The sequence below is a fragment of the Pinus tabuliformis genome, chromosome 9 (assembly GCF_031772625.1).
Source record: "Pinus tabuliformis cultivar Carrire ecotype Pingquan chromosome 9, CPIR1, whole genome shotgun sequence".
Lineage (NCBI taxonomy): Eukaryota > Viridiplantae > Streptophyta > Pinopsida > Pinales > Pinaceae > Pinus > Pinus tabuliformis.
This window is the reverse complement of record NC_142307.1, coordinates 145,968,310-146,029,257: the sequence shown is the minus strand read 5'-3', so window position 1 is coordinate 146,029,257 and position 60,948 is coordinate 145,968,310. Positions and strand designations below refer to the sequence as shown.

At 38.5% G+C, this 60,948-nt stretch overlaps 1 protein-coding gene and 1 long non-coding RNA gene across 2 annotated transcripts; one reads left to right on the top strand and one right to left on the bottom strand.

The window, feature by feature from the left end:
- The first annotated feature begins 1,503 nt into the window (after positions 1 to 1,503).
- On the top strand, positions 1,504 to 6,977 carry LOC149147531 (uncharacterized). The gene is made up of 2 exons (XM_089441865.1): positions 1,504 to 2,193; positions 2,841 to 6,977. The coding sequence occupies exons 1-2, from the start codon at positions 1,504 to 1,506 to the stop codon at positions 6,975 to 6,977; spliced, it is 4,827 nt and encodes a 1,608-aa protein (XP_089297991.1).
- A 3,913-nt stretch (positions 6,978 to 10,890) lies between these two features.
- On the bottom strand, positions 10,891 to 15,086 carry LOC149147530 (uncharacterized). Its single transcript, XR_016263817.1, has 5 exons — positions 14,542 to 15,086; positions 14,206 to 14,300; positions 13,413 to 13,876; positions 11,160 to 11,230; positions 10,891 to 11,025 (listed from the first exon to the last, which is right to left on the bottom strand). It is a non-coding gene; the product is annotated as an uncharacterized LOC149147530 (long non-coding RNA).
- Positions 15,087 to 60,948: the final 45,862 nt, after the last annotated feature.

The following is a 60,948-nucleotide window of genomic DNA, read 5'->3' as shown; positions in this document are numbered from 1 at the left end:
GACAAACTTTGAATCTCAAATTCACCAAACAATGAGTAGTATTAAATAGCTCTAATTATCTCCATATAGCCAAGCTCACATATCCACTGTCAAAACTGAAGTAAATTGAAAACGCTATCAAAACTTTTATCTCTTCCAAAACATAATTTAAAAACACATTGTAATATCTTGTCCATCTTTTGCTATCTAATGATAACCTAAAAATCACAAAAATTTGGTATTCTTCTTCTACAATGCCAAGATTTCAAATCATGATTCATACGTAGATAATCTACCATAAATTCCATAAATTTAAAAATGAATGCATATTTAAAACATGGTAAATGCTTAGAATTTTCATTATATACTGAATATCAGTACATTATGATATTAAATAAGGCAACATTTTTCATCCCTGTGGTGGAAAATAAGATCAAGGGAAGCAGCTAAGAGCCATGGACTGTTTTATGATTGAGAATGTTGCTGTAATCAATGCTTGACTGGCTACAATGGCTGCTAAAGTGGCAACAATGAACATTAACCAATACACGGGCTGTAGTATTGCTTTGTAAAATGTAGAGCCTATGTCCCCTGGGTTTTCTATCAAATAAGTCACTTGTCTCGTATATGTGATAAGCAGAGATGGGTAAACCAACACACAGAAAGCAAGCTGCAACAAAAAACCCAAATTTCTCATTATGGTACTAAAACTTGAGGGTGAAGCACGCAGGTATGATGAAATACTAATAATTATGTCCTTGACATATAGCTTGGACCTGGATTGATTTCCTGTTGAAATGGCCCAAGTCTGCAAACATGGCCTCCGCACTGGATCCAGCCAGAACAAAGCACTGATGTTAGTGTTTCTATTTGTATAGCTTTAACATAAATAATTGGGATGAAGTTATGAATTTTGTTTGAGAAAATCATTGGTATGGATTTATCAATTCAGTTAGAAAACAGTTCCAAGTATACTATATGATAAAATGAGACACATATCATCATGCGAATAATCAATCCCTGTTATACATAAGACTAAACCTACAAGCATCACCCATCCTTATTAGTGATATTCATGAAAGTAATAGTATATATAATATGGGTTGAATGCCTTGAATGCTCTAGGATAATATTTCACAATATTATACTATCCTATCATGATGTTGGTCACGAACCAGGCAAACATTATGGGTGAGAACATGAAGCTAACTTTAATTGTACCGAGTACTTTGCTATATAATATGGGTTGAATGCCGACTCCTCATGACCAAATTTTCGGCAGGATTTTTTGAGGCGCGATTTCTCTCTGGCGATGGTGAAACCCCCGAGCCCTTGACTGCGCTCAGCAGCTCCGCTGCTGGGTCGCAGCTCCCGCTGCGAGCCTCCTGCTCCGCTTGCTTCCTCCCTCCCTGGGCCTTCCGCCCCGTCTCCCGCTGCTGCTAGTGCTGAGGCCGAGGGCAGCCTGCTGCTCCCTCTGCTGGGCCTCTTGCCTCTTCCCTTCTCCTGCGAATCGCCTCCGGCCTGATGGGTTCTCCTGATACAGGTCAGGCCGACATGGAGAAATCTTTTGCATCACTTATCCCAGAGAACAATCCAGAACGGATCCGACCCACGGCTTCAAAATTTATCAAGAAGCTTGATGAAATACCGGAGATCCCTCTCCCCCCAACCCTCCCAAGGAGATCCGCTGTTGCCTTGGCAGAACGAGGACTAGTTGGGCAGTTCACGGGGTTATGGCCGTCCTCCCGAACTGTCCAACGATGGGTGGAAAGAAATTGGAACGCTATGGTTCAGGGGAAAATTGCGATAAGATTCTGTGGAAGAGGCTTCTTCACCTTCCTCTTCGAAACTGTGGAGGACCGCAACCTAATCTTTAGGAATGGACCATACTTCATGGACACCAGAGGCCTTTACCTCAACCGCTGGACCCCGGACTTCGACCCAGAAATGGATGTCCCCAATGCAGTCCCGGTTTGGGTTCGCCTTCCGCATCTGCCGCTTCACTGCTGGGCTGATGAATCAGTTAGAGCAATCGGAAACGGAATAGGGAAATATGTGGACAGAGCGGAGCCAAAAGAGAATATGCACGCCTGTGCGAGGATCTGCGTGGAAGTGGATTTGGGCAAAGGATTACCAGAAGCTGTCAAGTTCAGAGTTGATCAGTGGACACACATACAGCAAGTGGATTACGAGCAACTTCCCTTCAAATGCAAGGTATGTCACGAATATGGTCATTTTGCTAATAGGTGCTCTAAAGCTAGAACAGAAGTCAATGCCAGCTCTGAACCCCCAGAGGAAACATGGGAAGTAGTAAAAAAAAAAAAGAAATCAAACCCTCCCCCTGAACCAGAGGTGCCCCACACTGATATCCCTCCCATCTCCGCCGTCCCATCAAGCATGGATCATTCCATTCCCTCATCCTCCAACCCTTTCGAAACCCTAGCCTCAGAAGAACCCTCATCCCCCCCTCCATCCCCCAAGGGCAACAGAACCCCCCCCTCCTCCCCCCTCCAGGCTTCCCCCCCTCGCACAGTGGAAAGGATCCTAACAAGGAACAAAACAAAGGAAAATATTACAGCCACGGATCCACCAAGGAAAGTGGGAAGGAAATCGAATAAGGAAATAAGAGATGAGAATGCAGCAAAAGAGATGACCACAGGAACACAGCAACCAATAGACACATATCTTGACAAGAACAAGGGAAGCGGCGAAAAAACGAAGGAGAAAATCGGGCCTCACAACAAAATAGGTAAATGATGATTTTGGTCTCTTGGAACTGTAGGGGGATGGGCTCCTCCCTAAAATTAAACGCAGTCCGTGATCTCATGAACTCAGAACAACCAGACTTCCTCCTACTCCAGGAGACCAAAATTAGTGAACAAGAATTCCAAATCAGCACCTCAAAGTTTAGAAGGTATTCAGGAACAGCCGTGAGTGCAATAGGAGCATCAGGAGGCATAGGTGTATTATGGAAGAAAAGCAAATGGAATCTCATAAACAGCAATCCAAACAGGTGGTGGATTAGAATCGACATGCAAAGTCTAGATCTGAGGGAGGAATACACAATCTACAATGTATATGCACCACCCCACTTTAGGGACAAAGCCACTTGTTGGGAATCATTGAAAGCAGATATAGAGGCCTTACAAGGAAGGAAGATCTTTCTTGGAGGAGATTTGAATCTAATCAGGAACGCAGAAGAAAAACTTGGAGGGAAGTACTTCACAGATCCATTCAGAGACAAATTGGAGGACATCATACAAGCTCACAAATTTATAGACATCCCCCCTCAAAATGGCCGCTTCACATGGTCTAACAAAAGGATAGGCAGAAACAATATCAAAGAAAGACTTGACCGAATTCTTGTTCAGGAGAGTGCAGCAATCAGCTTTCAAAGGGTCCACAGTTCAATCCTACTGGGCTTCACTTCTGATCATAGACCTGTAGCGCTGCACTTGGAAAAAGAGGAGAATTTGGGCCCCCTCCCATTCAAATATAACAAGACCTGGGATGCCATCGAGGACTTCAAATCTCTGATCAAGGAGACATGGAGGATAGAGATAACAGGCTCACCGCATTATGTCTGGGAATCAAAGATCAAACACCTAAGGATCGCCATAAAAAATTGGGCAAAAAACCACGCAAACGAGGAGAGGAGGACAAAAACCGAGTTGCAAAGAAGCTTGGAGGAATGGAATCAGGAAAGGGAGACAGTTCAAGAAACAGAAGAAGATCAAAAGGTAGAAGCGGAGATGCACAAAGCTTTATACAACCAGCATCGAAAAGAGGAGGAAGAGCTCAGGCAAAAGTCTAGATGTCTCTGGATCAAGTCGGGGGACAAAAATACCTCTTTCTTTCACAACTGCCTCAAGTTAAGGAGAGCTGGAAATAATATAGGTAAGATAAGGTTTAATGAGAAAGATTTAACAGAGAGTGAGGAAATCAAGGAGGCCGCGACAAATCACTTTCAATCCCTGCTCTCAGCTGACCCTCAGTACAAAGAAAACCCGGACTTCATCAACATTATTGAAAGAAAGGTTACTGAAGTTCAAAACAGCAATCTGGATAAAGAAATCACTATAGAAGAGGTGGAGTGGTCCATCAACAGCATGCCCCTGGACAAAGCTCCAGGCCCGGACGGCTTCACGGTAAGCTTCTACAAAACCCATTGGGATATTATCAAAAAAGATTTCCTCAGAATGGTGAGAAACTTCCACCTCAAAAGCAAATTGGGAAGTAGTGTTAAATCTTCGTTCCTAGCCCTCATCCCAAAGGATCCAAGCCCCCAATCTTTTGATAGGTTCAGACCCATCTCCCTTTGCAATGTGTCTTATAAAATTATCTCAAAAATCCTAGCTAATAGGCTGAAACAAATTCTCCCTTCTATCATTTCTGACAATCAAGGTGGGTTCCTTCCCAAGAGGCACATAACCGATAATGTAATTATGATTCAAGAAGCAATTCACAGCAGTATAGCTAGAAACGAGAAAGGAATGATAATCAAGTTGGACATGGCTAGTGCCTTTGACAGGGTAAATCACGCCTTCCTGGAGACTGTGCTTGCAAAGTTTGGGGTTTCAAGGAATTTCATCAATAAGGTCATGGAATGTGTCTCTCAGAATTGGACAGCTCCGCTCATCAATGGGAGGCCTTGCAGAGCCTTCATAAGCACCCGTGGATTGAGGCAAGGTTGCCCCCTATCCCCCTTTCTCTATATTATAATGGCGGAAACACTAAGCTTGCATTTAGAAAACAAGAGAAGGCTGAAGGAAATCACTGGAGTGGACATAATCAGAGGAGCTAAAGGGATCAATCACTCCCTATTTGCAGACGACACTCTGCTAATAGGTGGAGCTTCAAGCCTTATGGCAAGGAGATTCAAGGCCATCCTTGATCTCTTCCTTCAAGCATCGGGGGGAAAACTAAACAACAACAAATGCAAAATATATACCTGGAATGTTCCAAGACATATAACTCAAAGGATTGCTATGATTCTGGAAATTCCAGGCCAATCTAGTTGGTCTCACTTCATGTATCTAGGACTCCCGCTGGCCAAAGAATCAATCAAACACGAAGTATGGGTTAATTTGATCGAGAAGCTTAGAGGCAAACTTCAAAGTTGGGGGATGCACTGGCTCAATCTAGCAGGAAGAACAATCCTTATCAAGTCCATCTTATCTGCCCTCCCTATTTATCAATTCGCCATAACGCTCGCCCCCTCAAGTATCCATAAACACATGGAGCTCATCCTTAGAAGCTTTCTCTGGAAGGGTGGAAAGCAAGAAACGAAGAAATTCAGTCTTGTAAAATGGGAAAAGGTCATCCTCCCCATAGAAAAAGGCGGGCTAGGAATTAAAGTGCCCAGATTGGCAAACTTGGCAATGGGATTCAAGTTAATATGGAGAATTCTAACTGAGAAAGACTCCTGGTGGGCAGAGGTCTTGAAAAAAAAATACCTAAGTGGAAGCAACAGCAATATCCTCTCCGACACAATCACAGAAAGACAATGCACCCCGGTCTGGAAGCTGATCAAAAAATCTTTAACTCTCCTCAAATCTCATATCTCCAAAGCCCCAGGCAATGGGAAGCAAACCAGCATATGGAAAGACAAAATAATGGGTCAGGAAGCCAAGGAAAAGCTTCCCCATCTGAGGCCGCTGCAGCAGTGGATGTCTGATAAAAATCTCACAACTCTCTTTGACATTTCAAATTGGGACCATGACAGCTGGAAAGGCTGGAAAATCAGGCATCTTCCTAATGGACTAAAGGGGCAATGGAACAACCTTAAACTCTCATTAGCAGGAGCAGCTCCCACAAGCAAGGGGAAAGAGGACAGTTTCATATGGGATCCAAATGGAGGCACCTACTCGGTTAGGGAAGGTTACAAAGCGCTCCAAAAACAAGCTGCATTGAATAATTGGCAATATCACAAGAACGCTTGGAAAATCGAAAGTATCCCGAAGATAAAACTCTTCAATTGGACTCTGCTTCATGGAAAACTCCTAACAGCTGAGAATTTGAGAAAAAAGGGGATCCAGGGGCCTTCCATCTGTGTTATGTGCAGGAAAGAGGAAGAAAGCCTCAATCACCTCTTCATAGAATGCCCAATAGCATCGACATGCTGGAAGCTCATAACCAGCCCTCTAGAGACAGGGGAGGTTCCCAACCAGGTCTCTCTCCTTCAGAAAGGCTGGGGGAAACTCTCTCCCTTTCCAACCAAAGACACAACCCTCGCCAAGAGACTCTGGTCCAGCATTCCCTCCAACCTCTGCTGGCAGATATGGCTCGCCAGAAACGCAAGCATCTTCAAAGACAAAAAACCTAGGATCTCAAATATCCTGGCCAAAACTGTTGCGCTTATAGCTGAGACTATTGAAGCCAACGGGATTCAACAAGCTGACCCGGAATACTCAACTGAGCAAGTGAAAGCATGGGTTCAAAGATTCAACTGCAAGCCAAATCCAAAATTCAAGACAATCAAGGGATCTGGACAGAGTGAATGGAAGATCAGAGGGTCAAAAGAGGAAGTTAACAACTGGATCCAAAGGCAAAAAAGGCACACACTACACTTCGACGGGGCCTCAAAGAACAATCCAGGCATAGCTGGAGCAGGGGGAGTTTTAAAGGACCCCCAAGGAAAAACGATGGTTACATATGAATGGAGCTTGGGGACTTTGTCAAACAACAAAGCAGAAGCATATAGCCTCCTTTTGGGGATCTCCATAGCGCGGAGGAGGGGAATTCATGACCTTCTAGAGATGGGAGACTCAGCAATCCTAATAGCAGCCTTAAACAAGGGGAACAACTTCAACCAATGTGCCCTGAACAGAACAAAAGACAGAATCTTTGAACAGGCCAGGGGCATGAACAACGTGACTTATAAACACGTCCTCAGAATACATAATAAGACAGCTGACGAGCTGGCCAACAAGGCCATCAAAAGACCCACGGGCCAGGTGAGGGAGAATGAGGAAATATATGATCATGATATCCCATAGATATATCTTAATCCCAATGCATCTGATTGTTAGTCACCTCAGGCATCTAACTCGAGACAACAGGCCAGCGAAAAAGAGATCTTCTGCTCTACAAATCGATCTCGACTGCCAAAAAGGAGGGTACAGGACAGGGAATCGGCCTCAGGACCTGAACATGCAAGAAAACAACAGCATTTCTCTTCGACACTCTCCCGGAATCAAAGGAAGGCGTGATCATGCCCATACTTGTTACAGAATACAAGGACGGTCACAGAGCACCTCAGATCACTCGAGGACAGATATGATCAGTCACTCCGCCTCCATTCATGAGTGGGAGATCGCCCGTTGCATCCTTTTTAAACTCATCAAGAACCCAAAGGCCCTCACTACTCATCAAAACCATAGCGCGCGCAGGAGAGCCCTTCTGGATCGGAGGCAGTGCCAAGGTGGTCTTTTCTGCAGTAACAAGGCTAGCACCGGAGACCAAATACACTCTGAGATTCTCTTAGTGAACGGCAATAGCTGGCTTTCCTTTGCGCACAGTGGCACCAGGCATCGAGCGCAAGCAAACTCCACGAGGGCGGACTTACCAGATCTCCATCTGAGCTGGGTAAACAATCTTCCCTTTATCTGTGTTCTTTTCAATACTAACAGTTGGTTCTGTGCTCCCAGCACTGCTCTCAATCATCAACAGGGCACTCACCTCAACTCTGCCTCACCAAAGCAATCCGGCTACACAAGCGGCAAGCCTCATAACTCCTCAGCATCTGACAAAGCCTTCACCGCTCCCAGCAAGATGGCTGACCAGAACAATCAGCAAGCTAACCAGCAGCAGCCAAGGAACCCGATGGATAACATATTCAACAACAGAGATTGCCATATGTGCAAGGCACATGTCATTATGATCAATGCTCTGAAGAAGCAGGTGAAAGAACTCACTGAGGACTTTCACGCGGACAGAAACTCGAAGAGAAAGAAGCTGGAGAAGAGGAAAAAAGAAATCGAAGACCTTAAGGATCGCTGCATCCACATGGAGGCAGTCATTGACCACCTCCGCACCTTAACTGAAAGCCAGCAAGGAGAAGCTTCAACAAGAGTGAGCAAGAGGGAACCTCTCCAGGATGACTCGGTTACCCAACATCCCCCCTAACTCATGCAGTGTAGTTATAAATGGATAGGAGGATCCTTTGTAAGGCATTATAGCCGTTTAAATTCAGTATTAAGTGTAGTTAAGAAGAGCTTCGAGAACTATGGGTCTGCGAGCCCAATTTTGAATCTCAGCTCTTGGAATCTTCCTCTTATTGTAATAGTTTTCGAATCGCAAGTTTTATAATACACAAGTAGACGACTTTGTTAAAAAAAAAAATATGGGTTGAATGCCTTGAATGCTCTAGGATAATATTTCACAATATTATACTATCCTATCATGATGTTGGTCACGAAGCAGGCAAACATTATGGGTGAGAACATGAAAGTAAGTATATATAATATGGGTTGAATGCCTTGAATGCTCTAGGATAATATTTCACAATATTATACTATTCTATCATGATGTTGGTCACGAACCAAGGCAAACATTATGGGTGAGAACATGAAGCTAACTTTAATTGTACCGAGTACTTTGCTATATAATATGGGTTGAATGCCTTGAATGCTCTAGGATAATATTTCACAATATTATACTATCCTATCATGATGTTGGTCACGAAGCAGGCAAACATTATGGGTGAGAACATGAAGCTAACTTTACTTGTACCGAGTACTTACACTCTAGATGAAACACCAATGTATTCAAAATGCTTCTGAGTACTCTAGGTGAAATTCATAGCACTCAGTGCCATTCATTTCGATACAAAGACAAAACATGATTTCCAACTATGAAATCTGAAAAATGAGGAACTGGTTATCAGAAATTATGTAGCTTGCCTAACATCCCATGGCATAAATATCCAACTGTGGATCCTCTTTCCAACAATTTAATTAGTCTTCTCACTTTTGGATTTGGGTACAGCCTTGTATGGTATCTTAATTGCAGATTCCCCAAATATTTAGGGGAGCAGTTAAATATTTGACAGCATTTTTTATTTCGATTACAGAATCCCCAAATATTTGGAGGCGCAGTTAAATTTTTGACTAAGTGTTTTATCTGGATTGCAGATTCCCCAAATATTTAATAATCAGGCGAACATAAAAACCGTGAAATTTTTAACCGTGCCCATATCGTTGTCCATCCAATTGCCAAATATTCAGAAAATCGGCAATCAGATAAGCTCCAGGATATGGACGTGGATGCTATTTTCCAGGCATTACATGGATACAAGAAGTCTTTACACCGGCTGGCGGGCTGAAATGAATGGCAGGTAGAGAAGATAACGTTTGATCATCTTGAAGGGGCAATGTATAAAATATTCTGTTGACTTAGCCTGAGGATATTCACACTGATAGAGATACGTACGATTTGACATAATCTTTAAATGTTCAAATGAGTCATGAAAATAACTGAATCATTTTAAATAAGAATTATCGCTGTCTTTAATGAACTGTCCATATATATCAAAACATTTCGAGGCCTATTAGAAGTGCACTCGAGAAATATATATGTATAGACACACGGTTTTCTTTTTAATTGAAGTGAGGTTGGGTGTATTTCCATAACAATGTCTTCCCTGACGAAGTCCATGCAATTTGTGGTTAATTTATTCACTACCCATGTAATTATATCTCTGATTATCACCTCACTTCAGCGGAATTGCAAGGCAGCACCTGCAAATGCCAGAGTGGAGTCCTTTCCAGGATATCATGGCAATATTAGTTATGAGATATATGCTGGGTAAGTGCCATATCTATCCAAGGTAAAGTATATTTATTCATGAATAAAGTTCATGTTCAAATGTAACAATAATTGAAAGTAACAAATTCAAAGTGCCAGATTTTTCACTGGAAAGAATATTTATTCATTAACAGAGTCATTTTCAAAAATTTTCAAAAATAGCATGCATGAATTTGCCCCTGTTTGTAAATAAACAATTAGCTGTGTACTTATGCAAAGATTAAGAACATAACCAAAGAGTTCATAGCTTGTAGAATGTTCATAGCTTGTAGAGTGCATGCTTATATGACAAAGAAAGACAGAAAAACATAAAAGATATACAGATATCTAATTGTTATGCACAGACTGTGAATATGTTTGAACAGAGTTTAATTTCTATGGATACTTAATAAATTTGGTGACAATTGAAGCTAAAAAATATTAAAGTCAAAATTGTTGCATGGAGAGTTCAAAATATGTAAAAGACTAGGAGCGAAAATTGTTATATGGAGTGCTTACAGATGTGATTCTACCACTCTTATATTCTATTGGATGAACAATTAACTGCATGAAAGTCTTTGTGTTTTCTTCATATTCATGCAGGTATGTGACAGTTAGTGAGGCCAATGGAAGAGAACTTTTCTACTATTCTGTGAAGTCAGAAAGTAATCCAGCAAATGATCCACTTCTTCTTTGGCTTGAGGGAGGTCCTGGTTGCACCGGTTTCACTGATTGTCTATGAGATTGGTCAGCTATGGGAATTCTTGCTCTTATTATCTATTTCAATGCTCAAAGTTGCTATTTACTGAATGAATTTTGATCTTGTACACATTAAGTTTTCAAATTGTGTAATCTGGCCATGGGAACAGCTTGTTCAAATGGCTAACTGTAAGCTCACTTTTACCCAAGTTGTTGGAATTGGCACCCAAAACCGAGTCAACTGCTGTTCTGGAGGTATGGTGCCTGCCAAATTATTGCCCTCCAGGGATCTGCACAAGAAGGTATATACTTATGCGAGTGCATTTAAAATAATCAAAAGGGAGACATGCTAATGCATTTGTTAATAATATCCAGCGTCGAGCTCGATCAAAGTGCACCAGATTGGATTTATCTTACATTATGGTAATGTTTGACAAATTTCCAATTTCATTGGGAATGGCACCACTAAGCCAATTCAAAGCCAGATCCAAATTCTGTAGATTCTTTAGTTGACCAAGTTCTCTCGGTATGGTACCCAGTATATTGTTTGCACGAAGGTTCCTGCATAAGAGACCAATTTGCTCGAGGTTGTTCATGTCAACAGTTCGACAAACATATTCATATTTCTAGACTAACTTATAACTGTACAAAAACTTGGCTCATGTGCAAGCTTCATTTGAGTAATAGGCACTTACAGGTCTGCAGCGAAGCTAGAAGGGCCAATTCTGGTGCTAGAACCCCTTTAAGAGATGAGTTTGGAAGATTTCTGCATATAAATTTTTTAAACTTATTCAAGTACTTTGAATCTCAAGTATACAATGCATCAAAAGAAAACAACTGATTCAAACAACTTGGAGAGACTCAACATCAAATGTTCTTTCAATTCTACTCATTTGAAATTAAAAATGGATCTGTGATTCAATTCATCATGGGATTCTAGGTCGCACAACACCAGGACTTGGGACATGCAAGAGACGTGGATACGAGTGTCCAACACAGGACACAGCAACATTCGAAATGTGACAAGGATATATATATATTCAAAAATTTAGAACATTTACAAAATATTAATATTGATGCAACTAATTCCTACATCAAACATGCAAGAAATTGGAGTATTCAAGAATCAACACACATAAAATAGTAGTTTAGGAGTTAGAACTACAGCTTTCTCATTGAGTCCCTTGATGTCATCGAAATCACAATGTATTACATAGACACTAATATTACAGGTAGACATGCCAATGGCAAAATACAAAGTAGAGCAGATAGCAGATACGGTGGATATGTTCTTTCTTGAGCTTGGTGTCTTGTTATAGCAAAGTGGTTTGCAGTGCCGGCAGCTTCTCCTATAGCAAAGTGGTTTAGAGTGCCGACAGCTTTTCCTCGAGCAGACAGAATAGTGACAGCGGTAGATGGACTTGGAGAAGGGGATGAACACCAAAATTGACGTTCTTCCCTTTTTCCTGTGACCTTTGTGGTATAAAAGAAGAACACTAAAATTGGAGAAACGACAATTTCACCTCCTTCATTCTTCTTTACCTACACAATCACCTACACAATATTAGAGCATTTTCCTGTGGCTGGAAGTGAAAAAAGGAGGTGAAACTGCTTTTCTAGTTCTGTTTTGGCTCCTTGCACGTCCAACACTCGAGACATGATAGGTCATGTGTCAGAATCAAGTTTTCCACGTGTCTTGTTTTTTTTAGGAAATGTGTCAAACTCATGTCCAACACATGCCTAAGTGTGTCATGTATTTGAGACATGGGATACAGACATGCAGACCCTGGGGGATGTCTCTGGCCTCTTAGGAGATACATATAACATGGCCTCACACTATACAATTCTTGGCTATTCTGAATCCATATTAACTATATTACAACCATGATAACCATTCAATTGTTGTTGATGTTGCTTTTGAAAAAAATTGTCCTTTTTAAAGTAATAAAAGCACAACATAACATTACATCTGCTCTAGAATGTGCACACTATTTTTTGTGTTCTAAATTGACTCTCTATTATCAATGCAACTAGATACAATGATCATCTGATTGCCCTCATTTTTCTAGGGAAAATAAAGGTTCCCTGGAAACACAAACTGACTTTCACCAATTTAAGAGTGACATAGTGGGTGAGTTCTAGGCACCTGCCAAAACATGGTCGAAATTTTTGTGCGCTTTGCAGGTTTGACAAAAGCAAAAAAAGCATCCTGCAACTTCGGAGTGCAATAAGATTTGCAAATTCTGTAAACAAACTTTAGAGAAATGTAGTTTGAGAAGTGTTATTTTCCTGATAAATAATTGGATTGCTCAAAATTTTACAAGGTTGAAGCCAGGCATAGAAGATCCAACTATAGAGCTTCATAGGGCAAATGGTTGCATATACAAAGCCATACATTCCCAAGTTCCAAGTTCTCTGTACAATTAACGCTTAGAAGCCATCCAATTAAAAGGGAACTAGGGAGGGTACATTGTCACCTATTGTATACTCCCTCTGCACTTTGGGCTAGTGCTTTTCTGCCCTCAGGAGAGATACTTATGTGATCTAAAGTGCAAAAAAAATGACTTTGACCAACAAAGACACTTGGTATCAGAAAATTAGTTTACTGTAATTCAATTGTTACACCTAAATTCTGCTGAGAAATTGATGGGACATCAAGCTAATGTTCAGATCAGCTCTTATAATCATTAATTTGCTGAAATTCTTTGTGCAAATCTGCTCTCAAACACCTCAAATCTGCAGACCCACATGTAAATCTCCAAAAGCAATGATGAGAAACTCTTAAAATTTTGTTTGTGACTGTAGTGCCTTGAATTCTGTGGGTTATGGAGACAAGTGTAGAAGAAAATTAACTGAGCAGGAGTGATTCCCAAGGCCAACCAATTCAGAAAATTCCAAGTAATAAAAAACACCGATAAAATGAGAATTAGCCTCCAAGTAACTGTCACCTTTATCCAATGCCATGCATACAACGTTTAGAGATATTGACTTCAAATTCAAAGTGGATGTCAACAGTCAGATTACTTCAAAAGCACCTTTTCCCACCAAGTTCAATGATGCAGAAGCATCATCACCACCCCACCATGGTTGCAGCATCCCATGAACATTGAGAAGAGGTCAAGCGAGATAGCACTGTGGAAGAGACAGTGGGTAATTTTCGTCCCAGCATTCATCCTCCACCATCCAAATTCCCTTGCTTTCATCTGACAACCCACGGTTTCCCAGACCCAAGGATTCTCGTAGCCAGCTGGAACTTCTGTTTCAAGAGGATTCGATCAGTATTTCTAACGTTTACATTTTGAGCAGTCCAAGCTGTTAACAACCCCATGAGAAAATGACCATTTCCGCGTTGCATCATCTCTAGTTAGTTCCTTGTAATCAGCCACACTTAATTTGAATGATGGCTTTTCTGCTGCCAAAAGATAAAAGGCTTTATAGATTTCAGGAAGCCCAAGACCTAAAAAACAGTAAGAACAGGAAGAAAAAAATGTCTGGAACCGAACCCTCCTCCCATCACCCCCAACCCTAAATGGATACTAAGAATAATAGATATTGAAAAAAAAGAAAGGAGTTTTCTTTCCATTTTGCCCATTACTAAGCAGTAACTTCCAGTAGGATCTTGGACTTTATAGAGTAAGCACCATGCTGTCTGCATAATGCAACTTGAAATTTCCAATAAAAAGATTAAAAACATTTCATCTTGTCTCTGAATAAAACGAAGAATGAATGAAGAAAAGTTACCAGATAGTTTCCAAAGGACCCACTGCAGTTTTAGCATTGGCCCTGGACAAAGCTCCACTGGTAAACTCTCTAAATGATCTGCCTTTGAATAAAGTCTGCATGCATATCAAGATTAATAGGTGAGAGAAATTGGGATTCCCATATCAATATAAAGAGACAGAGCAGTCGGAGGGTCAGCATTTTCTTCAAGTAAAATTTACTACGGTGGGTTTAGTATGAAATTCTCTCTACTCGGTTCAGTAAATAATACTTAAATCATTGGGATTGAAATTTGAAATTGAAGATCTCCAATGTTCTACTCTGGAGTCTGTACCAAGGGTAGAAAAGCATACTTACTTGGAATGCTTTGCGCAGATCAGGAGCCTGAAAAATTTCTTTGCTGGGTAGTTTATCTAACTTTACTTCCATACTTTTCATAATTGAGGGATCCATGGTGCTCAGAGCCAATAGCTCTATGACTTGAAGTTATGGGATTTTCACACCCCACCTCAATTCTTGCTCTTATTATCTATTTCAATGCTCAAAGTTGCTATTTACTGAATGAATTTTGATCTTGTACACATTAAGTTTTCAAATTGTGTAATCTGGCCATGGGAACAGCTTGTTCAAATGGCTAACTGTAAGCTCACTTTTACCCAAGTTGTTGGAATTGGCACCCAAAACCGAGTCAACTGCTGTTCTGGAGGTATGGTGCCTGCCAAATTATTGCCCTCCAGGGATCTGCACAAGAAGGTATATACTTATGCGAGTGCATTTAAAATAATCAAAAGGGAGACATGCTAATGCATTTGTTAATAATATCCAGCGTCGGGCTCGATCAAAGTGCACCAGATTGGATTTATCTTACATTATGGCAATGTTTGACAAATTTCCAATTTCATTGGGAATGGGACCACTAAGCCAATTCAAAGCCAGATCCAAATTCTGTAGATTCTTTAGTTGACCAAGTTCTCTCAGTATGGTACCCAGTATATTGTTTGCACGAAGGTTCCTGCATAAGATACCAATTTGCTCGAGGTTGTTCATGTCAACAGTTCGACAAACATATTCATATTTCTACACTAACTTATAACTGTACAAAAACTTGGCTCATGTGCAAGCTTCATTTGAGTAATAGGCACTTACAGTGTCTGCAGCGAAGCTAGAAGGGCCAATTCTGGTGCTAGAACCCCTTTAAGAGATGAGTTTGGAAGATTTCTGCATATAAATTTTTTAAACTTATTCAAGTACTTTGAATCTCAAGTATACAATGAATCAAAAGAAAACAACTGATTCAAACAACTTGGAGAGACTCAACATCAAATGTTCTTTCAATTCTACTCATTTGAAATTAAAAATGGATCTGTGATTCAATTCATCATGGGATTCTAGGTCGCACAACACCAGGACTTATGACATGCAAGAGACGTGGATACGAGCGTCCAACACAGGACACAGCAACATTCGAAATGTGACAAGGATATATATATATTCAAAAATTTAGAACATTTACAAAATATTAATATTGATGCAACTAATTCCTACATCAAACATACAAGAAATTGGAGTATTCAAGAATCAACACACATAAAATAGTAGTTTAGGAGTTAGAACTACAGCTTTCTCATTGAGTCCCTTGATGTCATCGAAATCACAATGTATTACATAGACACTAATATTACAGGTAGACATGCCAATGGCAAAATACAAAGTAGAGCAGATAGCAGATACGGTGGATATGTTCTTTCTTGAGCTTGGTGTCTTGTTATAGCAAAGTGGTTTGCAGTGCCGGCAGCTTCTCCTATAGCAAAGTGGTTTAGAGTGCCGACAGCTTTTCCTCGAGCAGACAGAATAGTGACAGCGGTAGATGGACTTGGAGAAGGGGATGAACACCAAAATTGACGTTCTTCCCTTTTTCCTGTGACCTTTGTGGTATAAAAGAAGAACACTAAAATTGGAGAAACGACAATTTCACCTCCTTCATTCTTCTTTACCTACACAATCACCTACACAATATTAGAGCATTTTCCTGTGGCTGGAAGTGAAAAAAGGAGGTGAAACTGCTTTTCTAGTTCTGTTTTGGCTCCTTGCACGTCCAACACTCGAGACATGATACAGCGCATAGCAACCTCCCGTGAAATAACAACAGAAATCTTATAAATCAGAAAGAGCAAATCAACATTGCCACGAAATACTCTGATATGCACCTTTGTGCTGCAGATTTTGCATCATATGTAAATTCTATACTGATAAATATATCGCTTTTTTCATCTGAAAAAAAAAGGTGTATGGCGTCATAGAACAGGGTTATCCTTAAACCAGTTTAAAAACAAGCAGTACTGAAAAGAATTATTATTTAGCTCAGACATTGAAAACCACAAAATGAACCTACAGAAGTTCTCTACCCTGCACGGTGTAACTTCAACAGGACATACTCTTTTTTGATAGCGGTTTCAAAGAACAGAAAATGGTTGGTGAAAGCAGCAGTACATGTTGATTTTTCCCAAAATGTATTTAAACGCAACAAGAAATACTACCTACAGTGGATTTTCCTGCATTAGTTAGGTGACCTCACATTCGATCTGAAAAAAAACATTGAGCAGAGGAAACCTGTAACGGAAGTTTATTACCTGATTTTGCTAATATCAAAACATCCAAAAAATTGTTCGTATGAATATGCCACAAATCCACCGCGCACACGGGCATATTAACCAAGTAAATCAGGCTGCAGGTCGGCATGTGAAAACCATAAGATAATAGGAGCCGGTTGTTTATTATCAAATTCTATTTGAAAGCATCTGCTTTAGACCAGGTTTATCATACTCCATATCTGTCAAGCTGCAAACAATATCAAAGAGAAGCTTAGGTCTGTCTTTACACTGAACAGTCACCACAGAATACCCCCTCTCCAAACAGTTGTCAACAGTCACAAGAGGCTTGGCGTTGTCGTTGTCCTTGAGAGAAAGAGATGCCCTGTCTCCAGTTCCATCGAGTTTATCATAGTCACGGTCAGCAAACATCAATTGATAAAGCCGCCTTTCTGTGTGAGTGAATCCCATTGACACCACCGTTTTAGCTTCTCTGTGTTAATTCAATTGTCGTATGTTCAGCGGCTGCATCTAGACCTACTGGTTTTCCAAACAAAGGCACTACGCAAGGGTTTGTTGCCAACCTCTGCAATACAACGCATGGATGATTGAGAGGGATATTGCATGGATGATTCAGAGGGATCCAGAGCGGCGTGGAGGGATGCAGGGGAGGCAAGTCCTGAGGGATCCAGAGGAGGCAAGTCCTGACGCCCGCCTGGAGAACACCATTGGAGAAACCCTACCTCTGGAATGGCGATTGGCAGTCCGCGCTCTTCATTACCCGGACCGCCTCAGTGACATTTTTGATCGACGGTTGTGGTGTTTGTAATCGTCTAACATCTCATCGTACGGCGTCAGAGGAGGACACGTAGGCAAAATGGGGATGGATCTCAGAGGGAAACATATTTAAAAGGGGCTTTCTCGGCTAGGACAAGAGGATATGCCATTATAAGTCTCCAAAAGTGGTCATCTTGGCTTCTTAGTTAATTTTGAAAGTAATTTATAATATCAAGGAGGAATTAATTTCTATATAGTATATATCTTATTTATAAAAAAGAAAAAGGAAGGAAAAACACATCAATTCCCCTAACTATTAATATCCTCAACTTGATTAGAGGGAACTTCATTTTTTTCTTTTACTATTAATATCCTCAACTTGATTAGAGGGAACTTCATTTTTTTCTTTTATATGATTTTCAACATATTCTCTAAGACTCAAAAGTTTAATCAAGTGAATGACTTTGAGAATGTGATGTTGTTTAAAAGGTTCTCTTTAAGAGAAAATTGTTTATCTCATCCATTTTTCATATTTTTCAAGCTTAGGTAATATAGTCTTTGATCAATGTGATGACCTTAGTAGGGTCCTCTACTAATTTGTAAACTTCCTTAGAGAGACTCTTGTTCTCAATCTCAATCTTTCCAACCTTTAGTGATAAACTCCTGATGAGTTTTTCTAGTTCATCCATCTTCAAGTCTGGTGATTCTCTTTCTCAACGAGAGGAAGATGCCTCTTCTTTCCCTCTTTTGTTCTCAATAGGTTCTGGCTTTCCTCTTGACTTTCTTGCTCATGTGAAATTTGCTTCCACCTCAAGTGCATAAATTTGGAGTTGATCTAGAGTGAGAGACTTCCTTTTCCTCGGAGTAAAGCCAAATTCAGACTCAAATGCTCTCAAAAAGGCTACTCAGGCAGCAGTTAGAGGAGGCTTTATCTCAACTGGCAGGTTATTGTATTACTTGTTGAACCTCTTTATAAATTCTGAGATATCCTCTTTTGGATTCTTATTTATGGCGTTAAACTTTGTGAGGAGGTACTCATGATTCCTTTTTTTCACCCCATTTCTATGTAAAAGAGTTTTCAAGTTCCTCCCAGGCGACAATGGAGGCATTGGGTAGGGTTTTGAACCACTTTCTGGCCTCTTCATCAAGGGATTGTACAAAAAGTCTCATGACTACATCCAGTTGTTCAACATTTAGGATCTCATCAAAGAGCTGAAGGTTTCAATGTGACTTTGTGTTGTGTTATCATCTTCCCCATTGAACCTAGGCAACTGCTTTAGGTAGTACTGGGGCATTACACTTAGAGGCTGAGGTAAATTAAGAGGTGCATATTTATTTAGTAAGAAACCTGGAAGAGCCATCTGAATTAATGGAGGGGGATTGAGGTTTTCCATAGGGACTTGGCCCAAAAACACAGTGGTAGGAGTGACTAGACTGGATGCAGGGTATGTCAAGACCTTAGGAACAAATCCTGAGTAGTGAGTAACAACGAGCAGAGAGCTAGATGAGGAAGCTTCAAAGGCTGGTGAGATGGTAGCACAGGTAGGGGGAGTTTTCTCTTTCCATACTTTCTTGAAAATCAACTTTTCTGGGCCATATACAAATTGGGCTTTCTTCTAAGATGTATCTGAGCGAGTATGAGACCTTTTAAAATACAGGGTGATAACTGACAATGAGGGGTTGTGGAGTAGCCAAGGTGATGTGAATGCAATCAAAACAGACATTGCTCACCTACACAAAGAGTGCTCAATTTGTCTTATCCCAAGGAAAAAATCCTTCAATACGTTCCCCGACAACGACGCCAAAAGATGTTGTCGCTCCTAGAGACAACCTTGGATTGCTTACAAGACCAGTGCTTGGACACATCTAAATTTTGTGTATATCATATGAATTTTCTAGAAATGGATACATCACACACACACACACACACACACACATATATATATATATATTGGGTTGGTTCATTCACCTAAAGGAGTAAGACATGAATTTCTTGGTACTTCTTCTCATATACAAATCTTAGAAATATGCATAAAACAGTGGAGGCCAAGTAGTCCAAGGACTTACAATTTAATAATATTTTGTAGAGAAATGATAGAGGATAAGGAGAAGGAGTAACTCATCATATGGAGCTTACAACATCAAGAATTCTATGCTTTAACATGTAGAGCTTGCAGCTTTAAGAATTCCTATACTTCTCTGAGTTAGAAGTAGATATAATGGGTAGAAGAGAGGTTGTGTATTATGGTTCATGAGGAGCAACCTTTAAAGAAATAATTTCAATAATCGATATAGGCACTAGCATTAACAATGTCGATACAAATGAATCTGTGAGGAACTTAAAGGCACGTGCATAACATTTTGATACCAGCGAAACTATGAGGAAGTCTTGAAATATTTCTAACAGTTGTGATTGCGTGAAATTAGAGAGGAAACATGAACATAATGGGATTTAACAGAGGGATAACATATTGTAATACTTGAAGGGGGAATCACCACCATTTCTTCATATCCTGAAAAATTTGTATAATGAAGTTATAGAGTCTGAAAATTACATGTAGAGTTTTCTTTATAATTTTTCAACCTTTGTTAAGTCTTGCTTCCTCCTATTCATTCTGGAGGGGGAAGCATGGACATTCATTACATCAAATGATATCTTCAGTTGAGTCTCAGCTATAAGGTTGACTAGCTGTCTCAATCGAGGTGGCTCTAAGGCCCAAAAGTATTACAAAATTAATTGCTTCATTGAAGAGAGGTATGTTTGAGGAAAAAAACAAGTGAACAATCAGACAGGGAAGTAAATGAAATATCTTCATGCCCATCCTGTGATCACCTTCGCCTCAAGCTGTAGTTTGCTCATCGTATGGCCTCTTGTGTTGCCCACTAACTCCTGTCGCTACTGCCTTCACTGCTTGAATTCCTTGTTCTGTGAAGTATAGGGTGGGTCGACTTTAAGTGCCTGTTTCAACGATCCTTTGCTATGTAGAGGAGTGAGGCTCCATGATGAACCATTAAATCTTACTGATCCCCCCATACTGTCTTCAACACTCTGCATCATACTCACTTTAATGCCACAACTATCGACCCATCCGCCTTAAGAGCCCTGTACCATGCTATCGTGGTTGTGAAGCAGCGAGACTTTTACTCTTGTAGACACTCTAGAATGATGAGTTTCAAAGTTCCTTAGCCCCCCTGAGTTTAGCCCCTTATATTGTTATTTTCTTTATATGACTGGGGGCCATGACTAGGGGCTTAGCCATCGGTCATTGAGACCTTTAAACCTATGTCTAGGGGGCCTGTTTCCTTTGTAACACAAAATATTGTATTCTAGCGCTTGATACGCTTTACCTTTGGTGTCTCCCTTTCTAACTTGCGATTGCCAATCAGCGGGATTGGGCCCACCAAAGGTATCGCAATCACAACCCCGGAGAGGGGGACCTTTTACCTTCTTTCTTAGCATTGGCTGACTATCCATATGTGGGAGCTTTATAGGCCAGATTACATTATATATCACGTCCGGGAGGAAAATCCCAACATATTGCAATCGCAAGCCGAGGGGACTTTGAAGTAGGAGCGCTTTAACCTGTGTGACTGTCAATCTGCGGGGGGTGATGTCATCACTACCACGTGTCACCCGGAAATGCCCCTCGTAGGACCCTGAAAATGACAAATCTACATGCCATGTGTCACCCATACTGCCATGTCAGTTATAAGGGCCAATGGTATTGCACCACGTGGTCTCCTAGAGGAGAGATAAAAAGGCTTTTCGACCCCTTATTTGCTTCGATTTTCTTCATTAAAGTTTTTAGGCCTTTCTCGACAATTTAGCATTGCATCGATGCTTCCCCCACATCGCAATCTTCTTAACCCTAGTCCTGTTCAGAATCGTCGATTCGCCGGTCTCACGGGATTGCAATATTGCGGGATACGGGACGTTGACATGGTCAATATGAGGGATTCGTTGTTCCTAGGGCCCCCGAACTCCAATAAAATGCACTGCCACGTGGAGGAGAGAGAAATGACTTGCCTGTCCCTGTATTTGCATGCATTTCCTTTGTTAAACTTTTTTCGGCCCTCCCCAGCAATTTCACATTATATCGGTGATTGCTGCCCCCCCTCTCTCCCCCCCCCCCCAACCCCCACAATTCCTTAAGGATGGCCCAAGAGGTATTGCAGAGGCCATGCAGGACTGCAGGATGTGGGATTGCAGGACTGCGAGGCGAGGGACTACGAGACTGTTGGACTGCAGGATTTCCGATAAGATGTACCACCATGTGGAGGAGAGAGAAGAAGGCTCACTCATCCTTGATTTGCATAGATTTCCTTCGTAAAATGATTTCATCCTCCCTCAGTGATTTTACACTATATCGCAAGATCGCAACCCCACATATTTTCTTGAGTAGCAACCCCTCTACTTTGTTGATGGCCTGTAATGCAAGATTTACAGTGCCCGAGACCGATTTGCAATTTTCCTTGGTCCTTTGGCCTTTTCTCTTTATTTTCTAGCTTCTCAAGGGGCATTTAAATTTGCTCTATCTCCCGATCTAGAAGTCCATTCTTGGACTTCCATATAACGTTAGAAAGCTATTTCCGAGTACTATGCAATGGGGAGGGTCCAATTAAGCTCTGATAACTTCTGTGGCTTGGTAAATTGATTAAACTTCATTGCTCTTGGGCAACCTTGACTTTTGAAACCCACAATGCAGTGAGTGACAACATACTCTTCAAGCACTCCTTCTCCAAGTTAGAATGGGCAGCATGTAAGCATAATATTAGTATAGGAATGCAACAATCAAATACCAACCATTTGGGTATGGAAGGGAGTTGGTTTGTAGGAAGGGAGAGGGAGTTAGGTATCCACAAAAGAGGGAGGAAGCTCCACATCTCAAGGGGAAAGCCCATTATAATAAGATCAAGAGGTCCAAATGGGAGAGCTCGACCATATCAACAACAACCAATATCCAGCTCATTGTTCTTGAAGGTTCTAGTGCACAAAGCTTCTCCTCCAGTTTGGGAAAACTTGCTAGAAGAGGTTCACTGCGGGTTTTCATATCAAAACCCACGCTTGCAGCGCTAGGTTAGAATAGTGCAACCTACCATCAGCACGGGCAGGCAGTGGAGCAAAACATGTTGCCCTAAAAATTAGGTTTTTAGTTAACCTTCTTCATAGTTGACTCAAGGCATTTTTCCTTTGATTCTTCAAGGAGGTTTTGGTTTGTATATCATGATGGATATGTTGAACAATTGTCAATGTTTTGGCACTTCGAGATATGGAACAGGAAGTGAACAGGAGGTGTGACAAAATAATGTGTAACAGAACACTGCCAAATCCTTAAAACCCATGCATTTCATGACCCTCGGCCCACCATGAACATTGGGACCTACCCTCGTAGCCTTGTCTTTGAGGCCTTCAATGAAAGTCGTCCACACAATAATCATCTACCTGATAAAGAGTCTCGTGAGCATTTGACTTCAAGAGTCGCTAAAATAAACCCACACCATTACTAAACTTGAAAAATAGCTTGACAAATATACTTTCACCTACTATAAGATCATTCAAGTATTCCACTAGCATGTCCTCCGTGACTAAATCTAATGAAAATGAAAAAAAATGCCTAGAAGGTTGGGGGCTATGACAATTGGGTGCTAGTGAGTAACAAACCTTGATAAATTTAGAACCTGACAAAAACACTACAGTGACTTCCATAAGGGAACGATAACCCTCATGAAACCATCTCCCCACATTCCATGACTGAACTGAGGGAGAAGCATCAAGAAACCTCATGATTTTTTAATTTATTTTTTTATGCATAATAATACTATTTATTTTTATTTTTATTTTTTTTTACAATTGTTAATTGGTAATTTGGGCAATTCCCAAGATCAAACCTAACGGTTGCCACCATAACACCTGTTAGCGCTTGAAATTTCACCTCAGGCTGAGAAAGGTAAACCTCAAGGCTACATCAAACCATTTAGCCTCGTAGCTAGCCCTACGGGGCAGGAGAAGGCTCTCTCCGATCAATCTCGGTAAATCTTCAATGGGATGAGATGACCAACAAGGTAACACTGATATTAGGCTAGTAAACTGATTAAAAAGGTTGATTTGGGTTTTTTTTTTTGGGGTTTTGGTGGCAATTTGAGGAATTGCAATTTTGGGTGCGGGGATTGGACACAGTTTCTGCAGGGGGTTCCTTGGGGCGAGGTAGGACACAGTATTGATGCCTTAAAGTGAGATGGATGATCAGGAATGAAAGATGAGGAGCTAAAGAGAGCAAACAATGACTTTGAATTCCCTTTAGACAGTAGAAAACATTGAAATTAAACAAATTTAAAAGCAGAGCATGGCTAGCATGAATTTATACTTTAACACTTCATTTGTTTAATGTGCAGCAGTAAAGAAAGGAAATGAATCACATAACAAAGCCTACAAGAACATTGAGAAAACACACCATCAACACATGAGTCCACAAGAATCCCAAAGATGACTGCAAAACCCTGGTCTTCCTTAGCCAAAAATTGCAGAGATACAGTGAAAATATACAATGATAGCTTCTCCCTCAAGAGTCCAACCATGAAAATGAGCAAGAGAAGGCATAATATAGATGATCTAACTCCTTTCCCCACCTCTAGGGGTCGAGCTCAGCTTCCTAGGAGCTGTTTCAACTAATTCTAAACTGAGCACTAGATAATAGGCAGTCAAAACAACTTGCCTCTAAAACTTAGGAAACCTATCCATGCATTAAATTTTTACCATTTACATTCAAGAATCTTCTAGAAGTGATCAAGGAGAGTAAAAGAATCATAGAGCCATGAAAATTACACAAAAATCCATCATTTACATGCCCAAAACATTAAACCAAGTGAAAACAGTGTTTTTCTGGCCGAACTGGTAAAAACAGGCAAAATTCCCTGACGGGTCGCGCACATGTGCCTGACGGGTCGCGCACATTGAGAGGCCTGTTTGGGGGCCTTCCCGGTGTCCAAATCAGGTGCAAGATAGCTCATTGGAAAGGTATGCGAGTCTACTTTCCAACCCCACCGGAATTTTTGAATTTGGAGTTGATTTGACCCCTCAAAGCTCAATTCTCCCAAGACAGCTTTCTGCAACTCAAAATAGGGGCAGAAAGTCAAAATTTGCATGTATTTTGACCTTTTGGAGGCCCTAATCTCCATAAAAACTCAAGTCCATCCATGGGCATATGTAACTTTGCATAAAAAATCAGGAAATGCTGAGTTTTTGTGAAAAGGAGTTGCCATGACAAAGGGTCTCACCGGGGGTGAGACCCGTTGAGGAGCCAAAACCTGTAAATTTCCAAAAATTGCCAAAATTACCCAAAATTCTCAAAAATTTTGGGATTTGAGCTGTGGATAGGCTATTGAGTGCCATGATCTTTGAGTGAAGCCTCAGCCAAGATACGGAGGGGATTTGGCTTCTTTCTCCTTTTTTGTGCCTTGGCCAAACTCCTTGGATCCGGCGATTGTAATTTTGGCATTTCTCTAAAACCATGACACCTGTGCAAAAAGTGAATGTTTTTTTATTCTTTGGCATGTTATGGACAAAAACCTCTCTCAGTTTTCGAAAATTCATCTTTTATTGCTCTGAAACATCATTTGAGTGCAACTTGTCCCGATGTGTGGAACAAGGAATTTTGTCGAAATGAAGCGAAATGAAGGGGATAGGGGGCTTCTAAATTCTTGGGGAAATTTTTGGGAGTGGGGAGGGATGTTAGGAAGCAGGGGAAAGTGGAATCTCAGAGATTGAGTGAGGAGAAGGGGTCCAAAAGGGCAAAACACAGGTCAAACCTAGAAAATTGCCAGGTTGTAGCTAGAAACTAGGGTTTGTGCAAAAATGAGGAATTTGGCGGATCTAAGGGATGGGAAGCATTTGGTAAGGTACTTTAAGGATAGGGGAAGGTGTATGAACATCTAGAAACAAGTTTTGCCGATGATTTGACCGTCCAAGAGAAATTGCCCTCAAAACCCTAGGAGAGGGAAATGAGCTTGCCTAGGTGCGACTGAAGCATGAACAAGATGTAAAATGACCCATTAGACACTGAGATGATAATGAAAACCCTATGAATGATGATAGACTCAGCTGAATGATGACATAGACTGACATTTGGGCAAACCCTAGACCTAATGCCTAGTGACCAAATTTTGCTTGAAAACTCTTTGAAATGACAAAATTTGACTTGGAAACTCTGAGACCACTTTGTAAGAGCCTATTTGATCACTGGAGGAAGGCTGGGAAGACTGACACTAACATTGGCTCCAATGGGGATGGTAGCTCCTTGGAGGTGCCAAGAACCTTAGACATCTGGGAGAGCAGACCAGTGCTTGCAACCATTGGGCGATGGAGTCATTATTTACACCTTTGACACAAAACTTTGACACATTTATTGAATGAAAACTTGACTGAAAACTGACTGAAACTTAACTGAAGCTTGACTGAAACCGACTCGATGGCAAACTGAAATAACTTGAAAAAACTCACTCAATAGACCAAACACAAATGACTCATGACTGACTTAACTAAAACAAGAGAAGGGCAGCAGTCCATCAAGATGTGAAATCATGATGACAACCACCGGTGTTTCTTACAAGACTATATACATCAAACTATATCAAAATGCCAATGCAACCAATCAAGCAGATGCCTTCTTGATTGATTCTCCTGATTAGATCTTCTGGTCAACAATACAAACCTATCACTGGGCATCCAAAAACATAGTTGACCATTTTCTCCTTCATCATTGAATACTGCAATAAACACTATCACTGTTGACTGCAACAGGGCTGCCATTGGATCTTGAAAAACATGAAGTTTTGCCATTGCCACCTCGTGCTGAAAGATCAAGGTGTCCTTTGTTACAAATTCTAATATGCCTTCATCATGTGCTTCAGTAAAAGTATGTTCATGGGCTTCAAAAAATTCTGAACAAGTAGATGAGCAGATCTCCTCTTGAAAAAGCATTTCAGCACATGAAACATATGAAGAATCTGAAAGGTAATCCTGTATGCTATGATCTTTGGTAATCAGATAATATGGTAGGTGATCTTCAAATGATATGATAGCCGGATTATCATCTTTGTGAAGGAAAACATTATCTGTTTGTTGATCTACAAGATAGTCATCTTTTTCAACAGAGGAAGAAGCTTCCCCAACACTTTCCTGACTATGTGTGCATTGCAAATCTGCTGTAGCTTGACCTTTCAAACGCTGATCTATCTCCTCTTCAGACAAAGGAGACAATGCCTTTTGTTTTCTTCTGCTTAAACAATAATTATCTTCATATGACAAGGCATTCAAACTATCATTTATTACTGAGCTATTGAAAGGAGATTCATCACTTACTTGCACAAAGGTCTCACCTTGCTTTTCATGAACATCTGAATCCAAAATTCTGTCTATGATCTCAACAGCAGAGCTCTCTTTGATGGGCTTCAGCACAAGATATGCTTGGTCGTCATAATTTGAATCTAGTTCTGAAGTAGCTGACTGAGCATTATCACAATCTACAATCTGGTCTTCTTCTGTGGGCAGATCTGAAACAAGCTCTTCTCTTTCATCAATTACAGCCATATGACCATCTTCAACCTGCTGATCTTGACAAATATCCTCTAAGATTTCTGTGTGCTGCTGAAATGGATTCTCATACAAAGCCTCCATGATCTCAACATCCATAAAATTATCATCTTCATAATATTTTTCAAGGCTTTCAATAAAACCATAAGCATGCTGGCAACAGTCTTGAACCAAATTTAATGATGGATAAGATGCTAGATATCTTTCAATGAACATAGCATGAAAATCCTTTAAACAGTAAATACAAGCAGGCGGCAAACTTTCATACCATGATTGGGCTTTACCTTCCAGAGTGGCCAAGAATATCTTCATCAAGCAATCTTCAGGAAATTCCACCTTCAATTTGCGAATATGCATATGAAATCTAACTAGATGTAAAGCGGCATCCTTCTTACCATCATCATTAAATATAGGCAGATTCCTTGACCAATCTACCTTTGGAATTTTATTCGGAAAACCTGGAATGTGATCTCGGCTCAAGGGAGCATATCTTCTTGCAATCCGATCCATCTTGAAAGCTCAAAGCTACTGATCTCTCTGCTGTGAAGTCACCATGAAGCATTGATCTCTGGAGTTTTCAATGAAGGAGTCGCCAGTGAATGATTTCAGCCTTGCAAGTGTCTGATCGTTGTCCACTATCAACAATCAGATCTGAACTTGATACATGTACTGGGGTAAAATGCAAATGAAGTGGTCGTATTCACAAGCTCACAGAGATTGACTGAAGCAGCGTTTATCTACTTCCGCTAATGCAAAGCAAAAGCGTTTCGAAGGCTACCTGGCATAACTTCAGGCTCCGTCTAAGACTTATGAAACAAACACATCAATCCACAAACAAGTTTGTTCTCCCCAGTATGGTCGCCAGTATGTTAGCGCTTGAAATTTCACCTCAGGCTGAGAAAGGTAAACCTCAAGGCTACATCAAACTATTTAGCCTCGTAGCTAGCCCTACGGGGCAGGAGAAGGCTCTCTCCGGTCAATCTCGGTAAATCTTCAATGGGATGAGATGACCAACAAGGTAACACTGATATTAGGCTAGTAAACTGATTAAAAAGGTTGATTTGGGTTTTTTTTTTGGGGTTTTGGTGGCAATTTGAGGAATTGCAATTTTGGGTGCGGGGATTGGACACAGTTTCTGCAGGGGGTTCCTTGGGGCGAGGTAGGACACAGTATTGATGCCTTAAAGTGAGATGGATGATCAGGAATGAAAGATGAGGAGCTAAAGAGAGCAAACAATGACTTTGAATTCCCTTTAGACAGTAGAAAACATTGAAATTAAACAAATTTAAAAGCAGAGCATGGCTAGCATGAATTTATACTTTAACACTTCATTTGTTTAATGTGCAGCAGTAAAGAAAGGAAATGAATCACATAACAAAGCTTACAAGAACATTGAGAAAACACACCATCAACACATGAGTCCACAAGAATCCCAAAGATGACTGCAAAACCCTGGTCTTCCTTAGCCAAAAATTGCAGAGATACAGTGAAAATATACAATGATAGCTTCTCCCTCAAGAGTCCAACCATGAAAATGAGCAAGAGAAGGCATAATATAGATGATCTAACTCCTTTCCCCACCTCTAGGGGTCGAGCTCAGCTTCCTAGGAGCTGTTTCAACTAATTCTAAACTGAGCACTAGATAATAGGCAGTCAAAACAACTTGCCTCTAAAACTTAGGAAACCTATCCATGCATTAAATTTTTACCATTTACATTCAAGAATCTTCTAGAAGTGATCAAGGAGAGTAAAAGCATCATAAATCCATGAAAATTACACAAAAATCCATCATTTACATGCCCAAAACATTAAACCAAGTGAAAACAGTGTTTTTCTGGCCGAACTGGTCAAAACAGGCAAAATTCCCTTACGGGTCGCGCACATGTGCCTGACGGGTCGCGCACATTGAGAGGCCTGTTTGGGGGCCTTCCCGGTGTCCAAATCAGGTGCAAGATAGCTCATTGGAAAGGTCTGCGAGTCTACTTTCCAACCCCACCGGACTTTTTGAATTTGGAGTTGATTTGACCCCTCAAAACTCAATTCTCCCAAGACAGCTTTCTGCAACTCAAAATAGGGGCAGAAAGTCAAAATTTGCATGTATTTTGACCTTTTGGAGGCCCTAATCTCCATAAAAACTCAAGTCCATCCATGGGCATATGTAACTTTGCATAAAAAATCAGGAAATGCTGAGTTTTTGTGAAAAGGAGTTGCCATGACAAAGGGTCTCACCGGGGGTGAGACCCGTTGAGGAGCCAAAACCTGTAAATTTCCAAAAATTGCCAAAATTACCCAAAATTCTCAAAAAATTTGGATTTGAGCTGTGGATAGGCTATTGAGTGCCATGATCTTTGAGTGAAGCCTCAGCCAAGATACGGAGGGGATTTGGCTTCTTTCTCCTTTTTTGTGCCTTGGCCAAACTCCTTGGATCCGGCGATTGTAATTTTGGCATTTCTCTAAAACCATGACACCTGTGCAAAAAGTGAATGGGGTTTTTCTTCTTTGGCATGTTATGGACAAAAACCTCTCTCAGTTTTCGAAAATTCATCTTTTATTGCTCTGAAACATCATTTGAGTGCAACTTGTCCCGATGTGTGAAACAAGGAATTTTGTCGAAATGAAGCGAAATGAAGGGGATAGGGGGCTTCTAAATTCTTGGGGAAATTTTTGGGAGTGGGGAGGGATGTTAGGAAGCAGGGGAAAGTGGAATCTCAGAGATTGAGTGAGGGGAAGGGGTCCAAAAGGGCAAAACACAGGCCAAACCTAGAAAATTGCCAAGTTGTAGCTAGAAACTAGGGTTTGTGCAAAAATGAGGAATTTGGCGGATCTAAGGGATGGGAAGCATTTGGTAAGGTACTTTAAGGATAGGGGAAGGTGTATGAACATCTGGAAACAATTTTTGCCAATGATTTGACCGTCCAAGAGAAATTGCCCTCAAAACCCTAGGAGAGGGAAATGAGCTTGCCTAGGTGCGACTGAAGCATGAACAAGATGTAAAATGACCCATTAGACACTGAGATGATAATGAAAACCCTATGAATGATGATAGACTCAGCTGAATGATGACATAGACTGACATTTGGGCAAACCCTAGACCTAATGCCTAGTGACCAAATTTTGCTTGAAAACTCTTTGAAATGACAAAATTTGACTTGGAAACTCTGAGACCACTTTGTAAGAGCCTATTTGATCACTAGAGGAAGGCTGGGAAGACTGAAACTAACAACACCAATACTATATCCAACAACTCATAATCCAGATATTCCAGGAATTTATGATTGCGCTGAGAGGCGCTCTCCAACCTAGTATAGAAGAGATGTCGTCTTGCCTTGTCCTATCCTGTTATGTAAACATTTTCACTGATCAAATTACACAAAAATAAAAATTAAATAATAATAATAATTAACTAATTAATTAAAACATTTTGACTCTGTCAAGTTACATATAAAAAATAAATAAAAATAGAAAAAAGAAAATAAAATATTTTAATTATAATTAAACCAATTTAGATCCATGTTAGCTTTGAATCTACGAAGAAGGATTAAATCTCTTGATTTATGATTTAGCAAGAGTCAAGACTCCACGAGGGTGGAGGAACTTACTCTTTAAGCCTCATCACAATGGGCCAAAGATGTCTCCCTTTAAATTTGAAATCGAGTGGATGAGATAACATTCCATTGTGCCAACCACTCGATCATTCCACGAGGTGATGTGAGATAATAATATCTAAAAAGACATTTATGAGATATAAAATAATCTACAACATGGTGTTTTGCTTCAAAGCCTCGTAAATAAATAAAATTTCATACTAAGAATTGGTGTGACCTAGATCAAGTGTGATACCTAGATAATTTTGACAATTTAAATATTCTTAGATCACAATTTTTTAGCCCCATACTATTCTAACAAATCTCTTTCTCACACACAATTTAAAAGTAAAATATATAAAATTAAATTTTCTATAGTAAAAAAATTATTAATTAATTTAAAATGTCTCTGAGATGATATAAAATGCTATAGTTTAAGAAAGAAGAATGAAAATTACTTTATTTACCATTTTTAATTTTTAATAATATAAAAAAAAAAAAAATATTATTTAATTAATTTAAAAAATTTGAAAAAAATAATTTTGTCTTTAAAATTATTATTATTATTATTTGATTAGAGAAATGGATTATTGTGTTAGTCTCATATTTGCTTGACACGGGGTGAATTCTAACCTCTACCATTATAATCCCTAGGTGAACTACATCGCCCTAGTCAGGTGGCCATAGGTAAACTCAGAGGATTTGAGCCTAGAATCTCATGGTACATGACACCTCATTCTCACAATAATCAATAATTAAGCTACCCCAAGGACCTTAAAAATTTAATGTCAGAAGTGAAATGTGAGCCCACGCCCTCTCAGGAAGACTAGAACTTGACTTTAATTATTTATTTATTTATTTTATAACAATAGATACAAATAAATTTTTAAATAATATTACAATAAACTTTCTTTATATTTTAAAACTTGTAATAATAAAATAATTTTATTGCATCGAGAGGTGCTTTATAGTCTGGTATGACAACAATGTTGTAAAACTTCATATAATGCATTATGTAATGTTATGTTTTTTTTTCTGAATCAGTCTATTTCTATTATAGTACAAAAAGGTCAAAAGTTACATCAGAGTTACAACAAGGCCGTGGCCTTGTAAATCTTGCCATGAGATTGACAGTTTGCCCAGAATTACACATGCCAAAATTGAACACAGTCAAAAATTGGGTGACTTCCTTCTGTTGCGTCTTCTGCAAGACTCTAAACAGTGCATTACAGAGACATGCTGAGGCAGACAATCATAACGATGATGAACACCGCTTAAACATGGACTTACAAACATACTGACCAATATTGCCGACACAAAGACTTTGAGACCCAGACTACAGCCGAACACATACAGAACAACAAGATTCGAAGACAGAGTAAAACGCCTACTTCCGAGGCTTCCGAGAGCGGAATGCCTGACCGGATCAATCATCGTCCGTGGTGTATGGTTCTTCCTCTACCCTGCACCCAAATTGCAGGGAGTCTTCTGAATCTGAGAGTGGGACCACCGAGCTGGTTGGGACTCCCTGAGTAGGCTTGCTTGGACCCGCCAGGCCTGCTTGAGTAGCTAAGGAGGAACTAACTGGGCGTTGCAGATCAATTGTGGGCACTGTCCCTTGAACTGGTGGATTTTCCAGATTTACTTCTGCCTGACCTCTGAGATTATCACAATTCTCTACAGTAACAGAGACAATGAAAGTGGAGTTGGCGAGTGTGCAGGGTATCCGATACCTAACCGTAGGATGCGCCTCATGTCCACATTTTGTAATGCTTCCTCTCCCATGCCCTCTGCCACGGCTAGCTCTGTTGCCATAGAGGCGGTGCTGCTCAGGTGCTAATTCGACGGAGGAAGAAGGGGAAATGGGGTCAGACCTCTGAGTGGTGGCCCGACCGCGAGAGCCTCCTCGTCTGCTGCTCATTCTAAGCCGCTCTCGCCGCATTGTCGGATTCAGAGGATGAACCAGCGTGCAGATACCTGGAGAGGAGAAATTAACCAGGACGGAGGCCGCAAAATTTGGCATGCAATGCTTATAAACCATTCGCAGGCTTGGAACAATGTCTAAATTGGGCGCAGAGAATGAATGCCCCTGAGCAATCCCCCACACCACAGAGGAGAGCGCCGATGTTGCAGTGGTATGCCAAACGACTGCAAAGGAATGCGAAAAGGTGGCAGGAGCTCCAGGGTTATGTAGCTCCATCGCACAGGTTACCAGGAGGCGTATTAAGGCGGACAAGGCCGGAGTTAAAAATTGCATTAAAGATCCTGCATGCGACCAGCTAAAACATGTTGTGGGGTACTGGGTGGCACGCATGGGCTGACACCTACCCATGTGAAGCGCCACCTTGGAACTGCCAAACTCATTGATCACCCGCATTTGGGATTATGTAATGTTATGTTGACTTGGTCAAATTAAAATAATAAAAATAAAAATTCTAGTAATGTTATATATCACTTTTGAATTTATATGATTTTTTATTAATTTTTGTTGGGTAGTTCAAGTAAACTTGACTCGGTCAAGTTTTTAGCGACTTTAAGCTCCAAGTTTATGAGAACCATGGTATTGACCCATAGTATTCATGTGGAATATAACCTATTTAAAGAGGGGAAAGACTCTAGGTAAATGTATGATTTTGTCACGACCCCACGTTGTGGCAACTTAAGTCCACCGTGGGTGTTGTGCTATACCAACGAGATTTCACTTTTAAAATTACTCACCTAGACTACACCTAACTTCCAACACTTAATCAATTTTTTATTCAAGTGTTCTTTACTTCAATTATGTAGGGGAAATTTAATTCATTTACTTCACTTACATTTACTTCTTAAACGTGTGATAAACATCAACAACAAAATAACAGTGCGATATCACAAATATGACAGTAAACACAACTTTACGATGGGATGGGGGAACTCCCCAAAGTAGTTCGCCCCAACTTTTATTAAATTCCATAGTATTTTACAACAAAAAATACAATGTTACAATGGTGTGGTAGTTGCCTGGCCTGGTCCAGCAAACTCATCCACTTAATTCTGCCCAAGTCATGCAGTCCTTCCCTGCACACTTGACCTGCCAGAAACTCCAAGTTCTTCACCCCAACACAGAACCAATAAATCTTCCCAAGTCGTTTGGCTCACTAGGCGAGACCCACCTTGCCTACCCTTTCCTTTGCTTCCTTTTCTGCGATGTGCAACCTCCCTGAATTTTTTTGATATAACAGACTCGCGCCCTGTTCGATATCGCAAACTTTCCCGCTCTACGATATCACAGACTTCACATTTCTTCTTGTTTTGCGATCTTCCTTGATGCCCTTTTGGTCAAGTGCCTCTCTTCAATATATACACGTTCGACCCTTATCATTTTCCATGAGCTGACATATACTTTCAACATTTGAGTCAACTTTGTGCTTTCATGGGTGCCCCTTGGGCTGACCTATCTATGGGTGTGTGGGTGCCCCTTGCTGGGCGGGCACGCCCCTACCCAGCTTTATGCCTTACCTTGTCGCACATGCCATGTATGATAGGTTGCTTGTTTGTTCCTCTTGTCACATCACATGTTGCCCCGGTGCACCCCCACTCGCTCCTTGCCCATCACATCGCATTTGCTTGCCCACTATGTCTCTCCTGTTGCGGTGCCCAGGTGCCCCACTTTGGTGCAAGTGTGTCCATGAGCACGAGTTCGACAAGTCGTGTGTGCTCTTTGCCTGATTTGTGTAGACGCCCTTCGCTATAGAGCGCTTGCGCCTCCCAACTCGCCCTTCAAGTCATCACCAAGTCGTCCTCGTCGCATAGGTGGGTGCCCTACTTTGTACAGTTGCACCTCATCATGCGATATCCCCCAAATCGATCCCAACTTTTGTTTTTTAACACTCCAAGTGAGCATGGCCCATCATGGGTGCCCATTGGCCTTGGTGCCAACTCGGGGCCCTGACATCCTCCCCCACTTCAAAAAGGTTGTTGCCCTCGACAACACCATCTCAAAAAATTATATCGCCAAGACCAACTCTCACAAAGTGCTACCAGCTCCAACGTCAATCATCCCTGCTGCATGAGCTCCTTTCCTTCATCGAACAAACCTTCATCAAGTCTCGTGAATCCATGTGAGTAAGACTCCTCAATCTCATGATCATCAACAAAAACTCGTCGCAATCCTCCACACTTCCCCAACTCAGAGAAGGTTGCTCCCTGCAACTTGGTTGAATGCTTTGGTTGTAACTCATATGATGCCAATCCATCGCGTATCATCATCATGTGAATTTTTGTTTCCATACTCCAACTCAACTTTTCCATGGATTTGTGCACTTGGTCGCTCCATGACTCGAACTAGTTGGGTGGATAATCCGACCATTACATCCAAATCCATGAGAATGCACCTCATCATGCATTCGTCAATCATTTCTTCAACACTCTACCACATCTCCAACTTTGATCAAGAAATCTTCCCATTTGCTCGCATCATTCTTTCAAACAATGTTATGAAACCAGCTCACAAAAAGATAGAAAAGTTAGTTGAACGTCGTAGAATTCAGCCTCTTTGAGGGGGCAACCTCCTTTGCATTACACAAATGAACAATTCTTCGATGATTCAAATGACAAGACCTCCTTTCTATATATGGGAGTCTAAGGGATCATAATATAATCAGAGCCAACATAACAATAATAATGTAAGGGCACAATAATAACAATAGTGGGCTTTTATGGGGGCACAATAGTAACAATATGGGGACTACATGGGTACAACAATATAATAAGGGGGTTGTACTAATAACAATAAGGGATTACACTAGTAGTATAGGGGCCTAACATGCCCCTCTCCTTCAAAAAGTGTTGTCCTCAATGCTTGAGTTGTTCTTGATGCTTATGTATAAAATTCTTGTCCTCCCATGTGGAATCTTCAGCGGGTAAGTTCTTCCACTTGATGAGATAATCTGAAATTGATTGATTTCGTAGTTGTCAGGTTCTTATTTTTGTGACTGCTCCAGGTTCCAATATGATTTTTCCTTCCTCTTCAATTTCTGGCAATATTGTTTGAATTGGGATCTTTTGCAACTTTTGAATGAGTGGCCATACTTCTTCGTCCTTCTTCCATTCATCCCTTGCTTTGTTTATCCAATCTGGTTGGAGAATAGAAATAGTACAAAACAATTCTTCTGCATCCTCATCCTTTCTTGAGAGTGCATCTGTAACAAAATTTTGCTTCCCTTTTCTATATATGATGTCAAAGTCATAACCCAACATATTTGTGACCCATTTTTTCGATTCTTCTAAAGATAATAGTTGTTCTAAAAAGTATTTAAGACTATCATGATCCATTTTTACCTTGAAGTGTCTTCCCATTCGGTAAGGTTTCCATTTCTTAAGTGCAGGTAGTATTGCCAACATTTCCTTCTCATAAATAGCTTGCTTGAGATGTAGCAGTAAAAATACCCAATCACCTACATCAAAACATTTTTCAATACGATGTTGATCTACCTGTTGTTTCATTCGATTTTTCACCAAAGTGGCGTTATCCTTTAAAAGTTGGAGAACTTGTTGTTGATGATCTATGTGATCTTTCACTGCTTGAACCTTTTTCTCCTTGATATATCCTTCTATCTGGATAGTTTGAGAAGTGGTAATTCTGGCCAATGTATTACAAGATATGGTTGGATTCATTTCTTCTTTCTTGATGTGATCTTTCACTTCTTGAACCTTTTTCTTCTTGATATGTCCTTCTATCTTAAGAGTTTGAGGAGTGCTAATTCTTTCCAATGCTTTACAAGATATGGTCGGATTCATATCTTCTTTCTCTGGGGTTGGGTCTTAGCGTATATCCTCTTCTTTTGATGTTTCTTGATCCTTTTCTTCCTCCTCTTCATACTCTATGTAAAATAATTTCTTCTCAACACACTTATGACCTTTAGTGCATTTGCTAACACAACTGTAACAAAGCCCTTTTTCTCTTTTTTCTTCCAATTGTTGTGGTGTAACCCTTGTTGGTTGTGGAAGGCTAGGAGAAACAACACTTCCATCTTTATTGTTGTGAGGGGTAGAATTCCTTGTTGCCATAATTTTTCTTTCCACTTTGTAACAAATCCCTTTTTCTCTTTTTTCTTCCAATTGTTGTGGTGTTGCTCTTTGTATTCTCATAATGTGCTATAATTTCCTCCGTGAAAATTGACCACGTAACAAGTTGTTTACAAGAACAAAGCCCTTTATACCATAAAAATTGATCTTGTTCTAAATATGAAGATGCAATACATACCTTTTGTAATAGTGGTACACCATGTAGATCAAAATATTTCTCCATTTGTAGTATCCAATTTACCGGATCCTTGCCATCAAACTTCCTCATCTCGCTTTTTCTTGATTTTAAGAGCTCGATCTTGAAATGACTGTAACTCTGTACTTTCGGATCTTTAAGTTCTGAAATTGCGACCTGCAGTGGCCCTCTGTGTCCTCTTTCCAAAGCCACCAGTCTGATCGAATTTAGATTCTCCAAGGCAGAGTTATGCACAATCTCCCAAGTTGACCTGATTATAGACCTTTCCAGAAGAGCGAACTTGTATGAGGTGCCACGTGTCACTGTTTTGACTTTAGTATCTGAAAAATATATACAAGAAACTACAGTCTGTCCTCTTTTTGCAACTTCTTACAAAATTTCAATCTGATGCTCAAAACAAAAGTTATGACTATTTTTCTCAGGTCACTTGTTTGGAATGTAATTCGGGAGTCTACAAAAATGCCAACTTCCTCAGATCATATCTCCGCAAATATAGCACAAAAAGCTCTGAAATTCGGACCTGAGGTTTAGAATGATTTCGGCCCAAATGGGTGTTTTTTTTAGCGTCTGAAACATCGCAGAAAAAAAAGTTATAGTGCAAATTCCACGATGACCTGTTTGGAGCAACGAAACCCTAGAATTCAAAGCTATGATACCAAATGTTATGAAAGCAACTCACAAAAAAATATAGAAAAGATAGATGAACGCCTTAGAAATAAGCTTCTTCGAGGGGGCAGCCTCCTTTACATTACACAAATGAACAATTCTTGGATGATACAAATGAAAAGACCTCCTTTCTATATATAGGAGTCTAAGGGGTCATAATATAATCAGAGCCAACATAACAATAATAATGTAAGGGCACAATAATAACAATAGTGGGCTTTTATGGGGCACAATAGTAACAATATGGGGACTACATGGGTACAACAATATAATAAGGGGGTTGTACTAATAACAATAAGGGGTTAAACTAGTAGTATAGAGGCCTAACAACCAAAGCTCATTGTGCCATATTCAAGTCCATGAAGAAAACTCCCATCACAACTACTATATGTTGCTCATTAATGTTGTCAAAAGGGAAAGTCTTCACTTTCCGTATCACTCATCCATGTGTTGCACATGGTTATAAACTAACAGCCTCCATGTCCAACAAAAATGGCTAAGTCTCCTCAGACTCAACCTGTGCCTAAGTGCTCCCACCAAGGCACCCTCATTGCTACAACCACCATCCAACTCCAAGGCATCTTGCTCCTATCACATCCATCAATTCGCTCCTCGCAAACGCATCCCATATTGTGTTCAAGGTATGCGTCCCATACCGCATCAAAGTCAAGTCTGAAAACTGACCTTAGCTCCTCAATGAATCAGATGCTCCAAGGCCACCTTCACATGAAGTCTTCATCAGAAACAACTTCCTTTAAGATGTCATAAGCTCCTTTGAACCATCTTCATCCAACACTTTAGGCAAGCACACTTATCTTAGTTGCAAGCCCCATCCCAAGTTTCCTCTGCCCTCTTTGTTGTATGAGCACTATCATCGTTCACCCATATCTTCCTTCAAAAACGGCCATGGCCTTGTTGTTCTAATGTGCCCAACATCCCCATCATTCCATATACAAAACATCTTCATGTGGCATCAACAAGTCCATCCTGCACAACATCACGACTTGGACCTTTTGCTTGATGCCCATATGTAACATCCTTTAAAGCACTCTTTCTTGATGCCCTTGCACGAACTCTGCCATGCCCTTCTTTCTTCAACTTGATGCACATGACTTTGATTGCCTAACTTGTCCACTTCAACAAACCCAACACAATCTCAACCACCACATGCTTGTCTTTAGTCAGATTGGCACCCTTGATCAACCTACCCTCATATAATTATCATAGGTCCCTTCCTTCATTGTTGTATCCCCCACTAAAGGTTCACTAAGATTGCCTCTTAGATCCAACAAAACTGCAATGAAGAAGTCCACCCAGGTATCTGCGTGCCATGTTATGTTTCCTTCACTTTGGTGTTCCCCTGCTCCATTCTGTCCATGCGTCATGTGGGGCACTTAGCCAAATATCCACTCGGCTAAGCATCACTCACTCATCGCATAAGTTCATCACGTTCCACCCTTGTCTCTAGCATTCTCACCTTCTTCCCTATGATCGCATACTGCCCAAAAAAGTCCTGCAAAAATCAATGTCCCATGTTATCCAACTGCCCAAGGATTCATCCCAACCTTCCAAGGAAAGGTTTCCCATCACATCAACAAACACATGCTTCATTCGCTCATCTCTGCATACGATCCATCTTCCAAATATTTCAATGAAACATAAGTTACTGCAATACTTACATCTTCATGAGGTCTCTCCAAGTGAGTGCCTCCTTCCTTCAATGGCTGCATTGTGCACAAATTGGTTCAACCTCGGCAAGTTCCATTGCACCAAGTTCCTCCTCTTTCGTTGGTACCTCTGCAACACTTTCTTCTTCACACATCACAGCTTCTTCTTCCTCATTGCAATCAATAACTTCAACCTGCCCAACTACCCAACCAAGTTGAAGAAGTTCCCTTCTAACATTGTCTTCCAAAACTTCAAGTTCTTCTCGCAATCGTGGCCTCTCTTCCTTCATGCGGCCCAAATTTTCCATGAGTTGCATAAGTCTATCGTGGCCCTCTTGTAGACTGTCCATCATACTGCCCAAATTTCAACAAACTCACAACCTTGATCGTAGTTCTTCCAAACTTCTCCAAGTGCCCACCTTCACAAAGTAGGTCCTGATACCATCTACTCATAGAGTGGGCAGATGTGTCACCAACTTCTGTCAACGCCCACTTTCTTCAAAATGGGCTCTGATACCAACTGTCACGGCCCCACATTGTGGCGACATAAGTCCATTGTGGGTGTTATGCGACACCGACGAGATTTCACTTTTAAAATTACTCTCACCCGGACTACGCCTAACTTCCAACACTTAATCAATTTTCATTCAAGTGTTCTTTACTTCAATTATGCAGTGGAAATTTAATTCATTTACTTCACTTACATTTACTTCATAATCGTCCGATAAACATCAACAACAATATAACAGTGCGATATTGCAAATATGACAGTAAGCACAACTTTACGATGGGAGGGGGAAACTCCCAAAGTAGTTCACCCCAAATTTTATTAAATTCCAAAGTATTTTACACAATAAACACAATGTTACAATGGTGTGGTAGTTTCCTCACCTGGGCCATCAAAATTGTCCACTCAATTCTGCCTAAGTCATGCAGTCCTGCCCTGCACACTTGACCTGCCCAGAAACTCCAAGTTCTTCACCCCAACATAAAATCAACAAAGTTGCCCATGTTGTTTGGCTCACTACGCAAGCCCCACCTTTCTTACACCTTCCTTTTCTACGATGCGCAACCTCCCTGAGTTTCTGCGATATCACAGACTTCACACTTCTTCTTGTTTTGTGATCTGCCTTGATGCCCTTTTGGTTGAGTGCCTCTCTTCAATATATACAGGTTCTACCCTTATCATTTTCCATGATTCGACATGTCCTTTCAACATTTGAGCCGACTTTATGTTTTCACGGGCGCCCCTGGTGTATGGTCACACCCCTTGGGCCTACTTGCCTATGGGCGTGCGAGCACCCCTGGTGTATGGGCACACCCCTTAGGCCTACTTGCCTATGGGTGTGTGGGTGCCCCTTGCTAGACAAACACTCCCTTTCCCAATGCTTCACCTTTCCCTTTCGCACATGCCACGTTCACTACACCGCTCGCTTGTTCTTCATGTCATGTCGCACGTTGCCTCGTTGCACCCCCACTCGCTCATCGCCCATCTCGTCACATTTTCTTGTCTACTCTGTTTCACCCATCGTGGCGCCCCACCTTGGTGAAAATGTGCCCATTGTCATGGGTTTGCCAAGTCATGCACGCTCTCCTCCCAAGTTGTGTGGGTGCCCTCTACTATAGAGCGTCTGCGCCTCCTAACTCGCCCTCCGACGAGCATTCTTTGCCAATTCGTCCTCATTGTATAGGTGGGTGCCTTGCCTTGTGCGATTGCGTCTCATCATGCGATCTCCCCCAACTCGGTCCCATCTTCATTTTTTGACACTCCAAGTGAGCATGGCCCGTCATGGGTGCCCGTTGACCTTGGTGCCAACTTGGGGCCCTGGCACCTTTGGTGCCATTGGTGCCATTGGTGCCATTGGTGAAAAATCAAATTTTCTAATTGTTTCTTTATGTTATGGTGGGTAATCTTTTAAAAATTACTATAATACTTTTTCCATACCATATTTTTAAATATGAAAACTATACCATCTAAATTTTACAGTTTATTGACAGAAATTAAACCAGTGTAGATCCATCTTAACTCCAGATCTATCTGTCAAGTAGGATCAAATCTCTCGAGGTGTAAATGTTTCCTCAAGTTTTGCACTCAAAAAAGAGGTTTGCACCTTACGAGATTTGATCCCTCTCGGTGCTTGATGGATTCAAAGTTAAGATGGATCTAGGTTGGTTATAATATAATTCAAAATATCACTAAATTTACAATATAAGTTATTTTTCAAAAGCGCAACTAAACATGGCTTGTACTAATGAAAGTTTAAAGCATTGTATCCCAATGATACCCAATTTAATCACTATTATAATATTTTTGCAAACCAATAACTTGATGGAATTAATAGTCCATCAAATGATCAAAAGTATGTTCATTTATAGAGAAAATTTTAGGGGCAAATATTTGCAATGGGCTAATTTTCCATTTTTTTTCTTAAAAAAGATTTGCTAATTTCTATTTTTTTAAATGATTCATCAAAAAAATTTTATGCAGGTGCATTAGGCCGAGCACATAAAAATGATAAGTTATTAAAGTCAGACCAAGAGCCTAGCAATGTGATGGATTGATCACATGTCAAGGCTAGAACATTTTAAAGTTTATTTGTGAAAAGTTTTTGATATTTAGTTAAGATTAGTTAGGAATATCTAGTTAAAAGAAATGATTTTATAGCTAGTAGGTAGTTAGGGCTAAGGGAAATTGGTTCACATCCATGAACTCATTTATTGGACAGTTGCTTTATTTTTTGGAAGAGAGCTGGAACATTTTTGGGGGCTGGAAATTTTTGGGTTTGAGAGAGAGGTACGTTGTTTTTTTTTCTCTGTGGGAGATTGAAGTTAACTGAACAACATTTCTTAGACTAGTGTTTTTTTATCAGCAAATCGAAATTTGTAAGTGTGTGTGAGACAGTTATTTGCATATGTGCTTGTGAGGTTTGTGAACCGTAATATTAATATCTGGAGATTGAAATTGATTTGGTCTTTAAATTGCTGTGTTGAATGAGGAATTCATGCACTGTATTTTCTCTGTTATTTACATTTAAATGAGAGCCCAGAGAATCACATGTCATTTAATCTTCTAATCTAGTGCTTTTTCACCCAAGATTGTGTATTGGAAAGAGTTATTTACATTACAAATTCGAGAATATAGAGCATTATGTATCAAGCCAACAGAAGAAAGAAAAATCTATAAGGGAAAAGCGTCGTCAAATTTGTGGGTCAATTTCTAATCAAAGGAAGATGAAATTCAAAATTTTGGAATTTGGGTTTTGTTCAAAGTAGGGTATATTTGGTAATTCTCAAGCGATTTTCCAAAAATATCCTTAGTTGGGGAGCTATGAAGGGATCTTTAAACTATGTTTTTACAGACTACGTGGCTGGGAAAAACGATTTGTTGTTCCCCTTGTATCAACATTGTGGTTTGCTGAGATAGTAATGATATGTTGTTCCCCTTGTACTAGCATTGTGGTTTGTTGAGATAGAAACGTTTTTTTGTTCCCCCTGTACCATCATTGTAGTTTGGTGAGATAACAATGATTTGTTTTTCCCCCTATACGAGCACTGTGGTTTGTTAAGATAGCGATGATTCGTTGTTCCCCTTGTACCAACATTGTGGTTTGCTAAGATATCAACCATCAATTTGTGGTATCAGAGCCTTAACTTTGTTGGTCTCTACAGTATAGAGAGATGAATAGGCGAGCAGGAAGGGCATGAAGTAGCGGAGGAAGACCCGCGGGTAATGCAAAACTCTAGGAAGAGATAAGGAGACTGCAAGTTCTGTTAGAAGCCATGGAAGTAGGGAGACAATGAGATCCTGAAGGTGGAGATGTTAGTGAGGCCGAAGAATAACTTGAAGAAGGAGAAGCACCTGTTGAATAAGATGTTGAGATTAAGTTGTTGAGAGCAGTAATGGGCTCAAGTTCAAGGACAAAGCCTGAAATCTCTATTTACAATGGCAATTTGAAAGATGAGAATCTACTAGATTGGATGAGTGAGATGGACAAGTATTTTGAGTACGAGGAAATTGATGAGGATAAGAGAGTCAAGTTTGTTGTGACAAGGTTGAAAGGCCATGTTGCACTATGGTGGGACAATGTACAGGCTGAAAGAAGGAAGAAGGACAAACCATTGATTAAGAGCTGGGATAGAATGGTGGCAAAGATGAAGAGTAAGTTCTTGCCAAAGGATTACCAGCTAACTCTTTACAAACAGATGCAAAAATCTTAAACAAAAGATAATGACAGTGAGGGACTACATCGAAGAGTTTTACAAGGTGAATTTGAGAGCAGGCTATGTAGAAGATACCTCAAAGAAGACAACAAGGTATATCAATGGTTTGAGGTTAGATATCCAAGATGAAATCAGCATACTTTCTCTAAGGACAATAGAGGAAGCATACTAGTGCACCTTGAAGGAAGAATAAAATATAGCTAGGAAGCAAAGCTCTGGCAGAGGACATGGTTTTTCCAAAGGGAAAGGATAGACAAATGGAAGAGGAAAGTTTCCTGCGCAAAAGAATGATGAAGGCAACTCAAATTAGTAAGGGTAGTTAGAGAAAGAAGGTGGCAGCAGAGGAGGAATACCTTACCAAAGAGGTAGAGGTAGAGGAAGAGGTAGAGAGATTGTCTATCAGTGTTACAAATGTAACAAATTGGGTCACCGATCTTTTTAATGTCTTGAGAAAGACAATACGGGATAGTGAGGTGCATACATAACTCCAACTAAGGCAGTAGAGGCACAAGTACTTGAAGTAGAGAATGTGCCAGAGACTGGAGAGGTGTTGATGATGCAGAAAGTCCTATTAAAAGCAACAAAGGAGACTGTTGAACCGGTCCAAAGGAAATCCTTATTCAAGACAATGTGTAAGGAAAAAGGAAAATGCTGCAAATTGGTGATTGACAACGAAAGTACGGATAATATAGTCTCCCAAGAAATGGTGGAAATTTTGGGATTGAAAAATATTAAGCACCCCACATCTTATAAGGTATCATGGTTGCAAAAAGGACACCAATTATTGGTGCATGAACAAAGTGAAGTTGAGTTTCAGATAGGCAGGTATAAAGACAAGGTGCTCTGTCACGTAATGCCAATGGATGCTTGTCACATTCTCTTGGGTTGCCCATGGAAATTTGATAGGAAGGCGACACATGATGGAGAGAGAAATTGTTATAAGTTCGAAAAGGATGGGATCAAGAACAATATTTTACCATTGAAAGAGGAAGGTACAACTGAAACAAGCAACTCAAAAGCATTGCTACTTAGTGGAAAGGTATTTATACAACAGATGGAATAAGAAGAGGTAAGCTATGCAATGGTTTGCAAGCCAAAGGTAGTACTTCTACAGATTAAAATTGTAGATTTATGTATTGAAGTTTAGGAGTTGTTGCATGAGTTTCATGAAATTGTAGTTGATGAATTTCCAACTGGATTGCCACCCAAAAGAAGCATCAATCATCACATAGACTTGATATTGGGAACAAGTCTTTCGAACAAGGCTTCATATCGAATGACACCCAAAGAGAATGAGGAAGTGAGGAAGCAAGTCCAAGAATTGTTGGACAAAGGACTAATAAGAGAAAGTTTGAGTTCATGTGTCGTACTTGTTAGCCCTGAGGTGCAATGATGCTATTTTAATGGAAATGTACCTTGTTTTAGCTCCGATGGTTCGCGTCTCCTCTTGCTCCGCTTTGGTAATAAGCCTTTAAAACCCCGGGACCATACAATTATCGCAATATAAAGGAAAACACGGGAAAACCCGTAGTCGAACCATAAGCCGGACTTCAAAAAATTATACACCCATGTTCACAAATATCGGCGGGTCCGCTCTCGATTCATCTCCTTTCTGTTGTGATCTCCATTCTTCGATCTCCGATCAGATTGATCTCCATCGCCTGACCGACATCCCAACCGTCAATCCACACCATCCAACGACCCCCGTACCCCACTTCCCACCAGTCACCCGGGGAGGAAATTTGTTGGCTTTGTCACTGTTTTTGACAGTCGTACAATGAACTGAAATAACATAAATGCATGGCCGAAAAGGGAAAAAACAACAGCACAATGCAGTCGAACCAACATAAATAATCATGGGACATCGCTGGCACGAGTGAACCACTTGAAAGCGTGGCGAAATTACCAGAATTTGATTACCATGTTTGTTAGAAACAGAGCTCTCGGAGCTCATGTTTGTTAGAAACAGAGCTCTCGGAGCTCATGTTTGTCTAGTTACGGCATCAAGTAGTTAGAAGACATAGGGGATAGATTAAGACATCTCAAGCCTCAGAGAGTTCGAGAGTATTGTAAAAAGCCTATAAATGGCTGAAAGTTCGAAGGAAGAGGGGTTCAACTTTTGGAGACTGTGCATACTTTGTTCCTCCCGGCGTCTCATCTTCATTCCAGTAATACAAGCTTCTTTTGTTGTTACATGTTCAATTGACATATTCTCCTCTGTTCTAAGCTTGCACTTGAATAGGTTATTCATGTTTTCTTCTAAGTCTAATGCCAGATAACTGTCATCTTATCTCTGCGTTGATAAATTAGATTTGCAAGCTTCATTTACTTTCTGTAGCTAGCCATTCATATGTGTTTATGTATGTATCTGCTGGTACAGTCAAGATTCTCCACCTATTCATTGAATCTATAAACTATTGAGCATTAGTGGTCGAAAGCCTTGTCAAGTTGAGGGTGTTCATGCATGTCTTGAGTGAAAATAGAGTTGAAACAATCATCTGACTTGATCCGAACCCTAATCCATTCCAATAGTTCAGAGAACGACATTGAAGATCTATATGTTACCAAGCATCTCCAAGCTACAACCTAGGAGAGTTTCCTGGAGTGCTAACAATACCTACAGTACTAAGTCCAAAGAAGGGTGGAGAATGGAGAATGTGCACTGACTATAGAGCAATCAACAAGATCACCATTCGTTACAGGTTTCCATTGCCATGGATGGATGATATGATGGATTGCTTGGGTGGGGAAACTTACTTCTCAAAGATTGACCTTAAAAGTGGTTATCATCAAGTTCGAATCAGAGAAGGAGACGAGTGGAAGACAACTTTCAAGACCAATGAAGGCTTGTATGAGTGGATGGTCATGCCATTTGGCTTGTCAAATGCACTCAGTACCTTTATGCGGATGATGAATGAAGTCTTGAAGGAGTTCATTGGTAAGTTTGTCATTGTTTATTGGATGACATTTTAATTTTCAGTCAAACTAAAGAAAAGCACTTGAGACATTTGAAGTATGTTTTAGAGAGGTTGCAACAAGAAAAACTATTGATTAACATGAAGAAGTGTTCTTTTATGAAGAGTGAGCTTGTATACTTGGGTTTTGTCATTTTTAAGGATGGCTTGAAAATGGATCCGGAGAAGATAGAAGCAATTGTAAATTGGCCCTCACCTAAGAACATTTTTGAGGTGAGAAGTTTTCATGGCTTAAACAGCTTCTATAGAAAATTTATCAGGAATTTTAGTGGAATTTGTGCACCTATCATTGACACCATCAAGAAGAATAGGAAGCCATTTTATTGGACAACAATTGAAGAAGAGAAAAATTCAACTATTGAAGAAGATCACTGAGAAGCTAGCGTTGAAGTTTCCAGACTTCAATCAACCATTTCAAGTGAGATGTGATGCTAGTGGGACAACCATTGGAGTTATACTGAGCCAAGAAGATAATCCTGTTGCATATTTTAGCAAGAAGTTAAATGAGTCAAAACAAAAATACTCTTCCTACGACAAAGAATTTTATGCGGTGGTTCAAGCTTTGAAGCATTGGAGGCATTACTTGATGCCTAACGAGTTTGTTCTATACACGGATAATTCTGCCTTACAATACATTATGCAGCAACATAAGTTAAATCATAAACATGCAAAGTGGGTGGAGTTCCTTCAAAATTTCACTTTTGTTTTGAAGCACATTAGTGGGAAGGAAAATAAGGTTGTCGATGCCTTGAGTAGGAGATGCTTAATCATGCAGGAAAGTCAAATACAAATTTTAGGCTTTGATTATTTGAAGGACTTGTATGACATTGATGTTGATTTTAAAGAAGCTTTTGTAGCGTGTAAAAATCCAGTCAATAGGGACAGAAGTCCATGGAAATGAGGGAAAACTTAGTCCAAGAAAAGCATAATGGCAGGTTGGCTGGACACTTTGATGTTGAGAAAACACTTGGGCAGCTACGTCACTTCTATTTTTGGCTTAAGATGAAGGTAGATGTACAAAGGTACGTGAGTAAGTGCAGGGTATGTAAACATGTGAAAGGGAGAAGTCATAATGTTGGAATATACATGCCATTAACCATTCCCAATAGACCTTGGGATTCGGTGAGTATGGACTTTGTTCTGAGTTTACCGAGAACTCAATGAGGTAATGATTCAATCCTTGTAGTTGTGGATAGATTTACTAAGATGGCTCATTTCATTATGTGTTTCAAAATTAGTGATGCTACCCATGTGGCTAATTTGTTTTTTGATGAGATTGTTCGGTTGCATGGTTTTCCAAAAAGTATAATCTCTGACAGGGACACAAGATTCACCAGACATTTCTGGAGGACCTTGTGGAAGAAACTTGGCACTAAGCTAAATTTTAGCTCAACCTATCATCCACAATCTGATGGGAAAACAGAGGTTGTAAACAAGAGTTTGGGTAATTTGTTGAGGAGTTTAGTAGGTGACCGACCAAAGCAATGGGATCATGTGCTAGCCCAAGCTGAGTTTTCCTATAATGACTCACCAAATAGGAGCACAGGAAAGAGTCCATTTCAGATCTTGTACGACATGCATCCGAGGGGAATTTGTGAGCTAAGAGACTTGGGAAAGCTTGAGCATAGAAGTGTTGATGGAGAGGATTTTGCAACAGCCATGAGTGAGTTGCATGAGCAAGTAAAACAAATATTACAAGATACAAGAAACAACTACAAGCAACGAGCAAATGTACATAGGAAAGAGGTAAACTTTGAAGTGGGAGATGTGGTCCTAGCTCACCTAAGAAAAGAGAGGTTTCCAAGGGGAGAATATAACAAATTGAAAATGAAGAAGATATGACCATGTAATATCCTCTGCAAGTTTTTAGCGAATGCTTATGAGCTACAATTACCTCTAGGAATTGGCATTTCACGTATTTTTAATGTAGCAGATTTGTATCCCTACACAATTGGTGATGCGGATCAAATTTCTAGGAATCTTGACCAGGATGAAGGAAAGGATCAACAGTGGTTGAAGCAAATGCCTGTGGCAAAGAGTTTAGAGGGTAAACAGATTTTGGATACATATGTTGCCAAGAAGACCAGAAGGAAAGAATACTTGGAATATCTTGTGAAGTGGAAAGACCGTCCGATGGAGGATTCTACTTGGATGGATGAAGCAACACTATAGAAAGCAGGTCATTCTATAGAAGATCTTATGAGAAGGAGCTCATAAAATTTTCTTTCTTGGGGAGTCTGATGCAAGTGCATTAGGCCGAGCACATAAAAATGATAAGTTATTAAAGTCAAACCAAGAGCCTAGCAATGTGATGGATTGATCACATGTCAAGGCTAGAACATTTTAAAGTTTATTTATGAAAAGTTTTTTATATTCAGTTAAGATTAGTTAGGAATATCTAGTTAAAAGAAATGATTTTATAACTAGTAGGTAGTTAGGGCTAAGGGAAATTGGTTCACATCCATGAACTCATTTCCTGTACAGTTGCTTTTAGTTTTTGGGAGAGGGGTGGAACATTTTTGGGGGCTGGAAGTTTTTGGGTTTGAGAGAGAGGTACGTTGTTTTTTTTTCTCTGTGGGAGATTGAAGTTAACTGAGCAACATTTCTTAAACAAGTGTTTTTTTAATCAACAAATCGAAATTTGTAAGTGTGTGTGTGACAATTATTTGCATACGTGCTTGTGAGGTTTGTGAACCGTAATATTAATATCTGGAGATTGAAATTGATTTGGTCTTTAAATTGCTGTGTTGAATGAGGAATTCATGCACTGTATTTTCTCTGTTATTTACATTTAAATGAGAACCTGGAGAATCACATTTCAGTTAATCTTCTAATCCAGTGCTTTTTCACCCAAGATTGTGTATTGGAAAGAGTCATTTACATTATAGATTCGAGAATACAAAGCACTCTGTATCAAGCCAACAGAAGAAAGAAAAATTTGTAAGGGAAATTTGTCATAAAATTTACGGGTCAATTTATGATCAAAGGAGACGAAATTCAAAATTTTGGCATTTGGGTTTTGTGCAGAGCAGGGTTTATTTGGTAACTCTATTATGATTTTCCAAAAAGATCCTTGGTTGGGGAGATACGAAGGATTTTTAAACTGTGTTTTTACAAACTGTGTGGCTGGGAAAAACGATTTGTTGTTCCCCTTGTATAAGCATTGTGGTTTGTTGAGATAGCAATGATTTGTTGTTCCCATGTACCAACATTGTGGTTTGCTGAGATAACAACGATTTGTTGTTCCCCCTGTACCAGCAGTGTGGTTTGTTGAGATGACAACAATTTGTTGTTCCCCCTGTACCAGCGCTGTGGTTCGCTGAGGTAACAACGATTTGTTGTTCCCTTATACCAACACTATGGTTTGCTGAGATAACAGTCATCAAATTTTTAAGATAAAATTATGTTGAATTAAAAATAGCTAAAAATTTGTAGAAACTATATAAAACTATTGGAATTTGAATACTTTTACACAAAAGTTATTGCTAAGCATTTTTTAAATTATATATTAAAAATTAGTAAAATTTATCAAAGTTTCTAAAATTTAAAATAAATTTCCACATAAATTTGCATATCATTTCTTATAATAAAATTTCATTATATAAAGAAAAAATTCAATTAAAATTAAAATTAAAAATTTAAGAGTAATATATATATATATATATATATATATATATATATATATATTAATTTAATAATTCAAAAATTGAAATTTTGAATTTTTGGTGTAGTATTTCAAAAAAATTGGAATTTTGATCGATTTTCTTTTCAAAGTTGATTTAGAATGACATAAGAATTCTAAGAAAAGATCCATTATATTTAAAATTTTCATTTAATTGAATTTAAATTATTTGCTATAAACTTAGCTTATTCTACGAGGACTATCCACATGTTTTCCATGTTATATTCGCATTGATCTATCTTATTTATTTAAGTTCATCTCCTAATATTTTGGATCAAGGTTTTGATTTCATCCTATCTCAACCTTTTGGATTATTGAAGGTTTTTTTTTTAAATAATTAAGTTTTTTTTTACTTATTTTGTTTTTCTATTATTATTATTATTTAATTGATATTTATTTGCATATGTATATTTATTTATTTATGTAGTTTATAGATTTCGAATATTGGTAACCATTACATCTATAGAATATTTGTATAAGGCAAATCTATCCAAAAAGATCACTTCTTGCTTGCTCAACCACAAAGTCTAATCCAAGAGTATTGAAAAAATTAAACATATAACTTCTCAATAGCAAAAAAAAACTTTAACAACAAAAATTCAACCAACTAAACTAATTCTCAAAACTATATAATATTCTAATTATTTCTTCTTATTATGTAATGATTTATAGTTATATAACGATTTCTTTGATGAGTTTGTAACACAATTTGGATAGGTGTGAAGTAAAAGATATATTTTCCCTTAAGTTATCTCATTATCTGTTATTAAAATATGCTATATAAAAAAATAATAATCAATCTCAAAGCTATATAGTATTCTAATTATTTCTTCTTATTAGGTAATCATTTATAATTATATAAGGGTTTATTTGATGGGTTTGTAAAATAACTTGGGTATGTGTGAAGTAAGGGATATGTTTTTCTCCTAAGTTTTTCTCCTAAGTTATCTTATTATTTGTTATTAAAATATGCTAAATAAAGGAATAATAATCAAGTTGAATTTTATGATTTGTGGTTGTTGAAATAATGATGGATGGAGGATTGAAACCCATACAAGTATTTCAAGATTCCGAACTATTAATGGATTGGGCAAATAAAATATTTAGAATTGAGAATTCGTGTTTAATGCCAATTATGAACATGGCTTTAGGTGTAAAAAACATCAATGATATTTCGTTCACGCATGTTGAGAGAGATTTCAATACTAAAGCAAAACAGCTATCTAAAGAAAATAATTTGTGAGCGGTATCTTAGCTAAATTGAACCTGAATTGAAAGGGGACTCTCCTTTTAACTATTGAAATAACTCTATTAATATTTAAAAGAGGATAGTACAAAGAATGTTGATTTTGAGAGACAATACTTATATTTTATGTCTATATTTTAGGAAGATTTATGGTTAATGAGATGTGATTTGATTAGTGAATATCAAAACTTTCATCACACTTCGAAAGCTATCCCATACAAGGCCATTCTATATAATAGCATAAGTAAATATATGTCAAAATAGTTTGACAAAGTTAAAAAAAATATTACAACTGGGCCTTGTTGCTAAAATCAAGAAATTTTTTTATTAATACAGATGTTTTGGAAACTAGTTTAAATTTCATTTTGATATTTTTTTATATATCATGATTTTTTCATCTAAAATAGGAATTTATGATTGCATCCACAGACGCTTCTTAGCTTAATATGGATAAAATAATAATTATAATTAAAACATTTTGACTCTTAACAATAGTCATTTGAAATCAGGTGGAGGGGATAACATTTCATTGTGCCAACCACTCCATCATCCCACAAGGAGATGTAAGATAATAATATTTAAGAGCAACATGGTGTTTTGTTAAGGCATTTCTTGTGTGAAAGTCATTGCTTCAAACCTCAAAAAAAATAAAAAATAAAATACATATTAAGATTATGAGCAACATGGTGTTTTGTTAAGGCACTTCTTGTGTGAAGGTCACCGCTTCAAAACCTCAAAAAAATAAAAATAAAAATCCATATTAAGATTTGGTGTGACCTAGATGAGTGTAATCCTCATGTGTTTTGGACAACTTAAATACTCTTAGGTCACTCAAGAGCTGCCATGGTTTTCCATGGCGTAAAGGTCCTATGTTAAGTTGGATCTCGAGTGATATTGACCTTATTTTTCTAGTTGAGACTTGGGAACATGACGAATCTAGGGTTCCTCACCTTGATGGATTAACTCGTTGGTCTGCTTGGAATAAGAAATCCTCTCGAAGGGGGCTTGGTGGTATAGTCTGTTATATTAAGAACATTGTTTCTTCTCACATCCAGCTTCATACTATCAACCCCTATCGACCCCTTCAATCAATATATTTCGATCGAAATCTCGAATTCTTCCTCCAATAGGATTTTTCTTGCAATTTGTTATTTCGCCCCTATTAACTCTACCTCATATAAGAAAAATAACTTAGACAAGAATTGTCCTTTCACTACCTTACAGAGAGACATTCATAACCTGAGGAACGAGGGTAACATCCTTTTGTGTGTGGACTTCAATGCTAGAACTGCTACCAACCAAGTTATTATGATAAGTAACCACTCTAACCCTAACCCCCTGTTGCTTGACGAAGATGATGTCATGACTACTAGACTCAAGAGAACCTCTAAAGACAAAACCGAGAACTTATTTGGCACCGAGCTCCTCAAAGATTTGTAGCTCCCATGACTTTATTATATGTAATGGCATTAGCAAGTGGCCTTCCTCTAGCCACATGACTTGTTTACATGGGTTGGGCAGTAATGTTGTGGGCTATGCAATTTCAGACACCCAGGTCCTTAACCATATTACCAACTTTAAGCTTCTTAATGATTTTGGGCCTGACTTTGACCACTGACCTTTGTATTTAACCCTCGATCTAGTTATGAATACCAGCCACATGCAAGATACCAATGAAATCCAAAGACACATTCGTTTCAATCAGAATAATACAAACCTTTTCTTAAGGGAGTTAAATAGAGATTTAAGTTCCCTGACTTATAATAACAATATTGATTAAATTTATCACAATTTTACTAGTACCCTTTCCACTACCATTGACAAGTTCTCTATTGAGGTTTCATATAAGAAGATCAATAGAACTTCCAACCCTTGGTATGACAAGGATTGCAAGAGTGTCGAGAAAACTACCCATGATGCTCCTAATGAAACTGTAAAGCTCCGAAAAATTAGTATATATAAAGCCCTCATTAAATAGAAGAAGCAATCATATATTAATAAGAGACAAGAGCATCTTCTTCACCTCTCTAAAGTTGCACCCAGAAAATTCCGGCAGAATGTGCTTGTTCATGAATCTAAAGATAACCATTTGATCCCCTTAAAAAAGTGGGAAATATATCTTAAGAATTTGTATGACTCCCTAGACACCATGGACAACATCGTTAGCACTCCTATTAAGGAAGATCTATTTTCTCTTGAGGACATTGAGTAAGGATTAATAAGCTCGCTAGGGGGAAAGCTAAAGACATTGAAGGATACCAAGATGAGATCTTAAAGCTGGGAAGATCTATTCTCATTCCTCATCTTCATAAGCTTCTCAATTTGGTTGTAAAGCATGGCTTCCCTAAGCCTTGGATGCAAAACCTTATTGTGTGTATCTTCAAAAATGGGGACAAAATTGTTCCCGCTAATTACAGGACCATTATGATCAGCCACATTGTACTTAAGCTTTATGGTCTCATCTTGGAAAATAAGATTAGCCATTGGATTGAAAGCCATGATAAAAGAGCTAAAGGGCAAGCTGGTTTTAGGAGATACCACTCGACTATCGACCATCTCATCACTCTCAGGATCATTGCCGAGGAATGTCGCAATAGTAAAGCTAATCTATTTTGTTGCTTTGTGGACTTTAGAAAAGCCTTTGACATTGTTCCTCGGGATAAGCTTTGGAAAAGGCTTGATGAGATCATGATTCCTCCTGAGTTGAAGATTGTTGTGATTCGCCTCTACGAGACGGTTTTTGCCAAGATTAAAATCATTGAAGGGTGGTCTAAAGATATTAAATGCAATATCGGGGTTAAGAAAGGGTGTCCCCTTTCCCCTACCCTTTTTGGTATCTACATCGATAAGTTAGAGGAGTGTCTGGAAATCGTGGGGTGCAAAGGAACTGAGCTCGCTGGTATTACCATCACTCTTCTCCTCTACACCGATGACATCGTTATTCTTGCTAGAAGCTGTGACGACCTAGACAAGAAACTTAGGAATCTTCATGACTATTGCTCCAAGATGGGTATGACGATTCATACCGACAAGACTAAAATCATGATAATTAAATCTAAAAAAACCACCCATGGAAATTTCGTCTATGATGATAACTCCTTGGAACATGTCTCTCCTTATAAATATTTGGGTATTGAAATCCCTTATCAGCTTAATTAGAGCTACAACATTGAGAAAATGATTATTAGAGGCTAGAAAGTTTATTATGCGCTCGAAAACAATTGTAAGGTTTCCAATCTTTGTATTTAGAGTAAAAAAAGTTTCCTCTTTGAGACCCTCGTCATCCTTGTTTTTCTATATGGTTGTGAAGTCTAGGATTGCAGTATATCCAGAGAGTCTTGGAGAAAAATTGAGATGATCCAAAAGCAATTCATAACCTACAACCTCAAAATCAAGGGAAATACCCCCTATCCTATCCTCTTGATCGAAGTTGGCCTCTCCCCTATTGAAAGCAAGGTTATGTTTAAATATCTAATGTATAAGAAGAAGCTTTACAACATGGAATCCAAGAGGCTTCCTAAAATTGCTTCTAACTCTAGTCAAAACCCCCACCTTCGCCTCAAGCATGGGTGGCATAAGGATGCCCAGTCTTGGTTGAACCACTGGGGGATAAGTGAGGAGATCATCCTGGGAAGCAAGGATAGTGTTAAAGATAGTATCACCTCTGATTTTAAGGATAAGTTATGGGATGATAAAGAGTTGGAGGGTAAAAGGAAGAAAAAATATAATAAGGAGGTGATCAACCCCACCCTTGAGAACCAGAATATCTTTCTATTTTGACCATCTCGAAGAAAAATATGAACATCGCTAAGATTAGAACTAACTCTCATGAACTTCAGAGTGAAACCGGGTGGTGGTCTACTCCCATGACTCCCTGGGATGATAGAATTTGCCAGCTTTGTGATACTAATAAAGTGGAGGATGAACAACACTTTCCTTTAGATTGTCCAACCCTTACCCACATCTGCTCTCATTACTCTAACATTTGTCACACTTCCAATCTTCTTGACCTACTTAGTCAACCCAAGTATAGTGATCTTGGTGCGCTTCTTTCCCTTCTTTTTGAGCAGATAAATAAGATTCTAAAGAATTACAATTAGATTCTCCTTCTTAAGGTCCGATAGACCACATTGGTCTTAGTGGACATTCATCATCATCATCATTTTAAAGTAAAATATATCAAATTAAAATTTCCATAATATATATATATATATTAATTAAATTTGAAATATGTCTTTTAAATGATATAGTTTAAGAAAGAAGAATGAAAAATAATTTTATTTACTATTTTTAAATTTAGCACTCAATTTCCTCTTGTTAAATCACCTTGCTAATGGGAGGTCATGGGGCCAATTCTCTTGGATGCCCTTGGGGTTAGGCTTTTCTAATGAGCCGACAGGATGTGATCCCTTGGGGCAGATCTGCCTTGATAGTTTCCATGGACATAGCACCACTGCTCTTTGGTGTCCACGAACAAAAAGAAATAAAATTATTTTTAATAATAATAAATTTATTAATTAAGTAGTTTAAAATATAATAATTTATAATGATAATAATGACTTTAAAATTATTATTATTATTATTATTATTATTTAAATAGAGGAATCCACATTTCGGTCTGTCTCATACTTGGGTGACACGGGGTAGTGAACCACATTGCCCCAGGTGGTGGCCAACTTAGAGGATTTGAACCTGGAATTTCATGGTACATAACGCTTCATTTTCATGACAATCACTAATTAAGCTACCCCAAGGAGCTTAAAAATGTGATGTCAAAAGTGGCTATAATCTCTAGGTGAACCAAATTGCCCCAGGTGGTGGGCAGCTTAGAGGATTTGAACCTGGAATTTCATGGTACATAACATTTTATTTTCATGACAATCACTAACTAATCTACCCTGGTTAGCTTAAAAATTTGATGTCAAAAGTGGAAATATGAGTCGACTCCCTCTCATGAGAACTAGAAATTAAATTTATTATTATTATTATATATATAAAAATAAAACTTTAAATAATCTTTAATCGGCTCTATAACTCAACATAGTAATGATGTTGTAAAACATTATGTAATGCATTATGAAATGCAATGTAATGTTATGTTGTCAGGGCCAAATTATAATAATAAAAATAAAAATTATAATAATGTTATATATTACTTTTGAATTTATTGAATTTTTATTAATTTTTGTTGACTAGGTTTTGACCTCCAAGTTTATGAGAACCCATAAACCCATGGTATTCATGTGGAATATAGCTTATTTGAAGGAGGAAGATTCAAGGTAAATGTGTCCATTGATGTCGTTTATGAAAAATCAAAATTTCTAATTGTTGTTTTGTGTTTAGGTATGTAATTTTTTAAAAATTACTATAATAATTTTTCCATATCATATATTTAAATATGAAAATTATATCATTTTAACTTTACACTTTATTTATAGAAATTAAACCAACCTAAATCCATCTTAACATCGAATCTATCAAGTGTCTAGAGAATCAAATCTCTAAAAATTTAAATATATATTTTTAAATATTTAAATAAATTTATTAAATTTGACTATTTATCAAAAATACATCATTTATTTAATTTTGTTAAATATTTCTGACTTTTAGAAAGTACATACATATTTTAAAGTACTATTATCTCCAAGTTTGGATCCAAGATTTAAACATTCGAAGTCTTACTCTTTCCTCATGTATTTTCCATTTAGTTTTACCTATAATCTCAAAGATATGTGGAAAATAAATTGAAATACGTATTTCTAAGTGTTTGACTACATCTATTTAAATTTGGGTAACATAATTTATTGATAGTTAAAAAGAATATCTTTTATTCTTCTTATATGTTTTAGAGTCTTGAAAAAGAGTAATACTCCTAGTTTAATGGCAATTTTTTCACGGACAAAAAATTGTAAAATTTAATATATATTTCAGTTAATTTTAATTTAAAATATTTTGATGGGTTCAAAATATTTGCAAAGATTGCACTTAAAAAAAGAAATGAAATTGCAGTGGAGTATTTCCATCAAACTTCTTAATGTCAAAACAGTCCAGGCAAAACTCTGATTCAAAATAATGAGAGGTTCGACGCCTAATGTGCAGACCGTTGGTGTGAGAAACGAAATGTTGAGGGTTGTCAGGCATGAGCTATGTCATGTGGGTTTGGATAATGTTTACAACTACCACTAGCAACCACTCTCAGTGAACACACCAGATAGGCTGACTTGGGCAGTTGTGGCACACCAGATATGAATCCATAACGCCATAATGGTTGGGTTGGGTAGAAAGAATGATTAGGAGTAATGATAGCGATGGAAATTGTAAAAAAAATTGAGGTGGTATAAAATTGGGTGGAAAGAATAATTATTTTATTATGTTCTAATGTATGTGTTGCAAGTTGCAAGTGTAGAAATAATATTTTTAAAATATGAACCAATTAAATGATTACAAACTCGTATATATATAAAGTTAATGGGTAGTCAAAATCAAATAAATTGCTAGAGTTTTGCTTTGGCAAGGACTAATTATTAAACTTATTTTACATCAATTTGTTTTTGTTTTTTTTCATTGATAATTTTTATGAAATTATATGTATCCATAAAATGTTATCTATTTGTGACTTTTCAATGACAAAAGTACTTTAACGATAATGACTCAACCAATTGAACTAACCCTCAAATATGTTGTTCTAATTATTTTTTCTTATTATATAATGATTTATAATTATATTGGTTTTTTAGAGTGTGTGAAAAAACCTAAGTATGTGTGAAGTAGGGGCTATATTTTTCTTTAAGTTATCTCATTATTATCCTTGCCGCAAGGCAGGGTATAACGCATTAGAAATGGGTTGACCCTTTATTAATTGAACTTTGACAAAAAATTGAATAACAATTTATAAAATTAACATTGCAAATAAAAGTATTATTTTTTTTTTTTTAATTTCATTTATTTGAATTTTGATCGGTGGAGTGAACTTCACAATTATTATGTAATGAGCATGGAAAATTTTAGAGGCTAATGTTTGTCCAGTGGGCGAATTTTTCATGATTTTTCCACAAAAAGATTCTCCAATTTGCAATTTTATAAAAGACGGATTCACCCAAATTTTAGAATATAAAATTATTTTACCTTAAAAATTGCCAACATTATATAGAGACTATATATAAAATCATTATAAATTTGAATAATTTTACAAATATATCAATAAACATTTTATAGTTTGCATATTAAAAATTAGTGAAATTCGTCAAAATTTTAAACTTCAAGAAAATTTTCCTTGGTAATGAAAAGTTTACATCAGCCATCGTCGGAACTTTGCATTTGTAATACCAAGCCAGAGCTCTTTCGTACACAAAATCCCAGGCTGCGAACATGTGGCCTCCTCGTTTTGATCCACGTTTGCTTTCTTCGCCTTCCAAATGACACGCACTGCCTCACGTATGTTGAGGAAGATTCAGAGATTCGATTTAGTAATGAGAATAAAACAAGCTAAGGTGCCACAGACGATACTTTTAGAGTAATAACCACTTAAAATAAAATTAGGTGACCTTCTCGCATCACCTCAGCTTCGTTGCTTTTGCATTACTCATAGACGAGTTAGTCATTATGCAGATAAAAATAACCTAAAATTGTAGTCCTTCACATGTAATTTTATTCAATTTACCATTTAAAAAGTACATGATAACCTTTGAATCTCTTGGTGAAAGGTGCACGTGAGATCTCATTTTTTTCAATTTGTACATGATAACATTTTAACATCTGATTTGAAGTACATGATAACATTTTAACATCTGATTTGAATTTTTTCCCTTTTCAAATGAGTAATTCAAAAAAACTTATATAATGTGGTGTCATTATTAAAGGGTTTTTATTTAAGTTTTATGTATTTAATTAAAAAAAACTTAAACATGTTACCAAATAAAAAGGATTAAGAAAAAAGGTATGGTTTGATTAAAAAGGTAGGGGCTTTGTTTTTAAGGGGAATTTTTTTAGTCTCAGAAACAAGATTGTAAAAAAGGTATGCATATCTATGTTTGAAGAAATAACTTTTTCCAACTCGTGGTCATAGAGTCCAATTTTGTTTGGCAAAAATTACGAGTTTTGATCATTAAGAATGAAGTTATTTTTGCAAGCCCAAGAGTGTTGGGATACACTTCAAAACGCTTATGTAGAGCCGACCCAAGAAGCATGGGCGGCCATGACCAATAATCAGAGGAATGCAACTGTTGAACTCAAAAAGAAAGAGCACAGAGCCAAATGTTGGATACAAAACTCAGTCGATGAATTTATCTTCGACAAGATAACTGGTGCATCCACAACAAAAGAAGCTTGGGAAATCTTGAAAGTTGTGTATCAAGGTAATGATACAATGAAGACTGTTAAATTGCAAACATTGAGAGCTCAGTTTGAAACCCTGAAGATGACTGACACAGAGAATGTGGACCAGTTCATGACTAGAGTCATGGGAATAGTCAATCAAATCAAACTCATTGGTGAAACCATTACAGATCAAAAGATTGTTGAAAAAGTCCTTCGAAGCCTGCCCAAGAAAACTTGTGTGCATAGGCCCATTGTAATCGTTGACGTGGAAGACAATGAAATATTAGAGTGCCTTGCACTCATCTTTTTTTGGGATATGTTCATTTACTCTCTTTTAATTAATTTAATTTAAAGTGATGTGTAAGGTGAAACATTAGGTATAGAATAATATTGTTTTTAAATAAAATAAAAATAAATATTTGATATTTGATTGATGGATAGAGTAGTTAAAGGTAAAGATTCTCCATAACGAATCCTAATTCACAATTTGCGGATCCCAATACTTATTGCTACATAATTTGTAGATCCCAATTCTGTTATTATAAATTTATGTTAGGTTACTTTATATAGTTTTTATTAGAAACTAAAGTAGCAAAAATAATTTATATACTAAATTATCATGATATATATATATATATATATATATATATATATATATATCTTGAAACTCAAAAATAGTGTTTTGTATTTTATAAAACTACAAGATTCTCAAATATAACACATAAAATTTTAAATAAAACTTAAAATTTGATATTACTATGTTTCAACTGTGTAGTCTCAATTTATATTTTAAATAAATTTTATATTCATCATCAAATAAGAAATAAACTTATAACTTATAGTCAATCTTAAAAACATATATTCAATGTTAAACAATTATACTAGAGTTGTGTATGGAAAATAAAGTTGTATTGATACTTTACATTTTTGGAAATGCAATAGAATTGAGTTAATCATGATTTAATTTGAGAGTTCCAAGTGTACCAAACACAATTAATAGACACCTAGAGATTCATGTCATAAGAAACTTAGAAGTTCAATAATAAATATGCAGACAAATAAGACTATATTCTTGTTTTTTTTTTGACAAATTCGGTTGCTATATATTCGATTGAAAAAAGAGAAAGGCATCTTGCCATACATGAAGTGCTTCTAGAGCATTATAGACCCAAGGGAATACAAAATAGTTCT

Bases quoted from the DNA above. Each gene is read 5' to 3' on its own strand.
- LOC149147531 (XM_089441865.1), top strand. From the start codon at position 1,504: ATGGGTTCTCCTGATACAGGTCAGGCCGACATGGAGAAATCTTTTGCA. The intron at 2,194-2,840 runs GTATGTCACGAA...CTCCTACTCCAG, and splicing joins AACTTCCCTTCAAATGCAAG to GAGACCAAAATTAGTGAACA.